This window comes from Grammomys surdaster, unplaced genomic scaffold, assembly GCF_004785775.1.
Source record: "Grammomys surdaster isolate TR1022 unplaced genomic scaffold, NIH_TR_1.0 126219, whole genome shotgun sequence".
NCBI classification, from domain to species: Eukaryota; Metazoa; Chordata; class Mammalia; order Rodentia; family Muridae; genus Grammomys; species Grammomys surdaster.
Window position 1 is genome coordinate 7,068,982 of NW_021621022.1, and position 58,047 is coordinate 7,127,028.

General features: G+C 43.2%; 2 protein-coding genes and 1 pseudogene across 2 annotated transcripts; 2 read left to right on the top strand and 1 right to left on the bottom strand.

The window, feature by feature from the left end:
* Positions 1–1,087: 1,087 nt before the first annotated feature.
* Positions 1,088–6,474, top strand: Nefl (neurofilament light). The gene is made up of 4 exons (XM_028758873.1): positions 1,088–2,228; positions 3,255–3,379; positions 3,793–4,112; positions 4,661–6,474. The coding sequence occupies exons 1-4, from the start codon at positions 1,182–1,184 to the stop codon at positions 4,798–4,800; spliced, it is 1,632 nt and encodes a 543-aa protein (XP_028614706.1). The 5' UTR covers positions 1,088–1,181; the 3' UTR covers positions 4,801–6,474.
* A 22,206-nt stretch (positions 6,475–28,680) lies between these two features.
* LOC114613422 lies at positions 28,681–29,975 on the top strand (annotated as a pseudogene).
* A 5,088-nt stretch (positions 29,976–35,063) lies between these two features.
* Nefm (neurofilament medium) lies at positions 35,064–40,453 on the bottom strand. The gene is made up of 3 exons (XM_028758876.1): positions 39,195–40,453; positions 38,273–38,397; positions 35,064–36,906 (listed from the first exon to the last, which is right to left on the bottom strand). The coding sequence occupies exons 1-3, from the start codon at positions 40,266–40,268 to the stop codon at positions 35,553–35,555; spliced, it is 2,553 nt and encodes an 850-aa protein (XP_028614709.1). The 5' UTR covers positions 40,269–40,453; the 3' UTR covers positions 35,064–35,552.
* Between the last annotated feature and the right edge of the window lie 17,594 nt (positions 40,454–58,047).

A 58,047-nucleotide genomic window follows, 5' to 3' on the forward strand; every position in this document is an offset into this window, starting at 1 on the left:
TCTCTCTCTCTCTCTCTCTCTCTCTCTCTCTCTCTCTCTCTCTCTCTCTCTCACACACACACACACACACACACACACACACACACACACACACACCATCCACCTTCATGGCTTGTCGAAACCATCACCAGGTTGGGGTACCACACAGATGTTGAAAATAGGAGAAGAGGCTATTGATGCGATGGAGGTATGAATGGCTCAGTGAGAATACAAGGCACCCTAAAGTTCTCCCGTGGCAGGGCGCGTCTGTCTTTTGCCTTGCAAGTCTTTGCCTGGTTAGTTTCAACCCCTCCTAAGCATTCCAGACTTCATTTCCCATCAAGAAAGGGGAAATCCTATGAAAGGTGCCAGACAAATTAGCAGCTCTAAAGCTTTTAAAACGCCAAAATGAACACCCGCTATCCTGCGGTTCCAAGAGTGTGTAGTGGTGCAAGTCCCCTACGTATTGAGAAGCAGAGTAATACGGAAAGAAATAAAAATAAAAGAAGTCAGAAGAAAGGGGGACGAATTTAAGAAAATGTCAGAAAATAGCTACAAAGACACGCAAAACTTTTCCTGCAGGAATGTCGCAAGGGCGAAACCTTGCTATTGTCAGTAATCTAAACGTCCTGGCCTCACCGCCATGCTACTTAAACACGAATGCTTGAGGGGTGCTTGAGAGGGTCCCTGGGGCAGAAACGGCGAGCTGGGGGTGGGTGGGGAGAGGGTGTCTTTGTGACATTATGTTTAAAGTTGATGTATCAGTAGGGATTGAGAACCTTTTATTTGCAACATTTAAGGGTCCGAGTGATGCGGGCTATAGGTATCAATAGGCAAGATGGGCCGGGGGAGTAGGAAAGGAAAGGAATGAACCACAAAGTTACGGGGGTCTCAGATAAAGTAGGGGGCCTCAGAGAAACGCGGCCAGGCGGGAGCCGCAGCTCGCTAGCCTCCTGTCGCTCGCCCCCGCCTTTGCTTTTGCGCAGAATCCACCCCTTGGCTGCAGCAGCGCGCTGCCCCCACTGGCCTGCGCACAGCGATCGATCACAGTCTGCGTCAGAGTCCCGGCGTATAAATAGAGGTGGCAGGACCGCGCCGAGCCGCACACAGCCATCCATCCTCCCCTTTCCCTCTTCTCCCCCGTTCTTCTCTCTAGGTCCCCCATCTCCGCCCCGGGCCTGAGGGGCGCACCGGCCGCCACCATGAGTTCGTTCGGCTATGACCCGTACTTTTCGACCTCCTACAAGCGGCGCTATGTGGAGACGCCCCGGGTGCACATCTCCAGCGTGCGAAGCGGCTACAGCACGGCGCGCTCCGCGTACTCCAGCTACTCCGCGCCGGTCTCCTCCTCGCTATCGGTGCGCCGCAGCTACTCGTCCAGCTCCGGCTCTTTGATGCCCAGTCTGGAGAACCTCGATCTGAGCCAGGTAGCCGCCATCAGCAACGACCTCAAGTCTATCCGCACGCAGGAGAAGGCACAGCTGCAGGACCTCAACGATCGCTTCGCCAGCTTCATCGAGCGCGTGCACGAGCTGGAGCAGCAGAACAAGGTCCTGGAAGCCGAGCTGTTGGTGCTGCGCCAGAAGCACTCAGAGCCTTCCCGCTTCCGCGCCCTGTACGAGCAGGAGATCCGCGATCTGCGGCTGGCGGCTGAAGATGCCACTAACGAGAAGCAGGCTCTGCAGGGCGAGCGCGAGGGGCTGGAGGAGACTCTGCGCAACCTCCAGGCTCGCTACGAGGAAGAGGTGCTGAGCCGAGAGGATGCCGAGGGCCGGCTGATGGAAGCCCGCAAAGGCGCTGATGAGGCCGCGCTCGCCCGCGCCGAGCTGGAGAAGCGCATCGACAGCCTGATGGACGAGATAGCTTTCCTGAAGAAGGTGCACGAGGAAGAGATCGCCGAGCTGCAGGCCCAGATCCAGTATGCTCAGATCTCCGTGGAGATGGACGTGTCCTCCAAGCCCGACCTCTCCGCCGCTCTCAAGGACATCCGCGCTCAGTACGAGAAGCTGGCCGCCAAGAACATGCAAAATGCCGAAGAGTGGTTCAAGAGCCGCTTCACGGTGCTAACCGAGAGCGCCGCCAAGAACACCGATGCTGTGCGCGCTGCCAAGGACGAGGTGTCGGAAAGCCGCCGCCTGCTCAAAGCTAAGACCCTGGAGATCGAAGCCTGCCGGGGTATGAACGAAGCTCTGGAGAAGCAGCTGCAGGAGCTGGAAGACAAGCAGAATGCAGACATCAGCGCCATGCAGGTATGACAAGGTTTAAGCTCAGTGGGGGAGGGGAGGTCCACAATCGGGGGCTGGGGGTGGGGTGCAGGGCGTACCCAGAGAGTGAACGCTAGGGGGTCCTCCAGCATAGAGCAGCTATCAAAGGGCTTCCGAGAGGTGGAAAGGATGGGGCATTTGTAAGGGGCGGGGCGCGACTGATGCCTGGGAATTGGTTGTTCTGGTTGAATCAGTGTTCTTAGGGGTGAGTTGGGAGGAAGGGGCGGAGGGAGTCGGAGTTGGGCGTTGCCACCAGTTTAATGCCTTCTCTCTACTGACAATCCTTAACTCCAAGTTACCCTCAGTACTTCCTGGATCTCCTGGTTAATAAATATGGCTGCTAGCTCTCACTAGCTCTGGACCACCCAGCCTTGAGATAGTTTTGCTTTTAACAGGGACACAAGAATAAATTCACAACATTTTAGGTCAATTAGTCACTGCAATTCATTTTTTTAAAGTTCTTCATCTTTGGGGGAGAAGAAATAGAGTTGTGGAAAACATTGTATATAAACAACTATACATATATATATTCTATAATTTTTATTTATATATTTATTTAGACAAACAAATATATACAAATTCACACGCACGCGCGCGTGCGTTCGTGCGCGCGCGCACACACACACACACACACACACACACACATTCCCTCCCCCAAATGTGGCCTGGCTAAAAGAAGTGTGACAAGGTGGTTAATAATAATAATAATGATAATAATAATAAAAACAATATCAATTTGGTAGTTTTAAAAGACAGCTTACCATAATCAAGAGACTGAGGACAATTTTCAAAACTACTTATGTCAGTCAACTCCCCTCCTCTTCCTCTTCTTCTCTTGCTTCACTAGACTGGGCATTTTAGGCCAACCCCAACCACATAATTATTTTAAGGGCGATTTCTTGAAGGTGTTCACTTTGGAGTTAAGTGAGGCCAGGCCTTAGCATAGATATTACAGTAAAATAAGTGCAGTAGAGATTTGGGTTTTGAGTTTTTAGAGCAATCTTCCAACAGGACACGATCAACAAGCTGGAGAATGAGCTGAGAAGCACGAAGAGCGAGATGGCCAGGTACCTGAAGGAGTACCAGGACCTCCTCAATGTCAAGATGGCCTTGGACATTGAGATTGCAGCTTACAGGTAACCTGAGAGCGGTGGGGGCAGTGGGCGTGGCGGCTCAGGACTGAGCAACTGGCCTAGAGTCAGTGCAGAGTTATAGTGAATGACAAGTGTCCTGGAATCCCAAGTGTTCTAGAATAGTCTTACTTTGATGTTCCTCCAAGAGGCTACAAATGTGTAAGGAATTAACCCTGAGGTAACATAAGCCCTGTTCTTAGCATTCGTATTTTAAACCTAATAGGGATGCATAGAGAGCCTTTTTGGGTGGGGTCTCTCGTGAGCTCATTAGATTTTGATTTTGCCTAATCTTGCTTGTCCTTGTATTTGCTTTTGAGGTTGGCTATAGGGGAAAGTGATGAATGTGTGCTTAGATAAGCAAGTCATGTACACATCCAGCGCTGGGCTAACTGTACCGTTCATTCCCTCCCCACCAGGAAACTCTTGGAAGGCGAGGAGACCAGGCTCAGTTTCACCAGCGTGGGTAGCATCACCAGCGGCTACTCTCAGAGCTCGCAGGTCTTTGGCCGTTCTGCTTACAGTGGCTTGCAGAGCAGCTCCTATTTGATGTCTGCTCGCTCATTCCCAGCCTACTATACCAGCCACGTCCAGGAAGAGCAGACAGAGGTCGAGGAGACCATTGAGGCTACGAAGGCTGAGGAGGCCAAGGATGAGCCCCCCTCTGAAGGAGAAGCCGAAGAGGAGGAGAAGGAGAAAGAGGAGGGAGAGGAAGAGGAAGGTGCTGAGGAGGAAGAAGGTATGCAAAGCATAAAACAAAATCTTTCAGAATCTCTATTACAAACTGGCTGTGGATCTCTATTGGGAGATCCATGAGCTTTGCAGGCCTTGCTTGCGTAGAGAATTCTATGTGAGTTTTACAGTCATAAACAATACACATATGATGAGAACATACACATTTAATAAGCACAGATGATAAATTGTAAAAGGTTCATATACACTCATTAAACATAGTGGTTTGGTACCCAAAACGACACTTGATGGTGGCCAAAAGACGAAGAATTGATTGTGCCCTAAAGAACATGAATCATAAAAGAACAGACTTATAGAAATATTGAGGCCAGGTCTTGGAGAGGAGATGAGCTTCCAGCACCTGGGAGTAACCTCCTTTTACATGTACATGCAAATTGTTCATGGCAAGCACTGTCTGTGACATGTCCTTCAGGAGAGTGGGGCCAAGAGGATTTTAGATACAGTCTACCATAGTGTTTAGTAACTCACAAAGCCTCAGTAGAAATGTTTTGCCTAAACTTAACCTGGAGTTTGTATTCTCTTCTTATGTTCAAGCTGGCAAGGATGAGTCTGAAGACACAAAAGAAGAAGAAGAAGGTGGTGAGGGTGAAGAGGAAGACACCAAAGAATCTGAAGAGGAAGAGAAGAAGGAGGAAAGCGCTGGGGAGGAGCAAGCTGCTAAGAAGAAGGATTGAGCCCTGTTCCCAACTATTCCAGGAAAAAAATCTCCCCAAATCAGGTCAACCTCCTCACCAACCAACCAGTTGAGTTCCAGATCCTATACAAATTAAGAAGTCAATATATGTATAATTCTGAGATGACTTAGGTTGGACATTCAATGTTGTGCTATGACTTTCCTCCTTACGCAGAGTATCTGTTTGCTTGCAGAGTGGCTTTCTGGCTTGCTGCCAGCCTGTGCATGGTCCATGCTTATGAGTTAAGGATCTATGGCAATGTGAATCACACAGATGTTTACAATAATAATAATAATAATAAAAACCACACACACAACACGAATAAATGAATTCACTAATGTTCATGTGCAACTTCATGGAAAAAATAGTCATTTGAAACTTCAGTGGTTAGAAACTAAAGACCTCGAGTTATGTGCAATAAATAGTAAATAAAGTTACACTGAATGACATATATTTTGCTGTGGTTTTTACTTAACTAAAGTACCTTAAATAAGGCACCAACATAAACCATATATAAGTGAACGACTGACCTCCAGTATTTTATAAAGTAAAAATTGTAGTGAGTGCAGTCCATAATTGGACATTCTGAGGGATAAACAAATAGGTCAAGACCAGAAAATACCCCAAACTTTACTGATAATAAATATGAATGAGGCCATTCATAAATAAGAATGTAATTCACCATGCAAAACACACACTGCTAGTCGGAGAGATGGCTTTCTAAAAGACAATTTTGAAGGTATGATGGATTCTTATGTAGTAGTGCAACCTGGACAGACTATGAATCCCACACAGTTGTCACCATGGTTACATTTTTAATATATTCTTTCTTGAGTATCATGGGCATAAATTGAAACCTGAGCCTGTGATATAATTAAGAGGAATGATGGGGGGTGGGTGGGGAGTAATATTATCAGAGGTTATCTGCCACTGCAAACATGTTGCCTGGAATCCTGAGCTCATGAATGGTGTGTTGTCTGCTTAATTCTACTGCCTCACATAATTGCCTTTGATGCTATACATTTTGAAACTAAAGGCCACACAAGCTGGTAATGGAATTATATTACTGTCACTTCTGGGGGGGGGAGAATAAACTTGTGTGCTGCATTGGCATTGCTATGCATGTCTTAATTGGTAACTATTTGGATTTCAATACCTGGTTGGACACTGCATCACATCTTCCCCCATCCATCCACATCCACGGTAAAGCCACGACAATTCTTGCACTTGTGTTTGGTGTGGAGTATGGATGACGTCTTTGCCTATCTACAGCTCTGGTGTTCTTCTGCGGCTCCGATGTTCTTAAGGAACTGTTTGGCTTGTTGATTTCTTCACCACCTGTTTGTTAGATGACCTTCTGTGTTAGGAATTTTACCTAAAATCAAAGTGGTCTCCACTTAAAGTTACACTGTCTCTTTGCATCACTTACTTCTACTTGAATATGTGTTACTACACAAGTAGGCAAAGCATTTCTTTATCATGATGTGAGTTTGAATGATGAAGGCTCTTGGTGTTCTTTTGTAGATAGGAAATTCCTAGTCTGCAAGCTTTCCATACTTGTTTGCGAGTAGATGCAAACATCTGGTTGTTTTAAGAAATACTTGATTGAAGAACACTGTTCCATACTCAATCCTGTGTGCCATAATAAAATATTGAAAAAAAATCTAAATTCAATGAGTGTGCAGCCTTTTTTTTTAAACCACTCCTCTAGCTTGAGTCACTGGCCAGCCTTCTTTCCCCTGGCTCCACGCAAGCCCTGGCTCCCATTCTTTGTCCCCTGTCTCAGTGGCTCTCCTCCCCAGTCACCCAGCCCATGATATGATTAAGAGGAATAACTTTTACTCCATATTTGATTTCAAGTGGGAAAGTAAGACTATCCAAGGTCATCTTGAAGAAGTACAAAACACACACTCCTTCATGACCCTTGTTTTTTTCTCCTTCCCAATCCCATTGATTTCTTGAATCCACGAGCACCTCCCCATGCACTCCGACACTGTCCCAAGGACTTCATCAGTATGTATTGGGGCCATCAGTATGTATTACAGCATCCTGTAATAGTGTCCGGCCCCTTCTTCTTGGGTCTTGAACTCTGTCTAGAGCAGTGAGGGAATGTAGAAAGGACTGTGACATTGAATTCATGACAAGCTCATGGTTATAGTAAATCTGGGGTCAGGTGGACCATGTGTTCTGATGGAGCCACAACTTCTATCTCCACAACCCAAAACCTCATCGAGTTTCTTGGGTACAGCACAGGGAAGGAGCTAATGAGTCTGGATAGGAGGTCTGTATAGGTGAGCAGTCTCGAATGGTCAACATGTGAAGTGGGGGTGGTAGGAGGGGAGGAAGCTACAATCACTGGATTTTGTACACACTGATCAGACATCTGGGAACGACAAAGCTTGGACCAGAGGAAGGAGGCTGTGCCAATTCTGAGTCTGAGCCATATGGGGAAAGGCCTTACTATTTTCTCATGGCTTTGGTCCTTGTCATGGCTGTGCCCATGTCAACAATACACACTCACATGGGGCTCCTTCTGTTCTGTACATAGTAGGTTAATCATGGGGAAAGCCAAGTTCAATCAAGGCACAACCCCCAGCCCCCACACCCTTCCTGACTAAACTCTCTTGTAGCTTTCTATTCATTTGCATATAAAACTCAGAATCTCTAATGTCAACTACACAGCTCGTTATTGTGTAAATTTCCTCTGAGACAGAAACATTGCATCCTTCAAGGAAATTCTGTAAGTAGGAAGATAACCTAAAATAGCTGCAAGAAGTCCCTGAAACTGATCAGATTCACTAGGCCCCTTTCTACCAGAGTAAGCAACAAAAGCTGAGAGCCATCCTCAGATGGAAGAGAGCTGGGCTGCAAAGAAAATTCTAGGCAGAGCCAAGTTGCAAGGAAGACTCTCAAACAGGCAAAGCTGTAAAGATAGACCACACAGGCTTCCTGGAAGAAGCAGAAACTAGTTGAGCTGCCTGGATCAATTGAGGCCCATGGAAATGATGTTCTCCAAACTGTGGAGCTGCTGCAGACTGTGCAGCATGTTGTAGGCTCCTAGCTTTGTGAGCTGTCACTTGTGCTGGGGTGGGCTTTGGTGATGCAGCTGTTTTTGAGTCATTTATGCTCCTGTAAGTAACGCCTCATCCATATTCCTGTAAGCAACCCCAATAGTACAAATTCGGTATCAATACTTTGGTCTGTTGTAGGACCCCTATCTGGGGTGAGTAGACATGAGTGTTGCATGTCTCCAGGAAATGTTTTGTCACACAACTGATGAGATCTCATCCCTACCTATTTCTCTGTACCCACCCTGTATGAATTTCTCTGCCCCTCACTTTAGGTTCCCCAACCACCTTGATCTTTTGATCCCATCTTCATCCCTGCCTGACAGCTTATGCTCATAATTCAGCTATAGGCTAATTAGTGTCCTTGTCTTAGAAAACCTTTTTGATCTCTTCAGTTGGTCAAATGCCACTGTTAAGTGTGTTCATAAAACCTTGCAGACATCTCACACTTGAATTTGTTATCTGTTTTGTGATCACTGGATGACTTTCTGCCCAACCCGACACCATGATCTTCAGATATATGAGTATGTGAGCTTCGCTGGTCACTTTTCTTTTTTTTAAAGGTTCATTTACTTTACCTGCATGAGTGTTTTGCCTGCATGTATTTGTGTGCCCCTTTCACATATAGATCCCACAGAGGCCAGAATAAAACATTGGATCCCCTAGACCTGGAGTTACAGATGGTTGCGAACATCCATGTAGTTGCTGGGACCTGAACTTGGCTCCTCTACAAGAGCAGAAAATGCTCTTAACCTCTGGGTCATCTCTTCAACTCTGCTTACTACATTTTAAACTTTTAATTAGTGTATATTCATTGTATGAAGTTTTATTAACATATTTTATACATGTTTCTCATTTACTTTATGTGTATATTCATTCTATAAGTTCTGTTACTCTAGAGAACCCTGACGAATATACATACCACACCCAGGAAGATATTTCTAGTCCCATTCATTTACTTGAGAATTTTATGATTTTATTTTTAAATGTCAGTAATATTTCATTGTGTAAATATATACATTTTATTTACCTGTTCCTCTGTTGAGTGACATCTAGATACTTTCCAACTTCTGGCTATTAAGATTAATAGCCAGCAATAAAAATAATTGAGCAAGTGTCTCTGTGGTAGGATTAAGCATCCTTTGGGAACATACCCAAGACTGTTATAGCTGGATTTTGAGTTAGATTGATTCCCATCTTTCAGAGGAACTACCACCCTGATTTCCATAGTGGCTGCACAAATTTGCACTCCCATCAGCAGTAGAAGAATGTTTCCACTCCCTTTATCTCATATCCTCCCCAGCACAAGCAATCATTTGTTTTATTGATCTTACCCATTTTGACAGGTGTAAGATGAGATCTCAAAGTAAGTAGTTTCGATTACCAGTTTGTTGTTGTTGTTCACTAAGGATGTTGCAATCTCTTTACATGTTTCTCAGTCTTGTGCAGGGCGGTAAACATGAATCTATATGTACTCTTCCATGTCCAGCCATCCAGTTTAACCAGTACCATTTGTTGAAGATGCTTTCTTTTTTCTAGTGTATGTTTCTGGGTCTTTTTTTTTTTAATAAAAAAAAATCAGGCATTCATAGGTATGTGGATTTATGACTGGGTCTTCAGTTTGATCCCCTTGATCAACATATCTAGTTTTGTGCCAGTACCATGCTGTTTTTATTATTATAGCTCTGTACAACAATTTGAGGTTGGGGATGCTGATACCTCCAACAGGCTTTAATTTTTTTTAAATTTTTGTTGTTGTTGTTATTCAGGGTCATTTTAGATAATCTGTTTGTTTGATTGCTTGTTTTTTTTCTATATGAAGCTGAAAATTGTCCTTTAGAAATCTGAAGAATTATATTGAAGTTTTTGATAGGGATTGCATTAAATGTGTAGATTGCTTTTAGTAGAATGGCCATTTTTTTATGGTGTGACTTTTTTTGTTTTTATTGGATATTTTATTTATTTACACTTCATATACCATCCTCTTTATCCATTTCGCCTCCCTAGAAATCCCCTATCCCATCCCCCTCCTTCTTTTTTGCTTTTATACCATTTTAATTACATGCAAGTATTAAGGTCAGTTCTAGGTTGAGGAACAAGTAATACAATAGATGCAAATAGCCAAGGAACAAGCAAGACAATAAACACAAATAATCAAAGAACAAGCAAGGCAATAAACAAAGTTCTATTTCTAATGGCCTATCAGGATAACCAAAATATCTGAACCTACTTCCCTGTCCTAGCCCAAAGTCATTTTCATGTCTGAAGCCTACTTCTTTGTTCTAGCCTAAGATTTAGATTCCTGCCTGAAATTACTTCTTTGTTCTAGCCTAATGTCAGATTCCTGCCTGAAGTCCACTTCCTTGTCCTTGGCCAATGTCCTATTCCTGCCAAGCAACCCATTTCCTTGTCCTTGGCCAATGTCAGATTCTTGCCAAGCAGCCCCCAAAGTTCTTTGCCTCTACCCTCTTTTTATTTCATAAACAAGTCTGAGCCTGTCTTAGGTCGTTCTGACAAGAATCCCTTCCTTAGCCATCATGGAATATGCATTATTATAAGCAATGCACTTCTGTCTTAGGTTGGCAAGGCTCTGTGCAGAATCTTATCAGTCCTCGGCTTGCCAGCCTATTAATTTAATAACTCTGTCTGGGGTCTATTTTCAGTTTCAAGCCATGTACTTTGGCTGCCAACTTGCTGATGTTGTTAAAGACAAGCTTTAACGCAATGGACAGGAATAAATGTATTCCCAGGACAAAAAGGGCTAGCGTGACCAAGCTATATATTCCATTCTTGAAGCTTGATAAAAGCAGAAATACTGACCTCAGGCTGGGATGGCCATTTTTAAAACCTATATTAATGCTACTGATCCAATAGCACAAGAGATCTTTTCATGTTCCAATATTGTGGTGATTTGAATAGGTTTGACTCCATAGATTCATGTGTTTGAATGCTTGGCTCACAGGGAATGGCACTATTAGAAGATGTAGCCTTTTTGGAGTAGGTGTGGCCTTATTGGAGAAAGAATGTCACTGTGGGGCTGGGCTTTGAGGTGTCCTATGCTAAGCTCTGCCTCCTGTGGAATTCCAGTCTCCTCTTGGCTGTTGTTCTGCTTCCAAGAGTTTGTGAGCTTTCTGTTTTTGTTTTGCTTTGTTTTGTTTTGTTTTCAGGTGTTGTTGATATCCATCGTTAATCTGTGGTCATCTGATAGGATGCAGAGTGTTATTTCAAAATTTTTTGGTACCTGTTGAGACTTGCTTTGTGATGATGTATATGGTGATTTTTACAGAAAATTTCATGAGGTACTGAGAAGGAAATATATTCATTTTGTGTTTGGGTGAAATGTTCTGTAAATAGGTCCATTTGGTTTACAACATCTGTTAACTCCAGATTTTCTCTATTTGGCTTTTGTCTGGATGACCTGTCTATTGGCAAGAGCTGGGTGTTGAAATCTCCCACTATCAGTGTGAGGTTCAGTATGTGACTTAAAGTGTAGTAGTGTTTCTTTTATGAACTTGAGTGTCCTTTTGTTTGATGTGTAGATGTTAACAATTGCAGTGTCCTCTTGGTTGAATCTATATATACCCTTCCGTATCTCTTCATTAATTTTGGTTTCAAGTCTTGCTTATTAGGTGTTAAATGGCTACACCAGCTTGCTTTTAGGTCTATTTGCTTGGAATATATTTTCCCATTCTTTTACCATGATGTAAGGTCTATTCTTGACATTAAGGTATGTTTCTTGAACACAGTAGAAGGATGGGTACTGTTCTTACCTTCTGTCAGTATGTGCCTTATTGGGGGAATTGAGACCAATGATGTAGAAGGTTATCAATGAGCAATGTTTGGGGATTTCTTTTATTTTGTTGTGTATGTATGTTGTGGTGTATGTTTCCTGTCTTCTGATTTGTTGGTGTGCAATTATTTATTCCTGTGTTTTCTTGGATTGGCTATCCTTTTTAGGTTGGAATCTTTCTTCTAGTACATTCTGCAGGGTTGGATTTGTAGATAGATATTACTTGCTTAAATTTTGTTTGGTTATGGAATGTCTTATCTTCTCCATCTACAGTGATTGAAAGTTTTTCTGGGAGCAGTAATCTTGGTTGGCACACCTAGTCTCTTCGAGTCTGTAGCACATCTGTCCAGTCCCTTCAGGCTTTTAGAGTCCCCATTGAGACATCAGGTGCAATTGTAATAGGAAGACCTTATATGGCACTTTGTCTTTTCCCCCTTGCAGTTTTTAATATTCTTTGTTTTACCTGTACATTTTGTGTTTTGCTTATTAAGTACCCAGGAGAATTTCTTTTCTGGTCTGGTCTACTGATGTTCTCTGTGGCTCTTATACTTTGATAGGCATCACTTTTAGGTCAGGAAAATGTCCTTTTATTATTTTGTTGAGAATATTTTCTGTGCCTTTGGCCTGAGTTTTTTTTCCTTCCTTTGTTATTATCCCTAGATTTTGTCTTTTCATAGTATCCTAGATTTCTTAGATGTTTTGTGCCTAGTTATTTTTTTAAACATTTATTCTTTATAGTTGCATATGTAAGTGGATTTGACTCTTTACTTCGTACTGAAAGCTATCTCAGGCATTTTTCCTCAAACTTCCCCCTCCCCTTTTGAAAATAGATTCTTTCCTCACACAGTATGTGCTGATTAGGGTTTCCTTTCTTGTTGCTCCTCCTACTTCCTCCCAATATCCTCTCCCATCCTTACTTCCTCCCTTTCTGGCTCTCATTTGAAAAGAAAAGGCTGCCAGGAAATAATAATAAAATATAACAAAATAAATTATAATAAGATCAAACAAAACCTATCACATCACAGTTGGACCAGACAAACAGAAGGAACAGAACCCGAGAGAAGACATGAGATTCATAGACCCACTCATTCACACACTCAGGAATCCTATCAGTATACTAAACTGGGAGCCATAATGTATACACAGAGAACCTGGTGTAGGCCCATGCAGACTCTATGCATGTGCCTCCATCTCTGTGAGCTCTTATGAGTTTTGCTTATGTTGATTTACAGGGATTTGTTTTCTTGGTGGCCTCCATCTCCTCTGCCTCCAATACTTGCTCTACCTCCTTTTCTAAGGATTTCTGGAGCTCCAAGGGGGAAGGATTTGATGGAGAAATCCCACGTAGGGCTGGGGTTCCAAGGTCCCTCGCACTCTATAATGTCTAGCTGTGGGTCTCTCTGTATTTGTTCTCATTTCCCGTAGGAGGAAACATCTCTGAGGATGGCTAAGCAAGTGCTGAGGATTTTAGATTTAAATTTTTCTTTGGTTGTGCTGTCCATTTCTTTTACCATGTCTTCATTGCCTGAGATTCTCTCTTCCATCTCTTCTAGTCTGTTGGTGAGGTTCACCTCAGAGGCTCCTGTCTGAGTTCCTAATTTTTTTTTTTATTTCCAGATTTCCCTCAGTTTGGGTTTTATTTATTGATCATTTTTCCACTTTTAGATAATGAACTGTTTTATTCATTTTCTTCCACTGTAAGTTTGTGTTTTCATAGATTTCTTTAAGGAATTTATTTCTTCTTTAAGGACCGCTATCATGTTCTTGAAGGCTGTCTTAAGTTCCTTTTCTTGTGCTTTGGCTAGTTTGTAATCCCAGGGGCCTGCTGTGGCAGGGTTGCTGGGCTCCAGTGGAGACATACTGTCCTGGCTGTTACTGTGTTTTCATAGTGATTTCTAGGTAACTGGGTTTGGAAAGATTGTAATTCTAGATGCTGAAATAATTCTTGTCTTTATATGGTAGACATTTCTCCCCTTGCTTTCTTGTTTTCTCTGTGGTTCTTAGGAGGGTGTGGTGGCTGTGTGTTGCCTCATAGTGAATTCTTCTGGAACCCAGCTAAGTGTGACCACTGGGGGGTTTCCAGTCAAATGTGTTTCTAGATATTGACAGCTGATGTTTAGGAATGGGAATGGTCTAGGTGGCCTAGGCAGGAGGACCTACAGGAGGGAGAAAGGCAGGGTGTTGCATGAGGATCTGCTTAGTCTCCTGGCAATGGGGCAGAGAGTAGGAACGGCCATAATGGGTAGTCTGCTTTGGAGCTGGGTATGAGGGGATTGGATTTGGAGGAGAGGAGTAACAGTGAAGAGCTGAAGCTTGCCTAGCCGCTTTGCTGGCCTACTTCTCTGTTAAGCTTAACTGGTGGGTACCTAGGGAATGTGTGCTGGGTTGGGCGCTGGGATTGTAAACTACTTCTTAATGAGAGCATGAATGTATGGAGACAGAAAGTGGCAGGCAGTATGCTCTCTCAATAACAACATAACCTATACCAAAGCATATGCAGCACGTCTGAGTCACTCATGTGACATATCAAATCGTTCCAAGCCTTCACTGGCTACAGTTATGTGTTGCTCTCACCAAAGCTGCAGGCTATGTTTCAAGGTGTTTCATTTCTGTGGCTGGTAGTTCCTTTTTGACCGGGACCTCTCTCTCTTAGCTGGTTGAGCATCCTTACAACATGACAGCTGGCCTCCCTCAACTCAAGGCTGCTCAAAATCAAGGCAGCACATACTGTGTCTCTTATGACAAAGCCTTCAAGGTCAAGTATCACCACCACCACTACTCTCACTACTCTCCTGGTCACAGCTGCCCTTATAGGACACTGGGCATGTGATTATTATGTTTTATAATCAGGAAGCTTCTGTTCTGGAGGTTCTGACACAATTCGACTGTTAGAAATTCTTCTACCCTCATTCTTATTGGATTACGTGCTCCAGTTTAAATTCCACAACATGTTAGGAAAATTATAAACAATTTGACAATGAATATGCCCACCGAATGGATATCTATATATACCATCTTCTAGTATTTATTTGAATATTCTGCTAGTGGAATTATGTGTTCAAAAAGGTAGTATGGGATTTAGGAGATGTCTCAGAGGTTAAGAGCACTTGTTGCTTTTTCAGCCCTGGACTTGGTTCCTAGCATCCATATGGTGGTAAACAGCAATCCTTAACTCCAGTTCCAAGCTATCAAATAAGCATCTGCAGTCACCATGCATGCATGCATACATGCATACATACATACATACATACATACATACATACATACATACAGGCCAAACATTCATACTCATAAAAAATAAATACATCATTAAAAAGGAATTACGTTCATTTTAATCACTCATAAAGATTTGTGGGAGGTTAGTTAGTTTGTTTTGTCGTTTGTTGCATGTGTATGTGTGTGGTGTGGTTTGTGGGCATGCATGCATATGTATTCATATGTGTGTGGGTGCACCTGTGGGCAGGCATGTGTTCACCTATGTGTGTTTGGAAGCATGGGGTTGGCATGTAAAGCCTCCCTCTATCTCTCTCTTTCATTGAGACAAGGTCTCTCAATAGAGCCCTGGGCTGGTGGATATGGGCTAGTCTGGCTATCCAGCTTGCTCTGGGGAATCCTGTCTTGGACTTCCCAGCAGGCTGGAAGCACAGGTAGGTCAGCACTCCTCAGAATTTACTGGGATCTGAGGATACACACTCTGGTCCTCACTGTCACACAGCCAGTGCTGCACACACCCAGGCTTCTCTTCCGCATGTATATACATGTTTCTCATCTATAAAGCCTGGCATTATACTTTAAGACCTCTGTGTTCTCGCAATAATTTATTTGAAGTAAAATTAATATTACTCTAATTATTGGAGATAAATAGGTAAGCATTTAATGTAGCACTTACAGTAAGTTGTGATGGAAACATGATACTGTTAATTATTTTCTTCTGTGTAGAGATTCATCCCAGTTGACATCTTAGATGTAAGAAAAATGTCTTAGATTTTAAACATGAGTTTACAGAGCAACTTCTACTAAACAAACACACAAAATTAATCTATGTTGATAACAGAGGAGATGAACGATGTCTTAGCATGCAGAGGTCTTTTTTTTAAAAATTGGTTTGGATTTCTGGGATTTATTAAAGCTACCTCCCAACACCCCCAGTAACAGACAGTCCTTTACTGTCCCCAGAGACATCCCAAATTCTACTGATAAACCGGAATCTTGTTTCTGGAGCTGGTAGCTGAGGTCTTACTCATCAGCCTGCTGCTCTGTTCCCTTTCAGACACATAGATGCCATCCAAACCCATCCAAAACCTTCCTGATACCCTTGTTCTTAACTGTTGTGGCTTCCTGAATCACAGCCGCTGAATCCAAAACAAGTGTAATATCATTTCTGTCAAGGATTAAATCATCCTTCTGGGCCTGAGAGACAGAACAATCAGCATCTATCTTCAGCCAGACCCTGTGGATATTTTTTTTTTACCCAAGAAATTTTGGATTTCAACCAAAGGCTCGTACTCCCGATTAACGACATCAAGGGGAAGTGAGCTCACACAGATCACATTGTGTTATGGAAGCCTGCGATTCTTCGCTCCGTGAACACGACTGTAGATGGTGCAGACAGTGGCCACGACCCTTCCATTTCCCCACCATTTCTTGTTCTTTCCAAGGAGACTGGGCTCCACATTGATATGATTGACGTCTCTCCAGGGTTCCTCTGTGGCCCTGTATACCCCCTCAGAGTTGTGTCAACGTTTTCTGGAATGTTGGCAGTCTGATTGCTGATAATGCTCTTCATTCTCTCAGTAGATAAGAGAAAGCCAAGCCACTTTCCTCTGTATTCTGATGACCAGAAATCTCTTTGGTCTTAGCTAAATGTCATCCTTCAATGTATAGACAATCCATCACTATAATTTCACATGACATAGGCCCATTCCTGAAAGGACCACTGGAAATCAAACATTTCTTAGAAGGATTCCACTGGCAGAGACAGCATCCTACAATGAAGACTTTGTTTCGAGGAAGAGAGTGTGACCTATTCATGTCCAATGTGACTCGGTACTTGTTTCTAATAATTTATCCCCTTGAGATATATCACCATTTTATTACACACACACACACACACACACACACACACACACACACAGACACATCACACACAGCTGGACAGAACCCCCTACACCAACTCCCAACCACACAAGGCTTTAAGTGTTGAAAGAATCTCACCTCTAAGTCTCAAGTTGTTCACAAAGTTTAAAGCAGAAAAATTGGTGTCAGATATGTGTAACCAGGGGTCAGTTTTGAGGGGAGAGTAATCACAGTCTTCTATTGACTGGCTCCCACATTCAATGTGTGTGTGTGTGTGTGTGTGTGTGTGTGTAAACTTTAACCAGGATGTTTTTCCTCCAGCAGGTCATTGGGGAGTGCAGGGTGTGTGTGTGTGTGTGTGTGTGTGACTGTGCTAAGCACCATTTTCTCTCTTTGCAGTTCCACATGGAGGCAGACATTCTGTCTGCCTCCTATACTCTTTCATTGCAATACCTTGTTCCTGTTTGGTAATAATTTAGCAACATAGGCAGGAAAATGCACTCTCACTCCATGCCTGCAAAGACCTGTGTCCCTGTCTCCTCTTCACACCTTGTCACAGTTACCCACAACAATGGCTTTGGTTGTGAGCACCAAGGGTATTTTCCAAACACCATACCTTTTGGGATTGAATTCAGCACAAATATCACATGAAAAAGAATATTTTGGACACATTTCCTCAGTCTGTGATAATCTACACAGTCACCCAAGATGAAAGTTTCAAAAAAATAAAATAGATGATCTAAATCGGCCCTAACTTTCCCTGTGTTTGGCTTTGTTGGGGTGCCATGGCAACCTCTCGGTCACAGATCGTTCACAGAATGCTGACAAAGATGGGTTTCTTAGAAGCATCCGGGATACTCCCCCTCTTCCTCCTAGAAGTCCTTACCTCTCCTAATGCCTTCTGGGTACTGCCCTAGCTCTGCCCGGAGGTCTTTACTGTGCAATACCTTCTGGGTACTACCCCAGCTCCTCCTGGACAACCGTACGGCGCAATGCCAGACAGTTGGACTTTGAGCTCTTTAGCTTAGAGTTCCCTTTGCTCACATGGGTAAATTATTCTAAGACTGATTGAACAGAAAACTGAGGTGAAGCTGAGGGGGAAGGAGAAGCACTTGGAATACCCTATTATTGGGTCTTTCTCTAGGTCTTTCTCTATTGCACCTGGAGGATGTGACTGAGTCCTGCCCAAGGTGAGGATGTGCCCATGTACCCCTGGCCAGGAGGAGGAGGGGGCATCCCTCAGGAAAGTGCTTCAGAAGGCAAAAGTATCCTTTATTCAAGGATGAGGCAGTTCTGGGAAGGTGAAGTATGAGTCTCTTGACCAATTGTTCTTCCTTATGAGGCTGGGTAAGCTCCTGAGCCACTGAAATCTGGTTTTAATGTGAGACAGGAGGACTCGGGCACTGTGAGCAACTCTCTGGTGTGGATATAGGAGATACTGAGCAGCTGGGAATCAGATCAGTGGTCAGGGTGGGAGTAGGAGTGGGAGCTGGTCTGTCCCTTCTTGGAGGGGCATTTTGGGTCTTTTCATAGCTTGGGCATTGACTAGGCATACAGTCTTGACTGCATTCGAACCGGGTATTCTTCAGTTCCTGGGCATAACAAGTGTGAGGCATACTGGACAGAAAATGAGGGGTCCTGGCGTTACAGTCCGGGTAGTGAAGCTGGTGAAAGAGGCAGAGAAAGTGAGGGATTATTACTTACAACAGGAGGGAAGCAAGGAAAGGCTCAGCCTTCCTTGCCAATCATAACCAGGGACCCCCTTGCAGATGTGTGTGTGTGTGTGTATGTGTGTGTGTGTGTGTGCTTCCAAAGGTTGATAAAGGGTTTTGTAGAGACTATTGTCCCTTATCTGGTTGGCCCATTTGGTTCTTCCCTTTATCATGGTCTGTTGCCCAGGCTCCAGTCAGACAGAGCTGTGAAGGCATATGGGTCTGTAGAACAGACTCTAAAACCCATGAAAATCAGCATTCTCAGAGAGGCCTGGTTCCCCATCTGACTTCATTTCTATTCTGTACCTATCCCTTGCCATGTGCTTCTTGGGAGACCAAGTTCACAGATCTCTTTGTGTAAGTTCTTTCTGTACACTTTCTCTTGTCTTCTAGTTGAGGTGGCAAAGGTCAGGAAACATGGAGTAGTCATTTCTCTGGATCCTTCCATTTGTCCCAGGGTGAGCAAGAGCTTGGTTGATGCTCTGTACAGTTTTTAAAGTAGGTGCTTAGGGGCTCTAGTGAAGGAGGCAACTGTGGTGGACAACAAGACTCAGACCACCAGAACCTATTTACTGGGAAGTTTTTGATATTATAATTTCTAGGCCAGGCTTGGGAGATCACAGTACTCCACCTCTGCTGGGAAGGACTCCTGGAAGGAGATGCCGTTGATGTTTTGCTCATTCACCCATTCATCAGAGACTGCTTGAGAACCCATGATGGGCTAGCCACATTGCTGAGGTTCTAGGCTATTGTGGTTACAATTCAAATGTTCTGTTTCTATATACTTTTATTGAAAAAAAATAAATTATGTGCCAAGGGGTATGGAGTATAATGAAAACTGAAGTATTATAAATAGGATGGAGCTTGGGTAAGAATCTGTGATGCCTGGCTTCTAGGTTAATGTAGATATTGAGCAGACTGCAAGTGACCAGGTATCTTGCCTGGTGGAAAGTCATGTGTCTAATGGGTAAAGTCCAGTCCAAAGGCCTGAGCTGGGAGTGTGTAGGCTTACATTTTTTAAAACCTACTCTAATAAGGGTTCTAGAATACTTCAACCTCCCTTTCTAGCCCACAGTCCAAAGGTAGGGGAGAAAAGATGGTAACTAGGACAAGATGTAGACCTGTTTAGAAGTAATTCTTTGGGGGTGAATCCATTCTCTGTTGTCAGGATACCAGCAGTTCAGTTCAGTAGTGTCAGCATACCAACAGTCCAGTTCGAAAGTGTCACCAAACATGAATCAGCAAGGCGGTAGGCACAATCCAGCAGAAAATGCTAGGCCTCTGTCGAATCAGCATGGGTCAGTAGAAGAGACCAGGGCCAGACAAAAAACCCCAAGAAAAGTTCTCTGCCATGCCTCTCTCAACAAAGTAAAAATCATCAAAGACTTGAGACCAGTGAAGTACAGAATGGCTGGCTATGCAAGCACCCAGTCACTGTCTGTTGGGTCCTACTTATACTCTCCCCAAACATCACATGAGTCTGCATCACATGACACAACCAAAAATTTCCACTTCATGAGTGTGCTCTGTGTGTTGGTACAAGGACAAAGAGGGTGGTGTGGCCATAGGAAACTAGACAAGGAGGAATTTATGGAAGATAAGACCTTGGAAAATGTGTGGAGTCAGGATGACTTCAAAGTTTTGACCTGAGAATCTGCTTTACTGAACAAATGTCTGAGACAGCAACCTTAAAAAGAGGAGAGGTTTATTGTGACTCATTGGTTCAGAGGTTTTTGTTCCTAGTGAGCTGACCCTGTTGATTTTGAGCTTAACTGGCATCACACAGCAAGTGTGTGATAAAGCAAGTCTGTTCACCTCTCAGTGACCAGGAAACACAAACAATAGAAAGGGATTGGAGTCCCAAGATCCTTTTCAAAACAATGTCCCCCAAAACCTAACTTCCTTCCAGTAGGCTGCACCTCTTACTGGTTATAAAGTCTCAGCAACATCAAGGGTTGGGGGACCTAGCTTTTAATGCATAGATCTTTGGATGACACACATCTAAATGGTAAATAACATGACGGAATGGAGTTTTAATTTGATGAAGAAGGGACACTAAATATGCAGCAGGTTGTGGAATTGAGGTAACAAGGGTCAGGTTTTATGTACCAGTCACTTGAGGACACACTCAAGCATATGTAGTGGGAGTCTGCTGATAAAGATATGAATTTCACTAGCATTTGACACTCTCCTTTAGCCCTTTACAAGGTAAAAGTTCCTTCAGTGAGATGTGGTGGTAACACCTGTAATCTCAGGACTAGAGAGGCTGAGACACCAGGATTTCTGTGAGTTTGAGTCCAGTATGGGGTATGTAGTGAGCACCAAGACAGCTTGGGCTACATAGCAAGGCCTCAACTAACCAATCAACCAACCCATCAACCCACCCACCAACCAACCAACCAACCCACCAACCAATCAACAACACATAAAACATAGTACTGTCTCCTTGAATATGAAGTACCACAGAATCAGGGAGTTTCATAATTATAAAAACTCTGGTAGTGGCTCAGCAGTTGAGTGCCCTGGGTTTGATCCTGTTTAAGGTTTGAGGAAAGTGAGAGTTAGCAGGGAAAAAAGTACACTCAGATTGTCTACGGTGAGACTCGAACTGGAGTCTCCCAGTCCAGTATACTTGCCTATAGGATACAGTTCTGACTGCTGAGAAACATTACTTTCATTCTTCCAGCCTTTTTTTTGTGGCCATGATTATGGCAAACTATGTACGTGTGTACAGTAGTTAAAACGATGCTTTTCAGAAATATTGGAACAACAGAGACTAGGTCTGAATTGTGTAGCATGGAATGGTCCTTCCATTTCCTACTGACCCTGGTGGCTAGTGCTAGACTTAGCTCCAGACACTACTTACTGTTTTGTAAGTAAGTGTATAATCTATCAGTGAAACTGACATTTGCAAACCTCATCTCTTGACACAAAGGGTTAAATAATGTGCCAAAGCAAAAACATTTCTTCTTAGAAAAGCGATTGGCCATAATTTCTGAGGAGCAAAGGCAGATCTTCTGATCAGGAACAGCCTGTTGGTAAAGCACCACAATAAGAAACTGACTTTGAAAGACTTAATCTCAGGGAGAGCAGGTGGCTCTGTTATCTGCAAACCCATGTTTCACCACTAAAGCCAAAAAATTCGTTTCCAATCTCTATGATCAAGCCTGATTTCTCCTCTGTCTTCAAATCCCTGCCCACATGGTACCAGTTCCCCATCTGTCAGTTCCTTTGATTTTTTTTCATTGTTGAGATCTCAATTTGAATCGTAATAAAATTGGTCACTCTGATGGTCTGAATAAGAATAGCCCCATGAACTCATGTATAGGAATGCTTAGTCATCATGGAGTGCACCATTGACAAGATTAGGAAGGTATGGCTTTGATGGAGTAGGTGTGACCTTCTTGGAGGAAGCATTCCCCTGAGGGTGGGCTTTGAGATTTCAAAACCCCAAACCAGGCCTAGTGCCTCTTTTTTTTCCTGTTTCCTTTGGATCAAGATGTTGAACTCGCAGCTACTTCTCCAGCACCATGTCTGCCTGTGTGCCAGCATGCTCCCTGCCATGATGGTAATGGACTGAACCTCTGAAACACTAAGCCAGCTCTAAGTAAATGCTTCCTTTTATAAGAGTGGCTCTTCAAAGCAAAGGAGCACTAAGACAGTCACTACCACCACAACTCCTATGAACAGTGCATTTGACCTCTTAACGCACTGCCTTCCTTCCTCATCGTGTTGCTCAGGGATAAGGGACACATACTCACACTAAAAAGAAGCACCATGTCTGTCGAGGTTTCCCTTGAGTTGCTATCTCCATTATAATACCTGGTGGTAATTTCCATGGCTGGACCAGTGCTCCCCTCCACTTCCCAAAATCTTCCAAAGTCATCTCTGCTGCTTTCTATACCTAATCACAGAGAGCAATTCCATAATCTAGTTTCCCAGGCCAGGTACTCTGATGTATCCTCTGATTTTATTCTTCAGGTGTCGATGTCAAATTCCATAACTTTCCCTTTCAAAATGTAGCCCAGGACTTCTTTCTTCTCCCATGCTATTATTTACTTTTGTAGACACCAAAACCTTTTACCCAACTGTTACAATTGTCTTGCAAGTGACCTTTTCTTCTTAGGTATTTTTGTCCTATATTCTGGACTCCACAAGGTAGGTAAAGAGGTTCTTTCAAAGTTCATCGATTACATTCCTTTATTCAAAACCTTCCAAAGCCTTATACTTACTGAGACCTACAAGGTCCTCCTGGACCAGTTCCCACTTACCTCTGACATCCACTCCATCTTCCCCTCATTTATTCCTGTCAACTAGGCCTCCTCCTCCTCCTTGCAAACATACTACGCAAGTATGGGAAGATGTTTTTAAGTTTTTAATATATGGTATAGTGGGTCAGGTTATCTTCTTGCCCATGCCTTTGAAGTACCTGGACTATATAGGCACAGCCAATTGGGTGTTGTGCCCAATTAAGTTTCTCCCCAAGGCAACATCTCCTTTCAGCCTTCCATCCTTACTTTGGTTTTCTTCTACAGGCTGATAAACTCCACTAAGGCAGGGATTAAATTTGTTTACTATTATATTCTCAGAACCTGAACTATGCACTTAAAAACAATAGTGTCTACCGATACTTGTTGACTGATCAGTTAATGAATTCAAAATTGTCCAAAAATTGGATTTGGCACCTTGATTGACATTACCAAAAATTTTCAATATTTTCAGAATGTTATAAAATGGACCTAAGATCCTATGAGTTGTACAGAACTAGAGAGCAATAGGGCAGAGCCAGGGACACGTCAGAGGCAATGGTCTTGAATCTGTTTTGTAATGGCCATTTATTTTGGATATTAGAATGGAATTAAAGCTAAAATCTCACCCAGGTGTGGTGGCACATATCTTTGAACCCAACACTTGGGAGGCAGATGGATCTCTATGAGTTCCAGGCCAGTCTGGTCTACATAGTGAGTTCCAGGATAGCCAGAGCTGCAAAGTGAGACCCTGTCTAAAACAAAGAAACAAACAAACAAACAAAATCTCGATGTGCATGTGTGTAGGTGCATGTTGTGTAGAGAGCCCTGAGGATGTTGAGTGTTGGCCCTTGCTTTCCTCATTTCCAGGCAAGGTCTCTTTGATTTTTTTTTCCTGCTGTAAGGATAGCTGGTCCAGGAGCTTTTGGGTAATCTCCTTGTTTCTACTTTCCTTCATACTAGAAACACATTTTTTTTAGTATGTCTTCTTATGTGAGTTCAGGGTCTTCAAATTCAGGTCTTCGTCATGTGGCAAACACTTAACACACTGAGCCATCTTCCCAGCTTTTAGAACAGACATTGTGGTAGTGTTTCAGGATTATTATATTAAACATTGCCTACAAAGTTAGCCTAGTGTTATGGTTATTTTTGGTTGTCAATTTGACCACATCTGGAATTAACTGATACTCAGAAATGGAAGGGCACACCTGTAAAGGATTTTTGCTTAATATGAAGTGGGAAGATCCTCTTCTAATTCAGCTCTTCGAGATAGAAAGACATACCTTCGATACAGAACTTTTGAGGTGGGGAGACCCATCTCTAATCTGGACTATGGCTTCGCTGGGAGCCTGTATAAAGGATATAGAAGAAAGAAGCATTGTTTCTTTGCTTGGTTGCTCTCTCCTCTTTAGTAAGTCCATTCCTACACTTTGGAATTCCAGCATATGCTGAAGACCAGCTGAGACATCCAGCCTTGAGGCATGAATGGGTTCTTGGAACTTCCATTCAGAGGCAGCCATTGCTGGATTAGCTGGACCACAGTCTGTAAGTTATTCTAATAAATTACACACTCACTCACGTGCACACACACACACACACACTACACATATGTGTGTATATATCAACTCACTTAATGCTACAGTTGGCACGTCTTCTGCATCACCTCAGTGCTATTGTGCAGTCACAGTGAGGTCTTTAAGAAGTGACAAGTTTAAGTGCCACATTAGTAAAGATTATATGCATTATATGTGTTATATATTATATATGTGACATATATCACATATATACTCATTCATTGTATAAATTTTGTTACTCTAGAGAACCCTAACTAATGACACCTGGTTTTAAACATTTAAGTGACATAAAACAAAGAATAGACATGATGATGACAATATCCCAGCTTTGGATTCAAAGAATCTATGAAGGGATGTGGCCAGAAGACGAGTGCCCTCTGCCTGCATAGTCCACCATTGATCTTTTATACCCCATGCTCTAGTCCCTGTAAGATCACTCATTCTCCCAACCTTTCCTCAACCTCTCAAATTGTTTTCTATTTGGGGATTTTCTCCAACTCTATGTTGCCTACAGCTTGACCTTTGCCTTTGATATTTATTTTGCCTAGTGCCAGTTTTGAACCCCAAACAATTTGAGCACAGATTGCTTCTGCTGACTCAGATTTAAGTGGGATGAATCAAATATCAACTCACTCAGTGCTACAGTTGGCACGTCTTCTGCATCAGCCCAGTGCTCTTGTGCAGTCACAGTGAGGTCTTTAAGAAGTGACAAGTGTTAAGTGTCATCTTAGTAAAGATTGTTATTATCAATCAGATATGCTTATTTTCATAATCTATAGTTTGAGGCTGTAGTATAAATTAACTTGAAGCCAATGAATCAACTAGAATAAACTGATTACTGTGCTCAGGGTGGGGGGATATTTGGATGGTGAAGAATATTAAATGTCGAGTGACGTGTACTCTCCATGAATTTGAAATAATACAGCGTAACAATTATAATACATTGTTACTGGAAACAGTTATAATACAGTGTTACTAATTAGATGGGATTCTAAATGATGTATTCAGAATGGCCAAGTCATTACCAACTGGTGTGTGAAATAGTGATGAAAAAAGTTGGTAATACTCTGAAACACAGTAGAGATCAAGAAAGACAGAGTATGCATGGATATTGCACAATACCAGTATTCTACATCAAATATCCATTACACTTAGGATTTAAAGTGTAAAGCACTCCTTTTAACAAACCAACCCCAGAGAAATGCCCTTGCTAGTGACTGTCCTCTGACCTAAATGAAACACTTCTCATATTCCACTTCTGCAGATCAAAAAGAAAGGTCTCAACATCTGACTCACATGTTGTGAGACTCAAACAGGATAGCATGTCTAGTCTGTAGAGAAACCTCTTAATCTGGAGAGAAGGATAAGTGCTTTAGGCTTTTGATGTCTGAGCACAGCTACAGAGATGGAGGGTACTGTGCTGCAGAGATTTCTGCTTTGGACATCTCTCTACATTAGATACAATCAGGTTTTATTTGTTTATTGAATGACAATGCTTGACCAGATGCTCACATCTAATCTTCAAAGATAAAAGCCTAGAATAAGGGAAGTATTATTGGTGTCAACAGGAAGCTAACTGTTTTTTTTTTTTTTTTGTTGTTGTTGTTGTTGTTGCAAATGTTAGTTCTCAAATGGCTGCTTCTGGAGAACACTGCTGTGTAAGTGGGTAGCACCTGGATTCTGAGTTGTCTATTCTGGATTCTATTCTATCTCTTCTAATTACTTAATGCATTTGCCTCTATTTCCTGTAATTGTTTCTGTTCTGCAATCTGGGCAGATGGCTTCCGCTCAACTCAGGTAGGGAACAGCCCCACCCACCCCTGGAACCTCAACTTTGTTGGTGGAACTTTATTTTTCTGCATCTTTGAGTCTAGAATATGCACGTTTTCTAGAGAAACAGATACAGTAGTTGAGATTCATTCTGCTATAAACAAGATCTCACTGAACCACAACATTTGTGTTCTTAAAAGCTTTGTTGTACGTCCTTGATTGTTGCAATTGCCTGCCCACACTTGGTGGAAGAGCCAAGCAAGTAATGTGCATGACTAGTGGTCCCCAAAGACATCCATGTGAATATATGTTTCTCCTCCCTCCCTCCCTCGCTCCCTCCTTCCTTCCTTTTCTTGTTACCAAGAGATATTTCAAGGTTTTAAAAGCAACATCCCAACACAGTCTTTATAGTGGCAAGTTGGAGGTTATTGGTTCTACTGTTGTGCACAAAAAAAGGTGAGAACTCTGACTCATGGAAAGGGGACATAGGCCTCCTGTTCCAAGTGTGTTGTGAAGGCATGACAAGTCCTCAACCATAGGGAATGTCAGCTTCATGGTGAAATATATGTAACATTCTTTTCTCTGAGTCATAGGATGTTAATGTGGGCAAGACAATGCTCTTGAATGCCCTTGACTCTTCTCAACCTTTAACAAATCTTTTCTTTTGAAGATTCTCTCTCTCCTCCCTCCCTCCCTCGCTCCCTCCTTCCTTCCTTTTCTTGTTACCAAGAGATATTTGGGGTACTTTGGGGGTGATTCTACTTTCCAATTTTTGATATCTCTTAATAGAGATATTTGTTTCCTGAGCAAAGTGTCTAAACAGATTCCTAGCAAAATATTGGCAAATGAATTTACCCATTGCCAAGAAGAAGCTGACAAGTTTTGCAGCTTTCGATGGTGTGTTTCATGGGTGACTGGTGAAGGGTAGATGAGCCTCAGCTCTCCAAATGTCAGGACAATGTGATTTCTTCTAATTATAAGCTCATCCTGGTGTGCCAAGAGAATGAACTCAGTGGGTGGACACAGCTAACTGTTCACAGGGACACGGTGATTATTAAGCTTCATAACAATGCAGCGGAAATCTCATCCCAGGCTCTGGTAGTAACAGATGACAGTGGGCGGGAAGTTAAGGCGACTTATCCAAATTTGTCCAGATTTTTAATATGTTACATTCAAGCCAGGCTTCATCAGAACTGCCTGGACTTGTTGGGTTACTAGTGGATAAAAATAAGTTTTATTTGGATACTTGGTCATTTTAATCGATCTTGAATATTTTTCTTGTGTCAATCACTGAAAAACAAAGTGTTGGTCACAGCTGATATTAGGAACACATGGCTTTACTCTAAGGGGTCATCACTACAGGTGACTAACCAGTAAAAGCACCCTTTTTTTATCATTTCTAACTTATTATCCTAACATATTATTTCTAGAACTAATTTCTAATTTAAAACTCTAAAGAAATGGAAACATAGACACAGAGTCTCCCCAGCACCAATGAGAATCCTGATATATTTGGCACTACTTTTTCACAAAGTAAAGTCACATACACAAACTTAGGATAATGGGACCCAGTGCCCAGAGGACCTGACTGTTGAGTGAAATAAATCTACCACTCCTGTAACAATGTGATTTTCATTACTGTTTTGGACTTTTTAAATATGAGGACAGGCCTTCATCTCTCTGAAGGTCCACTCTGGGGACTATTGGACTCTATCTAGTCAGATAGAAGCTACTGGAATTTAGAGATTAGAAAGCTTCCCAAAAGCTACCAAACTACTCCTCTGGGAATAGTTTCCTCCAAAAAACTCTTCAGTTACAGTTACAGTTACAGTTAGGAGTGAGAAGGGTGGGTTAAAGAGTAAAGCTAATCCAGCCTTTAAGATTCTGAATCTAAGTAGGACACAGCATGTGAACATCGCTGTAAAGATTGCTATCTGATGGGCTAAAGAGTTGATTCAGTGGGTAAGAGCACATATTGCTTATGCAGAGATCACAGGTTCCCTTTCCAGTGGTCACATGGTTATTTAAATGCATTTTAAGTCCAGTTCCAAAGGATGCCATTCTCTCTGCTGGCCTCTGTGAGTACAGCATACACATGGTGCACAGCTATATATAGGCAAAACCACCCAATAAATAAGGAATTAATCTTAAACAATAAGAGGCAGATGCCTACTCTTTTACTTGTCAAATCTGTGTGTGTATGTCTTACAGACATGGCAATTTAGTCAATATGACTGTTTTAGTCACTACTGTAAAATAATAATAGCAATAATAATAATAATAATAATAGCAATGGAATAATAAAAATAATAATAGCAATGGAAACTCACCATTTATTAGGAATGTGATTTGTAGTTATTTGTTTTGTGAATCCTACATCTGTACTTTTATTTAAGTCACTCTGAAATCCAGCATAGACGGAAGTAGCAACTTTGGTCAGAATGAGGCTTTGCAGAAAGGATAAGACAGGGTTGTGATGTTCACATATGCAACATTGTTTCAAATAGTTTATGTAGGTTAAGGGCACACTCTTTCAACAGGGATGACATTTGGCCTCTCTATGAGCTGCATGGCATTTGGTCCATGAGCTGCATGCTGCCTTGCAGAGCGACCAGTTTAGTGTTTTCCATAGCAGGCAAGGGGATGTTCTCATCACTGGCACACCTGGTGGGTAGGAACCCCTTTCAAGCGCACACTCACAGCTGGTGTATACTGGGCTCTTGGGTCCCTTGCAGCATCCTGGACCTGCCCTGATGTTCCTTCTACCTGGCAGCCTCTGCCCTGAAAGGGTACAGCAGTGAATTTGGCTCCATGGAGTATTATGTGCTATGTGGTTTTGGTGGGGTCTTAAACTGTGGGCTGATGGACACTGCTATTGTTCCCCTGTATTTCATAAAGTGCCTCATGCAGGTGGACCCTCAAAAGTATAAGGGCATATTTAATAGATTCTGTTACACCAAGAGAAGATAGTGTTCATGGTTTGGCTACAGTACCAGTGTTGGGGATTGGTTCTAATGCTTTGAATTAATCCGACCTCCAAAATGGGGAATCTGAGTATCCAAACACTAAAAGTCCTTGTCCCCAGTTGGTTTTTGATCTATCAGTAAGTAGCCAATGACTAATGACTGGGCAGGTAGATTGAAGTGGGACCTTTGGATTTGTGGGGGCTAGGAACTGGAAGGGAGGAGAGGGAGATTGCCATGATTTGGAAGGAGATGGATCAGGTTTAGAGCTGCCAAAGGAAAATCATCTGAAATGTGAGAAGGAATACAGCCCCCAGAAGGGCTGCCCAGAAGCATATTGGTCAGCAAAAACTAGGGAGCCACCCAGAAGAAGCCAGGGCAACAAAGTTAAAATATAGAATTAGGGAGCATTAAGCCAGAATTACAGGAGGGAAATGTGTGCTAGATTTGGGGAGATTAGAACTGCCTTTGAACTAGTCAAGCCTTTTAAAATTAACTGGCAAGCATGCACACATGTATGCGTGTATGTGTGTGTGTGTGTGTGTGTGTGTGTGGTGGCTTTCATGCCCCTCCTCCCTGCCCTCCAGCACAAAGCGGTATAGCTGATTCACTGCTACAGACCAGCCAGCTTTGATTGATTATTCCATGCAAGGGCTCTGTGAGTTCAACTTTTATGAAGTCCTCAAAGCCATATATACCAACATGCTTGGTGAGGAAAGCACCTATCAGTGGCACACAGCAATATATTACTGCTTCTGATAGTGCTGTTTTTTGTGCTGACACTGCTCTGGCTCCTATGGAAGCTGCTAAAGTATTCAAACCCAGCCTAGCTATGCCAACACATTGAGGAAAGCCATTCCCTAAATACAGAGAGAAAAGGGCTTAAAAGTATTCTACAAAGGCATTGCTCCTCTGTGGATGAGACAGAGTCCATACACCATGATGAAATTCTGTGGTCCATCTATAACTCTCTGAAGAAGCAGCTTGGGTTAACTGAGTAGACATATGAAAGTAACATGAACTGAAACTGCTTGATCAGTGTTGAAGAAAGCACAAATGAACTTTTATAGATTTGATGTGTAGAAAATCATCTATTCCTGATATAATTACTATACTACCTTCAGGCCTCAAGGCAATGAGATGGGAATGATAGAGTAGACACCAGAAGTCTTTCTCTGGCCTTTGCATGTGACTACATGTGTGCACCCACAAGGTCACATGCATGTACCACACAACCCAACACAGACACACACAGACACACACAGACACACACACACACACACACACACACACTTTGACGTTGGAAATTATATGTGCATTCGAACACATATCATATAATTATTAATATGATTTAATTTGCATTGAAGTCACATATGCAAATTAATGTAGTGATTAGTTTCTTGTCTTCAAAGTAAATGAATCATTCATCTGTTGCTTTGGTCCATTTTAATATTGAATATGAACAAATAGTTGTGCCTGCTATAGTGCTGGGAATTGTATGTTTTCATCATCACCATCATCGTCGTCATCATCATCATTTGTGTGTGTGTGTGTGTGTACAATATGTGTGAGCATGGGCAAGCACAGGGCCAGGGTGCTTGTGCTGAGGTTTGATAATAGTATTTTGGAGTTGATATTGTTCCATCCAGGGATGAAACTCAGGCTGTCAGGTTGGCAAAGCAAGCACTCACTGGCTTTGAGATCTCAAAAGTCTCGGAACTGTCATAGATGCTAGTGGAGAACCTCAGACTCCATAGTCTGCAGGCAGAAAGGGAAGCTTACAGGATAACAGTGACCCCAAGATTCACAACTGTGCTGTCCCTGACAGCATTTAACTCCAATCCAATGATGCTGTCAAACCTTGGCACTTCTAAAGAGAGAGAGGGATCTTGGAAATGGCGGAATATTGTGTAGTCTTAATAAAATAACTCACCTAAAAATAACTTCTGCTTTCTTTTGGGCAAGTTGTATAAGCCACCAGAGAAAAGAACTTGTTCCAAACTGGAACTAGCAGCCTATTTGTTGTGGAAACGGCTATCCTAATGTTTTAGTACTGTCTGTGTATTGACTGGCAGTAGACTAAAACACACCAGAAATAACTCCCTTTTAAAAAATCGAGCATGCAAGTTTACTAGGAGAAAAGCACTTGTCAAATCTATGTACACTGCAGCTGAGTGGTAGAATCACATAGATGTCAGTGGAGGACCTCAGCTTTTGCAGTCTGCAGGTACAGAAGGGGAAACTCACAGGATAATAATGACCTCCAAGGCACATAATTATGCTGTCTCTGAGGGCATTTGAACTCGAATCCAACGCTGTTGTCAAACTTCTGCACTTCTAAAGAGGGAGGGATGTTGGAAATGGAAGAATCACTGTGCATTTTTTGTACTTGATGATGTAAGTGATGCCCTAGAGATAGGGATGTTAAATGAAAGACTGATAGCATGGCTTCTCTGAAAGGAAACAGGAATTAGATGGGCATCCTTATGATAAGAGTTGTCCACATAGGTGAATCAGAGAGGTGGTATGTTGTAGGGGCTCTCGCTGTGCATTCTGGAGCTGGACTCACGGTTAACTCTGAGCTCAGTGATCTAACTCTGACTTGGGAAAGGTTTACAAGAAACTTCTTTTAGTTTTTTTTTTTCAATTAAGAAAATTGAGAACTAACTAGCTTTGATATTTCTCAGAGTATATAAAATGAACAGCGTCTCAAAGGCAATCTATTGGCCAGGCAACAACTCTCCTTTTCAATAGCTTAATGTCCCTGTACCAGAGACAGACTGCAGACTGTAGAGATGTTTCCTGAACTCTAGCTTCCTGAACTCTTGGAGGTGTGGATACACTGTCTCACTGTCACTGAATGTATTTGGATGCATGACTTTCAGATTGTTTTGTTTTAAATTAAAGTGCAATGTTTATCGTTCACAATAGACTCTGTAATTCCAGGGGTGAATGAAGCACAGTGTCTCCAGGGGTCCTTAATAATCATTCTGCTTACTTGATGAGTCAGCAAGGCCATTTATTGATTTAGAAATGTTGGTATGGATTATCAAAGGAATGTTACTTTACTATTTGTGAAGAGGTCAAGGGAGTGATTCTGTCTTTTACCATATGTGGAAGTATTACCAAGAAAGAGGGTGAGGTAGATGGAGACAGAGCTGGGGTTAAGTACACAGTTCCAGCCTCAGATACACACACACACACACACACACACACACACACACACACACACAGACACAGACAGAGAGAGAGAGAGAGAGAGAGAGAGAGAGAGAGAGAGACAGAGAGAGACAGAGAGAGACAGAGAGAGAGAGAGACAGACAGAGACAGAGAGAGACAGAAAGAGACAGAGAGAGAGATGGGAGGGGAAGAGAGTGTTCAGCTGACTGATGCCACTTTTAAATAGTACATGCTGGAAAAAATACAAAAAATTTAAAAAAGTTTTTGTACTCATTTTTCCTCCATTTGTACTTTTATTTGATGAGATTGTTTTAGGAACAGAAAAGAGTATTTTTATAATAATATTTACTTATTCAGTAGCTACCTAAAGTTTATATGGATTGGATCATATAGAGCTAGACTCTATTCTTACTTCTTATAGGTAAAGCTGTTTACTGATTTAGAAGTGTTTAGGTGGATTATCAAAAAAAAAAAAAAACAGGTTTTACTCTCTCTGAGAAGGTCAAAATAGTGATTCTGTCTTTAAGTGTTCCTAGGAAAGCAAATGAGATGGTTGGAAGAAGTCAGGGCTGGTGGGACACTTCCTTCTTCTTTCTGATTGGTCTCAGGCCTTGGGGGAGCTACCCCACCCCCACTGTTGCAAGTGACTGGAGTCACTTCTGATTAGACTGACAGTCAAGCTGCCTCTTCTGTTATTGGTCGAGGTGGGAGGCAAACATGATGCTGTTTTCTGGAACTTTCATCAAAGCAGCATAGTTCTGGGCTGAGTCAGCCTTGCGCTGTCTGTGACCTCTACCCCAGGCCCTTTCCCAACACCGGCTTCATCAGTTGATTTTTCTCCAGGTCTTACCCGGGATCCCTCCAGTATACTCATTTTAGTTTTAAATTCCACATAGAGTTGGGATTTGGAATGGTTATATTTAAATAACCCTATTTTATGTTGAGTGTTATGGATATTGCATCTGGAAAAAATGAGTGTTCTAACATAAACCAAGAGTTATTTTAAAGAAAAGATATAAATAAATAAATGGGTAGGTGGTATACAGACTTTGTAAAAACTGAGGTTTGGGTAATGGTAGGGGAAAGACCACTATAAACCTGCCATGAACTGTAAGCTTCCCTGGGTACACACAGTGTTTTAGATTGGAGTATCTTGAAGAACATTAATTAGAACATCAAAGGAGACTATCCTTAGGCTGGTCTCATTAACAGGAAAAAATAAAGACTTGGAAAAAATAATATGCTATTAATTTATACATGGGTGTAAAAGTCTAAGGCAAATGACTTTGGGAAGGAAATAATATTATTTTCCTTTAGTCCAGACCAGGGATTTTCACCTAAAACTGTTTATTACCTAAATCAAAGACTCATTTTTTTAAAAAAATAAATCCAATAAGAGTATTTTATTTATTTTTGGTATTATTTCCCCAACTAATAAAATCCAACAGTATAAATCCTTTTCAACCAAATTAAGAATAAGTGTTGGAAATGACTGCTAACCAGAGTGGATATTTCTTGACTATTTAAACCCCACATTGTCTAGACACACATACATTCCTTCCCTAGTTGTGACTCCATGGTACTTGCTATGGTTTCATTGTCACCCTCCTTACCATGAGTTTTACTATGGTCCTCAGGGTGGAGCCGTCTAGAGATTGAAGACTTTTCTCACCAAATCTCCTTTCATTTACCCATGATGCTTTCACTTTTATTTCAGAACTATAGTCTTAAAGTTTTGGAGTGAAGCTTGGGCTAAGTATGTGGGACAGTGGGCTGTGAGAGGCAGATGAGTGCCTGGTCGAGTACAGACCTCGAAACCCAGATAATATCCTAATGGGACGTAGGTGTTCAGCCTTGCTCCTGGGTCCTGGTTCCTTCCACTTATCCACAGCTTCTCCCAAAGAAAGGTTTATGGCCTTAGGTTATGTAGCACAGGAAGCACAGATAGAGAGCATGACTACAGGCCTCAGAGCCTCAAGAGATCTCCATATTAATGAGGTCCCTAAAGGCCAGAGGGCATAGCCAATTAAGCGTTCCTTCCCAGACTCTCCTCCTTACAAATGGTACTTAACCAAAGGCCCACCCTGAGGACACAGGGTACAGCTACATCCACTTTCTGCCATGACAATAAACCTTTTAAAACCATGGACTTCCTCATGTCTTTGGGGCCTGTCATGGAGAACCGTGGAGGGGGCCCGAGCTGCTGTCTAATCTCCCATGGAGGACCTCTCTGTGTTCCAGCCACAGAGGCCTGCCAAGTCCAGCAAGCTAGCCGAGCCAGCCATGACCCAGCCAAGTGAGTTGCAGTGACCAAGAGTCTCTGCCAGAGCTTCTCCCTCTCACCCCTTTCGGCTGCGGGTCTGTCCAGCCCGTATGCCCTCCATCTCAGTTCTTCTGTGCCTCCCAGTGGCATCTGGGAGCCCAAAGATAGAGACCAGTCCATCTCCATCTAGCCACTTCAGCCTAGAGACCCCCAACCCAGGAGCTCAGCCCCTGTGGGACTTCAGGCTGAGACCTCTCCACACCCGGGCTCTGCTTCTCATAGCCCAGCATCTGCCTGGCGCTGCGTGGAGTGAACTCAGTCAAATTCCTGTGCTTTTGCTCCTTGGAGCCGCCGTTCTAGTCACCTAGGGCGGCAGACACGAGGGATCCACGACTCTGCCCAACGGGCCCCACACACACGTGCAGGCACTACAGCCCCACATAAGTACATGTGTCAGCACATGAAAATGTCTTATGCAATGTTTTCCAATGAGATTCTCTCAGAGAACTGAGATGGGTAGGTCACTAACAATTCCCAGAGACAATGTGCTCCAGAGAAAGGCAGCTAGCTCTCTGCAGCAGGTACGTCACTGTGAAATAACACACCACCACACATTTGGCTTATGTTTCCAGTATGACCTTTATTGAGCAAGGACTGCTGTGACGTTTTACATCGATCAACATAAGGTTGCGAACTGTGCAGGTCAGCAAGGTTCTCCCATGAACAGAAGTCCATTTTAAATGCACCAGTGAGGTAAACATAAGTATTCATATATAGCTTTCTTAAGGCTAAGAGAGTTCTGTTTCACTTATTATTTTTGGCTCAGTTGGTACTTTGCATAATACATCTCAAGACATCCCCCCAGTGCCCCTCTTCCAACAGCTTAGGAAACTGGCGAATTCCCTAGGTACATACACGATCATGCATTTGAATTCCCCTAAGGACTGAGGAGGGGGGCACCCTGAGCTTGCATGCAGTTCCCTCATATTGCACAAAGGAAAATACAATGTCTGGAGCCCCCATGGGAGAACCCATTCTGTTTTGAAGCTGTCAATCACATGCATTTTGAAATTGTCATATGGCTTAACCTTTTGCAATGGACTCCGATCTTAGTCACCCTGGGTGACTTCCTTGACTATAGCGTGTGAAGTGACCTTTTCTACCTTTTTAGTTGACACCAGCTTCTCCTCAAAGGTCTCCTCATGCTCTTCGACCTTTTGAGTGACGGTTACAGATTTGGTGATGTATTTGGTAGCACCATCGCCCCCCTCACTGGTGATTTTTTCTACCTTTGTGGTCACCACCACTTTGTCATCGCTTCTATCCTCTCCTTTCTTTTCCTCCGAGGGGCTCACGTCTAAGCCATTAGTGACCACCCCTTTCTCTTCCTCCCGCCCACTGCCCTTCTCCTGAGTTTCCTGCTCCTCCTCCTCTTTTCCTTCCACTTCCCCATTGATAGCTATGTCTTCCTTCTTGGATTCCTGTGGGCTTCGGTCACCCCCTTCCTCCTCACTGCCCCCCTCCTCCTCTGCCTTCTCCTTCACCTTCTCCTGCTGCTGAGGCTTCTCCTCTTTGGTGTCTTTCTCCAGGCTCACCTTTACCGACTTGGTGATGGTGATCACTTCCTCCACAGCCTTCTCTTTCACCGGGGACTCAGCCTTCTTTTTATCTGGAACATCTTTTGGTGTCTCCTCCTTTTTCTCCACCTTCTCTTCCTTGGGTGATTCCTTGGGTGATTCCTTGGTGACTTCCTTCTTCTCAACTTTCTCTTCCTCCTTCTGCTCAACCTTCTCGACCTTGGCTTCTGGCTTTGGCTTTGCTTCTTCCACAGGTGATTTTGGCACAGGGGACTTGGCTTTCTCGGGCTTCTCGACCTTGATTTCCTCCTTGACAGCCACTTCCTCGACCTTTCTCTCAGTTTTCTTTTCCTCCTTAGCTTCTGCTTCTTCTCCCTCACCTTCTGCCTCAGTTTCTCCTTCTTCTTCCTCCTGCTCACCTTCATCTTTTTCACTAGAGCCTTCCTTCTCAGATCCCCCCTCTTCTGCCTGGTCTGACTTGACACCTTCATCTTCCTCCTCTTCTTCCTCCTGGCCTTCCTCTTCTTCTTCCTTTTCCCCTTCCTCTTCCTCTTCCTTAGCCTCAGGAGACTTCACGGGAGACTTTCCAGCTTCTGGTTCCTCTTCCTTTTCCTCTGCCTCTTCTTTCTCCTCTTTGGCAGAGGCTGCCAACTCCTCTGCGATGGCTGTGAGGGTGTCTTCCATTTCTGACTTCTCATCTTCTACTTTAGTTTCTTCAATGATCTCCTCCACAAATTTGTGTTGGACCTTGAGCTTGGGGGCTTCAACTTTGGTCTTCTGAATCTTACTGGATATTGTGACTGAGGGCTGTCGGTGTGTGTACAGAGGCCCGGTGATGCTTCCTGAAAATGTGCTAAATCTGGTCTCTTCACCCTCCAGGAGTTTCCTAAGGAGAGAACCAAAGAGGATGAGGCAGCAATAAAGACTTATCTGGTCTTCTAATCTTCATCACCACAAACTTAATGTAGTGGGCACTTTTGAATGAACAGAACCACATAAGGAAACATTCTTTCTACCAGTGCAGTGCCTACTGCCATTTCATCAACATGTTCATCATATCCAGTGGCAGATCCTCCCAGAGTGCCAGCCAGTCCTTTGCTGCAGTGTCTAGCCACTCCCAGTAGATAACCACACCCAGCCAGTAAATCCAGCTCTGCAGCAGGCACGTCACTGGTGTAGTACGAATGTGCTAAAATGGTCCCTAGTGGCCAACAGACTTTGTCCTCCAAACAGTGGCCTCCCTCATCATTTGAATTGTCAGGATTTGTATGAATTTTTAAAGCAAATAAAACATTCAATTGAAAAATTAAAACTACTGAGCATAAGTCAGGATGTTGATGAATTTCAGTTATGAATTATATGAATATAGGTGAACCAAATTATAATTTGTTCTCTGATTTCAGTGACAGAATATCTATTTGTACAGTCATTTGGTTCCCTTAAAAAGAAAGTGCAGTTTATTCTTGCTTTAACAGCCTCACAGGAAATGATTGCCTCCTCAAGAGCTGTATGCTTTGAATTTGGCCAGCAGAAAGACAGCATTACTCAGGAGACCTATAACCAGTTTATGGACGAAGAGATCAAACCTATATTTGCCTATATGTTTAGTTCTATATGTTTCTATACATACATGCTTGCATAGATCTAGATATGAGGGAATCATACTTTACATATGTAGATAAATATGTATTAAATTTATACTTATAGCCGATTGAGTGCATGTATATCATCCATAGACTTAAAATAAGTGCACCTATATTCTGACATGTCTATATCTATCCTCAACCAGAGGATGGCAACAGTAAGCTGTAACAGAGAAACAGGAGAAGAATGACCTGGTGTTTGTCCTTGGCATCATAAAAGAGAAGCATCAGATGAAATATTAAAAATTAAAACTTCATCTGATTGTCAGACATACAGATGCTTAAAAATTTAAACCTATTGCTATGCCCCCCGGGAACTCAAAAGTACCATTCTTTTGTGCATCTTTGAGCTTTTTTCATACAATATACTTTGGTCCCCTCCCCCAGCTCCTCCCTCCTCCCCGATTCTCCTTATAGTTACTCTTTAAAGCTGCATAAAATTGATAAAACTGTATCTGTAACACTCAGAATTCGATTTGTAACTGAGCTGGGGAATCAGGCTTCTGAGCCTGTTTCACCCTGCCTGCTTTGGCCTAAGCGGGGAAGGCTGTTCGCAGCAGCCTCTGCAGTGCCTGTACTGTCTGGACCAAGTCTGCATAGATCCTGTACCTGTATGCGGCGATCTCGATGTCCAGGGCCATCTTGACGTTAAGGAGATCCTGGTATTCTCGCAAATGACGAGCCATTTCCCACTTGGTTCCCCGAAGCTCATTTTCCAACTGCTGGATGGTGTCCTGAAAGGTACAGGGAGTCTCTAGAAACTTCCTTCACAAGACACTTGCTATTCCCGCCCCCCCCCCCCGCCCCAGTTCGTCCCCCCCTCCCCACCTCCACTCCTCCAGTTCCATGAGCCTCGCAGACATCACTCCTAGCTATCCCTTTTCTTTTATAGCAGTAAAATTCAAAGCAAAGCAACAAAAATCAACCAGAGTTCCCAGGCACAACACATGCGGAGATTGGCAAGCCTAGAACGCCCCTCCAAGGGAGCACTGAGAAATCTGAGGAAGGTCCCTGGAGGACTTGCCCCCCCCCCCATCTCCACCCAAATTCTGGACTGAAGCCAGCTTTAAGAGCTCAGACCATCTCGTCTGGAGGCAGAGTGGAGAGTGGGGAGTAGGGGGGTGAGGGGTGGGGGTGGAGGTGCGGGGTGGGTGGGTGAGGGGTCGGGGTGGGGCGAGGAAGAAGGCAGGAATACAAGAGACTATTTGTGCTTCTGCTTATTAAATGATGTATTTCTCAAGCACCAGAATGTGCCTTTTTACTTTTACAGTAGAATCTACCGTGGGAAAGCAAGTTTTTGAGGGGAATGGGGATTTCTAAGTAGTTGCGGCAGGTGGGTGGGGCAACGAGGAGGGGCGGAGCAAGGACCATAGGCTAAGGCAAACTTGTGTCTGCGGCGCTCGTGTGCGCGCTGGAATGCCGCCACCAGGGAGCGCGACCAAGAGGGCCTCTGGGCGCGCGCTCGAATGTCGTGTCGGGGGCGCGCGGCGCTGGCGCTGGCGCAGGCCGGCCGCGCAGCCGCGGTTCCTACCTGGTAGCTGCTGAGGTCGTGGTTGTGGCGCTCCTCGATGTCGCTGAGCTGCCGCTCCAGGGATTCCTTAGTGCCTCGCACCGACTCGAGCTCTATGCTCTTGGACTGCAGCTGGCGCCGGTACTCGGCGATCTCTTCCTTGGCAGAGCGGATGGCCTCCTTGTTCTGCTCGGCCGCCTCGGTGAGCTTGGCGTAGCGGCATTTGAACCACTCTTCGGCCTGGTGCATGTTCTGGTCTGAGTGACATTCGAGCTGGGAGCGGATCTCCTTCAGCGCCGTGGAGATGTCTGTCTTCAGGTAGTCTTTGCGCTCTACCGTGATGTGCGACGCCTGGATCTGAGCCAGCAGGTCGGCCACCTCCTCTTCGTGGTTGCTCCTCAGGAAGGCCACCTCGTCCTGCAGCGACTGCACCTTCTTGTCCAGCTCCACCTTAACCATCGTCGACTCCTCGATGTCTTTGCGCAGCGCGCGGATGGCAGCCTCGGTGTCGTCCCGCAGCCGCGCCTCCTCCTCAAAGCGCTCCTTGAGCCGGTGGATGTCTTCCTCCAAGTGATCGGAGTCCAGCTGCACTTGAGCCTTCTCGTGGTTCACCATCTCGAGGGTGGCGCGCAGCTCTCGGATCTCCTGGTCGTAAGCATCACCCAGCTGGGCGTGCGAGGCCTGCTTCTGCCGCAGCGCCTGGATCTCTGCCTCGATCTCCTTGTTCTGTTGTTCCAAGTAGTGCACTTTCTCGATGTAGCCGGCGAAGCGGTCGTTCAGCCCCTGCAGCTGCTCTTTCTCGTTGGAGCGGGACAGCTTGTAGTCGGCGCCGGAGCCGCCGTTGAGCAGTGATGAGGACTGGCTGAAGTCGAGGCTGCTCTCGGCCGAGCTCAGCATAGCCGAGCTGTAGGCGAGGCGCGGGGCGAGCGCGCTGCGCTTGTAGGAGGAGGACACGGTGCTGGGCGAGCCGCGGGACCAGGACTGCGAGCGGAAGCCGCTGGACGGGGAACCGCTCACGCGGCTGAAGCTAGAGCGGGTCTCGGTGACCCGCCGGTAGGCGGACGGGTTGCCCAGCGAGTCCAGCGTGTAGCTCATCTTGGAGGCCTTAGGGTGTGTGGCTGTCACAGCGTTCTGCCGGCCTCGCCGCAGCCCCTTTATAGCGGAGCAGCTGGTCCCGGGCCAGGGCCCCGCCCCGTGGAGGCGGCGGCCGAGGAGGCGGGGACTGCGGGCACCGGGCCGGGGGTGGGGGGAAGGGGGAGACAAGCCCTGCGGTGATTCAGCGGCCGCTCCACGCTCCACGTGGGTCCGCGCCACACTGGACCCCACACTTGGGTGTCGCCGGGCTGGCCCTTTCCTAGCGTCCCCTTGGGTTCCAGACCACTTGCCACCCGGTAGATTCCCCTTCTCTGCTTTTCACCCGCAGTTTGCAGTTCACAGCTTTGGAGCAAGTGCCCTTCTTTCTTTGTCTCGCCACTCTCGGTCCTTTGGGTAGCTCTTCTCCAGCCTTCTGGCTTTCCTTTGGCCCCCTACCTCTTTGTCTCTTTCTTCCTTACTTTTGGCCTTAGGGTCTGCTGTTCTTTATCACAAAACCCCTCCCACCTTTCCCCGCGGCCCTTCTCCCTCTACTTTTATTATTTATTATTATTATTATTATTTTGAGTTCTCACCCGGCATTTCCCTTGAAGCCCTTTCCCTTGGGACTTTTTTCTTTGCAGCCTCGTGCTTCACCCCTTAATCCCCAACTCTCTTTTTTTCTTCTTTATCTTCCTTGTCCTCCCTCTCCTCCCCCTACTCCTTGTCTTAAAGCAGCAAGAGATGAGCTGAGAGTTATGCAGAAGAAAGAAAGGAAGAAAGAAAGAAAGAAAGAAAGAAAGAAAGAAAGAGAGTTTTTAAGGAATGACCCGCCTGAAACCTCCGGAAAGGGGACAAAGAGGACAGGCCGTGGTAGTCATTTGTGTTAAAAGTGGGAAGTGGCGCTCCAGTCTGCTTAACGGTTGGGGGACATCTGCAGCTTCCAGCAGGTAAGGCGCTGCGACGCCCAAGAATCCGGCAGCACCAAGGACAGCGCCCAGGCGAGCCCATGGGATGCTGCTGGGTTCGCAGAGCCCAGAGGAGGGTCACTTCTGTTTCATCTCCCCCAATGAATAATACTATTAAACCTGTTTGTAGAGACTGTTTGTAGAAAACAAGCTGGAAATCCCACGCCAAGACTTCTCTGCAGTGCAGAGTTGGCACAATGAACAGACTGCAGATTTTGAAAACAACTAAAATTCATTAAACTCAGTTAAGGAAAATAAGAGACTTGAAACCCAGTTTGACTTTACCAACAAATGATGAATGCTAGGAAAGGAGGAGACATAAGGCCTGAAATTTGAAGGTCAACTGTTCATTGGGAAGGGGAAATCCGAGATGAAACATCCAGGGGGATGGAGCATATGATAAGTTTGAAAGATGCATAGTCATCTTTCTGTCTGGGTACTACTTAAGTGTACTGTTACAACTGACAGGGCAAGGGAATTAGTTTTAAATTAATTGAAAGGTAACTGGAAAGACTCATCTCAGGCTTGAATAAACCAGGTGGTCCCCCACCCCCATTTAAAAGTGCAACATATTTCCTAATGTAGATTTTGATGACTGATTTGGAATAGATCCACTGTCCTTTAAGCATGTTTATTTAAACAAATATTCTACAGAGAGTTTCCTTTGGCTGTGTATTTTAAACTGAAAATGCCCTTCTACTTTGGATTACAGTTTGGGAAAATTCAGAGTGAAAAAGTTCAGAGTCCTGCCAGAGAAAGCGAGGGATGGACTTCAGTCATAATGCCCGAGCTGGGGGTCGCAGGAAGGAGTGGGCGTTGTGAAATGCTTGCTGTGGGCCAGAATAAACCAGTGCTTGGAAGCAGAGGCAGGACTGGTGTGCCTTTTTTTTTTTTTGGTGTATATTCTTTAATCTCTGCTTCATTATGTGACGGAGTTGTATTAATCAGGAAGTAACCACAGACGCCCTCCTTTCTGAGGCTTTGATTTTGTGGTTTTATAAGCTCCCAGCCCATACATTTTAAGACAGAAGCAAGTTTTTAAAACGAAAAGGGCTCGTTTAAGGAGTTACTTTGGGTTCTGGAATGTGAAACTGCAGCATTGCGGGCTGCGGGGGTGGAGGGTGAGGGGGCTGGGTATGAGGCCAGTCTGATCTGCTGAGTGTTGCTTACTGCACAAGCAGAGACAGCCCAGACTCAAGTCACTAAGCGTGGCATTCCACAAAGTGGAGGACTAACTTGTACATATTGTAAAAAAACACAATTTATTGATTTCCCATGGAAAAGTAAATGAAAATGAAAACTTCATGGGCCTGTCAGATGTGGGCTAGCAGGATGGGGTCTCAGAAGGATGCCATGTAGATATTGCTGCATCCTAGCTATGCAGCATTTATCCCTGAGCTCTGTGCGGCTGCCTGCTTTTACTAAGGTATATAAAGCTGCCTGCAGCATCTTGCTGCACGCTCATGGGAAAAGCTCTCTGCAGTGATACCACATGGGTAGCAAACAGGCTTCAGCTGCGAGTTTTCTGCGGGGCCTTGGCAATGAGATGACTCTGCAGAGACATTTACAAGGAAACGTGTGCTTAATTTCACAATCAGCCTGTTTTGCCTCGTGTCTAAACTAGATAGAAATTTGTTAAACATCCAACCAGTTGCAGAAAGGAAAGTGCTGCTTGCAAACAAAGTCATGGCCAATTACTTAGGCTAAACCTGGTGCTGATAGCTTAACATCTTAGGTGCAATGTCACACTGAACTATTGATTAATCTGGGCCTTAAGGGATGATGCAGGGACTTTCCCCTCTGTTAAGGGGAAACTGTGCTAATGGTTTTAAAAATTACGGCTTTAGTCCCACCGTACTTTTCTGCAACCTTGCACTTTATACTTTGCTCTTTCTGTATTTGTCCTGAAGGTGACTTGAAGGGTAAAACCACCATACAGTCTTTTAAAAAATTATTATTATTTTTAAAAGGGCTATAGTAACTGTTCTTTTTTTCCTTTCTCTCCTGAGATTTTGACAAAAATTTACTTCTTTAATATTTTTCATAGAAAGAAATGGTTTGCCTATTTCCTCTCTTGGTGACATTATAGCTATTTAACTGTAGCATGCCAGCAACAGAGAAAATGAAGGAGAAAGGGTATCTGACTTTACTGCACTGTGGGGCTGGCATTGGGTTATGGCAATACTTTTGTGGTTTATTCCAAAGAAGGAAGTTATACATATGATTCAGGTATAAGAGTCTTAATGAAATTATCTCTGAATTGTTGCATAAGATAATGTCTGTTTTGAATTACCTTTTGGAGAATGGAAGGACATTTTTTCTATTTCTAATTCCTTCACTAGGATAAATGTGAATGTTAACTTGAGCTAAGACGAAACCACTATAAGGAATTTGAGAGTCTGCTGCTGGTGAATCAATTCCAGAGAAGCCCGAAGAAGGAGACTTAGGTTTTAAAAAAATGCTAGAGTCTCTCCAGGAGTAATTCTATAGCTAGCACTCAGCACAGATGAATTGGAGAGGCACTGTTATGTTAATATGTAGCATGTTTTCGGTGGTCAAGCTGGCTTTACCGAGAGTCAGGACAGCTCTTGATTGAAAATGGAAATACAATATTTGCACAAGAGGTTCATTTATTGGGTCAAAAATGAAGATATATAAAGATGGATCATATTTTCTCTCTTTTTTTACTTCCTTACTTTTTTCTTTTAAGATTTTATAGACACACACACACAAACACACACAAATGGAGAGTGGCACTAAGAATCTCTGGAAGGAAGAAAGGAAGGGAAAGAGGGAAGGAAGGAGGGAGAGAAACACATTGCCCAGCTGGTAGGTTGCATCTGCCTATGATGAGGCCCTAGAAGCCTGCTGTGATGTGGGTCCCATGATGTTGCCTGAGATCTACTTCTAGAACCTATAATGAATGATTATTTATGAATTTCCTTTGGTAGTTATTAAAGGGGTGGTTGATGTAAGAGGCCCAGAACAGAGTCTCCTGGAAAGGAGACTGTGAGTTGAAAAGAAAACCAGACCACTTACTTAGTTCTGCTTCGGTCTCAGATGTCAAAGTTTACAAGCAGGCCAGGCTTGTTTATTTGTTTCATTTGTTGGAAAGAATGTAAAAAATATCCCCAGGAGAGAAAGATCTTTTTTGTCAGAACAATTGGGTAGTATGTGTATGTTGTTACTGTTTTTAATTAAAACAAATCCATCTGGTGTAGCGGCTCTTTTCTGGCATTAAGCCCTCTAACAGTATGCTTACTTCTCTTACCAAATACTTTATTCATTGAATATTATATCACATTATATTTCTGCCAGTTTCTGCCTTTATAAAGTTAGTTTGAAGTCTTCAGAAATCTTAAAATATCCCATCTTTATGGATGTGAACTTAATCAGTTTGAAAATTTTCTCCGTAGAAATTTCATGTTTCCTGGGGCTAAGCTGTAGCTCTCCGCTGATACCAGCTTGCTGGTTTTCCTTTTTGCTGTGTAATGCTAGCACTCTGCTGCTGTGAAGCAATTCCAGAAAAGCCTAAAGAAGGAGACTGAGGTTTTAAAAAAGCACTAGAACTTCACCAGGAGAAAGTCTATAGCTAGAGCTTAGTGCAGATGGATTGAAGAGGTATTGCTATATTAATTTGCAGCATGTTTTTAATGGTCAAACTGGCTTTTCCGAGAGTCAGGACAGCTCTTGATGAAGTGCACCTGAACTCTTAAAGCAGCAGTGCCTCTGAGTTTAGCCAGTGCAGCCTTGTAACGGTGTATCTTAGTTCAAGCTTACTGTGGTCTGATTTAGAGAGATATGTTCCTCTTATGGAGATGTTTATTAGAATGAGCTTTATAACCAGAACATCTGTAATCGATGGTTTGGTGATTAAATTTCTGAGCTAAACTCAGGGATATAAATTTAAACCTCTCATTAATTGTCATCATTTCAAGCCTGAGTTCTTTTCCTTATTCTTGACCATCCTGAAAAGTTGGGTTCTCTTACAAACCTCTGAAGATGACTCATGAGTGGAACCCCAGGTCCCTCTTGGACTACTAAGAACATCATATATTTTAAAAATATTTCATTCATTTATTGGGTAGAAAATTGAAGTTTACAAAAATAGAAATATACAAAATGCAGAAAGGCAGTGTTATATCTTTTTTTCTAGTTTTTAAATGAATTTAAATATAGATTACAGTATTTGGTTATGTAATATTATGCCTATTTGCAAGATAAATGAAGAACACAGTGCTGTGTGCCATGGAATCTGGGTTTGAGCCTTGTATTTAACTTGCACTTTCCAATCTACACAAAAAGATTATTAGAGGTTCTATAGATAAAGAATGACTAACTAGAGCAAGTGTGGCTATCCCCGAATGTAAGCCTAGCATTTGAGTGGTAGAGGCAGGAGGATTAAGAGTTCAAGGATACCGCTACTATGTTGAGTTCAGGCTAGCCTGGGCTAATTGAGTCCTTGCCTCCAAAACCAAAAACAAACACAGTCAATCAAAAACTCTCAACAAGAGTAACTATTGCTGTTGCCTATCAGGAGAGTCTGACTGGGTTTGATATCAGTTTCCTGTCTGCCTCTCATTTATAGAGGTAAACACCATTGTGAAGTTAAAGGCTGTGTGTGGTTTGATCTGTGATGTGTGATGATACCAAGCAGGTGTTTTGATGTGTGATCCGGTACCTTGCAGCCTGACCTAGTAAAGCTGGAGCACTATATTCCTTTCTACTTAATGGCACCCAACCCCAGCAATATCACTGGTGGGCTTTTACATATAAATAAAACTTTATGTCAAAGAAGTAAGATGAAATAAATCAGACCTGGTAGCGTATGCCTGTAATCCCAGCTACTCAGGATGCCGAGAGACAGGAGGACTGTGATTTCCAGGACAGCCTGCTTCAAAAGGAAAAGGCAGAAGAAGGGCAGAGTTACAGCAGTGGTAGCTGCTTCCTCTTCACCCAGTTATCTAGCACAAGTGAAGTCCCAGGTTCAGTCTCCACTACAGTGAGAAACCCAGCTCAAACAAATCAGCAGCAGCTTCACATGGCGCTAGCACAGGGACAGAGCACAAGTGATTCTTCTCATTTTACAGTTGATCAAATTGACTGAAAGGTTTGCTCAAGGCCACAAGTCTGCTAAGTGGTGGCGCTGGGACCAGAGCTCAGATCTTCTGGTGGCATTGTTAATATTACAAAACTCCCTCAGTAGACTGACAAATTTAGTCTCAAACTGGAACTCTCAACACAAATGTGAACTCTGCAGAGAGGCAGATCGTGGTAATGTGGTTACAGTAATTACTGATCATTTACCTGCAGCCAGTGTGATGAACGTTTTGCCAAAGCTTCCCTGAGTTGTCTTATTTAATCAACACAACTTCCTCAGATGACCTTGTCATTGTCTCTAGTTTGTAGAAAAGCAATCAAGTAGAGAGACACAAAGAAGTTACGTAACACATAGCCACAAGGTCATCAGAAGGTCATTGTTTCCAACTTTAAAAGCAATCTCTCATTTTAAATATCTCTCATTAGTGCCTAATTGTCACATTAAAAACACTCGGGCAATGTTATGCATACAAATTCTTCCCCCTTCTGCAATTAATATCAAAAGACTTTATTTTCTCAGTTGAGTATTTTTGTTTCATTTGTGACTTTATTAAAGACATTAAAATACATTTTGAGTCACTTGTCTTTTTTATTGTATTTTTCGCTAAATTAGTTTTCTGTGTAATTTGAAGGACATGTTATTCACTCACCTCACGCTGGTCCATGCTCTGTGTATGAGGCCCCGAGTCACAGCATTAGATCTGGTGTCTATCACTCACATTCACATACGCTTTGGGTTTTTAAAAGATTTTAATTCCACACATAATTTACCATTCACTAACTTATTTATTACTACCTTATCTCCATTTAATTATAAAGAAAATCTTTTAATCTTATCTTTACAATCCTTACTTTCTCCTTTTCTTCCTTCTTTCCTTCTTTCTCCCTCCCCCTCTCTCTTGCTTCCTCCCTCCTTCTCTTCTTCCCTCCCTCCCTCCCTCCCTCCCTCTCTCCCTCCCTCCCTTCCTCCCTTCCTTCCTTCCTTCCTTCCTTCCTCATTTTCTTCCTTCCTGGACATTTCTTCCTCCCTTCTCTCTCTTTTCTATTCCATCCCCTTGCTTCCTCTCTTTTATGGATCTTAAGCTTCTTAAACTACATTTATTTTGAGAGACCCAGTAACATTCACTTATAATTTGGCCATAGAAATAACTTGGCCCACTATCCTTATTGGTAAAGGTTTACAATGTGATGTCTGGCAAGGAAGAAGCTTTTAAAAATCTACTGAAATAGTGAAAAGACAGCCATGAATAATTTTAAGTGAATCTCTATCATCTATTTTATATACTAAAGCCAGGGTTTTGTGATTGCATTTATATATGTTGCTTGGAGACAAGTCAGTCTTAATCCACTTTTTTGTTATTTATGGGATAAAGTACTCTGACTCACTCATTTCCATCCATATAAATCTGCTTCTATTTATCCATTATCAGGGTCAAGGAAGAGAATCGTTTTCATTTTTCTTGAGCAAGAGTTGACCTTGAAAAGAAACATCATCCTTTATTAGTCATGGCAACAATCAGATCCTAGATTTGTATTACATAAAATTATTAGAGACTCAGTGCCTAATGATAAAAATGCTTCCTTAGCCATCCATAGTGTCTCATAGATAATAATTGGCTGGGTTTTTTTCTGATTCCTAATAGTATACACACAGCCCTGTCCACCTGCCATATTCAATATATTATGAGAACTCAACTCCTAAGAGTGAGGTACTTATCTTCCCAAGGTATGCTTATGGTTTGATGAGGCCACTAGGTGTGTACAGAGTTACTATATTACAGCAGAGGGACTGATTGATTTAGGGTTTGTCAGTCTCAGGTGCCTCCCATGATGCTTTTGGAAAACTGCCAGAATCTCCCTGTTGTTTCTCTAGGTATGAAGTCATCTTTTGGTCTCTGGAGCTTATGATTGGCAGTCTACTTAGGCATTACTACTGCTGATCATTTCACTGACATCTTAACATACGTCTGCCTAACCATGCCATTGTAGATGGTAGACATCAAGTAAGCTTTGTGTGTGTGTGTGTGTGTGTGTGCATGTGTGTGTGCGCGCGCATATATTTATGTTTGTGTATGCCACATTTTTCTACCAAGATTGATCGCCAAGTGAGTATCTGTGTGGATGAGTACATGAAAATCTACCTCCCTGTCCCCCAAATTACATCAGGTAACATGTGGGCATCAGGAAGCTGTTTGAGGGACAGAATCCTGGTTTGGATGAAGAGAAGAAGGAGAGTTCAGCTAGTGACGACACAACAACTTCAGGGGGTACTGTCTCCAGGATATCTAAAGAGAAACAAAGAGTGTGATAAGGATGAGATTGCCTTGGGGTGGGGGGACCTGCAATGACTTGTGAGACATGAAATAGGCAGAAAGGGCAACACAGCCAAGCCTGATGTGCTTGAGGAGTCCTGAGGGCTTAGGATGGGGCAGAAACATCCAGTTTTAGGTGGTGAGGAGAGACACACAGTCCTGAGGAGAGCAAAGGCAGAAAGTCTAGGCTGACATTTACCACAGGCTTCAGGGGGCTGCAGAGATGCATAGGGCTCTTTTGTTATGAAGCTATTGTACTTACAACTGGCCAGGGCCAGACAAAGTATTTAATTAATTAGAAGACTGACCTGATTGTGCTGTATTAGAAAAATCACTTTGGCAGAAGAGTTAGGAGGAGAGAAGGGACTAAAAGTAATCAATTTGGAGGCTATTCCATAACCCAGATGAGATTAAAGATGCGTATTTGGGAAGTGGATGAGGAGAAGCTGGGGATCGAGAAGAATGAACAAATGTAGCAAACAGCAAAATAGCAATATAATGCTTGCATTCCTTCCCAAGGATACTGTAACAAATTGTCTCAGACTCGGACAGACTCGGAGTCTTAAAAGAACACACAAAGGTCTTGTTTTCTGGTTTTGGGGGGTGGAAAGCTGGAACTCATTCATGGCCCTTGAGTTAAAACCAGTGTACTGATAGGTCTGTGCCCCATATGGAGATTCTAAATTGAATCCGTTTTCCCCCTCATGTATGTTCTGAAATCCATCTATGAAGAGGCCCAGATCACGGACTCCAGATTTTTCCAAAAGGCAGCCACATGGTAGCTTCTCTCCTCACTGACCTCTGCCCTGCCACCTAGACCTCCTCTCATAAGACCATTGTGACTACATTGGACTTCAGCATAACCTGGGACAAGCTTCCCATCCCAGGCTCTGAACTGCTCTTCTAGAGATACTCTGAAATAGCGCATGCCCAGTGCAAACGATAGAAATGTATCTAATCTTATTTTACTCTTTTTTTTTTCTTTTTGCAGCTCGGGAGGCTCAATGTCTGAGGACAGGTATCAGCACAGTCAATGTCTTCAGAGGTCTCCTTGGCAGGTAGATGTCATTTTCTCCCTGTCTCTCCATCATTATCACTTTCTGTGGGGCTGTCACCATTTTCTGATATAATGGAGACACTAGTCATTGGATTGGGGGTAATCTATTGGCATCATTTTAATTTATTACTCTCTTTTAAAGTCTTATTTCTAGTTATTGTTATATTCTGAAGTGCTGTGTGGCTAGGTCTTCAACATGAGAATTTTGAGATTACTCAACTCAGTTCCCAGCCCTGCCTCTCTCTTTCTCTCTTCCCCTCCCTCTCTCCTCCTCTCTCTTTCTTTCTTCCTTTCTTCTTTTTTCTTTCTTCTCCAAGACAAAGTCTCACGATGTAGTCCTGGTTGTCACAGAGATTCACCTGCCTCTGCCTCTCAAGTGCTGGGATTAAAGGTGTGTGCCACTCTGCCTGGCTGTTTTCTTAATCATATCTGTGGAGAGTAGGTAGATGTTCACAAGGGTGAGGTAGAAGATGGGCCATCTGTATCAAGAGACTATGATTTAGAGTACAAAACTCAGGAGGAAAAACAAATTTAAAGATATGGAGGTAGAGGCTGGAGAGATGGATGGCTCAGCAGTTAAGAGCATGGAATTGCTTTTGCAGAGGACCTGAGTTCCCAGACTCAAACTGGGCAGATTACAGCTTCAGGTCATTTGCCGCCCTCTTGTGGCCTCTTCAGGCAACTGCATGCATATGTACATACTGCTACACAGACATACATGCCTACACATAATTACAAAAATAAAAGTAAACCTTAGAAAATCAAATTTAAAGTTGGGCAACGTTCACTCTGTAGCACAATGTGGCTGTGCTACACAGAAGGGAACTTCATTGCGTTCAATTTAAATTGAGTTTATATTCCTAGATGGGTAATGGACTCCTTGCTGCTATTTTCTTGTAACTTTTGTAAGTTAACCACCCAAACCTTCTTTTTCTTCATTTGTAAGTCAACAGTGATAAGGTGTCTGATTTCATAACATGACTCTGTAAAGAACTCAGTGGATCAGACCATATTCAGTAGGCTCTAGAGAGTCACATGATCAGTCATCTCAGCTCCACCCTGGCTGGAGAGCACTGGGTATGTGCTCTGCAAACCTAAAGAGAAAAGCCTGGTTCTTTCATGGAAAGGTGTAAAGAGAGACAAGAATTTGTCCAGAGTAGAAGGGGCATATATGGGTGTGTTTCAGCTCACAAGGTTAGTGGTAAGAGTGTTATAGACGATACAGATATGTTTAGCCAGCACCGCTGAATGCTCGGTTTCATCAGCTCCTCTAGTGTTGACATGTTCCTATATGTCTGAGTCTGTGAATATATATTGATTAGACCCCTTCCCAGTATGTTACGTAGAAGAGAAGGCTGCCATGTCACAGGCAACCCTTGCCGTGGTCCTGTAGGGCAGATTCTTATGGAAAACTTTTTTCTGATTTCCATTTCTGCTCCTTTCCCACATTCCAGGCTCTTTCTCATTGTTCTTGGAACTGGAAGCACACATTGACTTATGTTGAGCGGTGCATGCAACCTGGTGAAACTCCATTTATCTCTTACCTCAGGCATTACACAATACCAGTACTGTATCTGGCAGTCCACAAGGCCAAAATGCTACCAAAATAGATGTGGGAGATGACACCTCTTTGTGGGATGAGGGAGGAAATCTTTACAAAATCTAAAGAAATCTGGCTGCTTGAATTCAAACCCGAACTTCACAGATTTCCTGTTCTTTCTCCCCCCACCCCCCACCCGTGAACCTGGACATAGCTATTCAACAGTTTCCTTATCTGGTCCATGATAAGTGTCCTCTGAGATGTCTTAGAATTGTGCTAAATAAATGGTGGCAACAAGTAGAATTGTCCATTTTCCTTTATTTAGGCTCAACAATGTCACAAGTATTCACTGAGCTCCTGTGGTGTGCTGGGGACATATTCTAAGCACCATACTTCATATTCCTAACAACCAGGCGACATCCTTCACAGTTCATTTTGAAGGCAGCGGTGGGAAATGATGCTGACACCCTCCTCACTGAGGACTTTCAGGTAGTGAAACAGCTCCTCCTCAGGTCTAAAGCTTTTCTATTCCCCAACACACACACACATGCACACGCATGCGCACACACACACACACACACACACACACACACACACACAGTGTTTCTCATAATCTGTGAACCCTTTTATTATAACTCAAAGCCCTAATTTTCTTGTTAGTACAGAATTTGGTTTATTATCCACTTAAGTGGTTAGACTTGTGGCTTTTTGAATCTTTCATTTATAGGCTGCCCTATCAATAGGTGAGAAGCAGAGGAAAATTATAAATATGTTTCTGCAAAAATAATGTGGGGGTGTAAACAGTTACACACTGAACATGCTTGTTATTAGAATATCTGACAGACAGCTTGCTATTTTCTCAGCTGACTGCTAAGCCTCCAGAAAAGACTTGGAGGCCTCCTTCTCAATGCCATTCTTCTGAAACAATAATTGTCACAGTGCTCAGAAACTTCCTGTGCTCATGAGAACATTTGAAAAAATTATAATCAGAGAAAATACTGCAACATGCAAATCTGAATGCAAATCACCTCATTTTTAATTACATTATGGGTGTAAATTACCCCCAAGTGCCAAACATGTCTACCCTGGCTTCCAGAACTCTGTTTTGCAATTATATCTTCTGGTGTGTCTTGCAATCTGACAGTAGCAACAAACGTGTAATAGCAATAATTATGAAGCCAGGCTATGGTGCGCAGCTTAATTTAACATCTAGGATCTATATATGAAATGTAAAATTCAACCCTGTCAAACTTGCATCACAACCCAAAGGGGAAGTGGTTTTGTGTGTGTGTGTTCACAACGGCAGGGATAGGGAATGATTAAATTAAAATGATGAACGTAAAGACTAAGGCTTTGGGAATCAGTGATCAAGAAAGCATTAGCATGTTTAGTGACCTTGGGCTGCCCTTGGCTTTAGTTTGCTCATGGCAGAAATAGGTAATATATGATCTGTCTAAATGGGATGACATCTTCAGCATGAGCATGAGAGTTATATATGAAGTGAGAAAGCTAAGCCCAGGTGACGTGATACTCTGGTACATACATGATAGACTGGTACAGTGGCTGGCTAAGAGAATAGGGATGGGTCCCCCTCTCTGTGCTGATCCTGAGATCTCAGAGGACTGTTTTACTTTATGTAGTCATTTTGGGGTTCTAGATTCCTTCAGTTTGTGTCTTTGCTGTGCCCCAAGACAATGACCTTGCCTGCAGACTTAGAACTGGGTTTCAGCCAAACCCATTTTGCAACTTCAGAAAGAGGAAGAAACATATAATGTCTTTTCAAGGCCAGCCCCTAAACGGGGTTTGTGTTTATCTGCCAGGGGCAGGAACAGAGTCACATAGATCAATCCAGGGATGCTGGATAGTCTCTGGCCATTTAGGATGGGCTCAGCCAAAACTCTATTACTGGAGAAGGAGAAAGAATAGATTTTGGTGGACAAATAAGTCTCCACTTTTGGAAGGCGTGACTTTCAATATACCCCCATAGTGAAACGCTATCAGAGCATCCTCAGTGACCAAGCAGGGTACACAGCCTGCCTCACTCACGACCTTAATAGTGACTAAAGGGAGACATAGTAAAGGTGTTAATCCAGCTGAATAGAAGGATTCATAATGACAAAGCTGAGGTTGGAAATATATCACCTTGACTAGGGTTTGTAGCTCCGTGGCAAGGAGAGAGAGAGAGAGAGATTCATGTATCAGTGCTACTGAGCACATTAGAATCAGAATTCAAAAATATAAAAATATAAAAATCAGTTGATTAGTTGTGAAGGAATTGACAGAGCAAAGGGACAGGATGGACTGAATTCTAAGACTATGGGATGTTTTTTCTGGACTGCTTTGTCTATTGTCCACTTTCTAGCTAAAATCTGTCTTCTGGGCCTCAGCTCCATTTCTCCCTCCTGAAGATGACATTCGCCCTCCCCTCCTCCTCTAGGTTCCCCCAGCATGGCACTTGGGAGCATGCTGTTCCAGGAGTCTCCTGGACACTACTATTTCACATTACACATTGGATATATCTTGTCCCTGCAGCAGGACTCTGGGATCCTGAAAGGCAGAGACTTCTTGCTCCTGGCTCACTTTTCTCTCTTTGCTCTCTGTAGCAGAGTGTAGGATGGAACTGTTTCTGTAGGACAGTGCTGTGTGTTTTATAAATAAAGCAACTGCTTTGTAACTAAACAATTTGAAATAAACAGAACCAGGGAAAGTGTCAGAGACAGGAATCTGAGATTCAAGGGAAGAGAAAGGAGCAGGGTTGACCCATGTCGTTGACAGTTTTCCTGAGTATAGCTTTTGGCCTCTTGATTTTCTCTCAGGACACTTGTTTGAGAACTTCTCATTCTTGGGTCCCAGAGTGTAGGTCAAACAAAAGCAAAGAGCAAGGTTGAAGGAGTCAGGAATGTGGCTCTTTAAGAGTGTGTCTGTGCTAATGGTCATGGCGGTCATGGGGCTCTTGGCTATGCTAACGGTCATGGCAGCCACAGGGCTCTTGGCTTTCCTCCACTGTCTACTTCTTCATCTTCGTCAATTTTGTTTTACCTGGAAGAAAAGCTAGGGAGACTGCACGGCTCAGGACTCTTTACATGCAGTCATCAGCCCATGGATACTTGTGATTAGACAGTACACACTGAGGCGAAGAGGAAGGTGTAAGAGAGTATATCTTACTAGTGATCTTTTCCAATCAATATGGAGAAAAAAATTGATGTTTGGTTTTCTGCTTCTTGAAGGGAAATCCTTATGTTGAGGTGCTGTGTAAGCTGTGTGCTGGGCGTGACACACACGTATCGATTGTATTGATTGACCTTTCGATTTTTCTTGCTGCTGAAGTTCAGTTAAAATCCTCCGTTGAATCTGCTCTGTTCTGATGGGCATAGAGGGAGAGGCAGGAGAATGTCCTTTGAGACTGCTGATCATTGTTGGGGATACTCATGGGGAGCCTGAACCTCTGGTTTCAGAGGCTAAGAAGGAACCTGCCTTGCAAACTGGTATTTTCCTCTCCAGATGGCAAGGGCGGCTATAATGGGGTCAAATCTCACATGGCCCAGGAAACCAGAGGGCAGCATACGTATCTTGGGTTATTTTTTCTTGACAACCCAGTTATTTTAGAAAAATATGTGTGGGCTCTTGTTAGACAGCTGGTAAAAATAGCAAGTGTCACATGCCAATTTTTTTAATTAAGCATTTACATCATATTTTATACTTCCAAAGCACTCAAATTTGTCAGGGATGTTGCTTTGTGAGTTGTATTTATGACAGCATTTTAACTTTGCCTTGGGAGAGGGGGGTGGTGAGGAATTAGCTCTCAGGTGATCCTAGGCCCTGGCTCCTGTCAGCACTTGTTTGGTGCTGTTTCTATGAGTAGAAGAGAATGATAACATCTTGGGGTAAGGTTTTTGAGAAATTAAATGAATCCAGGAAAAACTGCAAAAAAAAAAAAAAAGGCTCATTTGCCCTAAAATCAAGCAAAAGCTCTTTCCCCTCAAGCCTGACCACCTGAGTTCAATCTCTGTAAACCATAACAAGCCAGATGTGGTGGCTCACAGCTGTAACACCACAACTGCCTTGGTGCGTGCAAGTTGAAGAGAAGAGAATTGCCTGGAAGCTCCCACATCAACTAGGCTGGAGGATGCTGACAGATGCTGCCTGAGAAGGCAGAAGGAGAATGAAACCCTGAAAATTGTGTTCTAAAATCTACATGCCTACCATGGCATGAGTGTACACACACACACACACACACACACACACACACACACACACACATACACACACACACACCCCCCAAGTCAATTTAATTAAAAATTAAAAAAAAACTCTTAAAGAGGAGAGTCTATATTTGTTTTAAAATAAAACATATTAAATGGAAGATAAGAGGCTTCTCAAATGCAGGTGTCCTGGGGGGAGATTCTAAATATAGAAATAAATGTACAAGACTGTATTCATCAACATCCTGCAGTGGAGGAGATAGGCCCTGAAAGGACCCACCCTCTATGATGATCTGTAGTTGTTTCTAGGGGAGAGGGAGGTGTGTCCTGGATTTTCTTAGTGGTGTAGCCTCTAGTACAGTGTTCATGCCATACACATACCAAGCTTGGCAACTTAGGAAATGTGTGATCTGGGATGCAGACGTCTTTCTCCCTGGAACCTAATAGAATATTCTGGAACACTTCTGAACTGTTGTTTCTTTCACTGTTTTCTGTCTAGCTTACCATAAAAGCATCCTGACCAGAAAGATTTTTCCTAGACCTCTACATTTAGAAATGACCATATTTTAGAACAAGCTGTCATTCTCACAGTTTAAAAAATTCCCCACCTTTTGTAATGCCTCAGATATTTCATCATTGAAATAATGGAAAAACATAGCCCCAGACTTTGGCTATTGGTAATTTGTATCATACCATCGGTCAAGGCATTTTCCAAATTACTCTTGTCAATTTCATCAGGATAGTCTTCTTTTTTTAATTTTATTTCTTTTAAAAGTTGTTTTTATTAGAGCTGGAGAGATGGCTCAGTGGTTAAGAGTACTAGCTGTTTTCCCTCGAGGACCAGAGTTTGGTTTCTAGCGCCTATGGTAACTCACAACCATATGAGTAACCCATATAGTATCTCCATTTCCCGGAGATTTGATGTCTTCTTCTGGCCTCTGCAGGCACTGGGCACACATGTGGCACACAGATATACATGCAAGCAAAACTCATAAAATAAAAATTAAAAATGTTATCTAACATGTTTAATACATGTTTAATAAACATCATGAAGAGTTTTATTGTATTTCCACACAGCTATATAGCATATTTTAATCATATTCACCATGTTATCCTGTGCATTTCTCTGGTTAACCCTTTCCCACTCTCACGTCTCTCCCTTTTCACTCCCTTCTTCCTCCTCCTCCTCCTCTCCCTTCCTCCTCATCCTCCTTTCCTTCCTCCTCATCCTCTCTTCTCTCGCCTCCCTCCTCCTTCTCCTCCTCCTCTTCTTGTGATCTGTAAAATGAGTTTACAGGCGCATGAACACTGTACCAGTGGCTACACCACTAAGAGGATCCAGTACACACCCCCTGTCCCCCAGCAACAACTAACTAAAGACAACCACAGAGGATGGGTCCTTTAAGGTTCTACCTCCTCCTGACAGATGCTGATGAATGCAGTCTTGTACAAGTATGCACAGGCTCTGTGTCAGCCTCACTTATTTCTTATTTAGTAAACTTTATTCATTCGATCAGCTATTTGGTTGCAATCGCTGAGATCCCACAGTGGTTATAATTTTGGGTTAGGATCTGACAGGTTTTTCTGTAGGCCTCAGGCTGTAGTGTTCAGAATTGTCTGATACGGACTTGAATGCTGTCAGACAAGTTTCTGAGGATGTCACATTGTAAAATGAATTAACTATGGAGTCTTCTTATAACTCAAAGCCGTGCTCACCCCTTCGCTCTCTCTCTCTCAATTCTGGCAGACGCTGTAGTCACCCCTGGAAAATTGGAAGCAAGATCAAGTCTGGAGAAACCGTACTGGAAGCGGACTCCAGCCTTGGTGACGATCTCCATGGCTGGAGCAACCATCAGGACAGTCAAAGGTGTTTAGGACACTGTCTGCACATTCACGTCAATCTTACTGTCTTAGTGAGCTTTCTTATTGCTGTGATAAAATTCTCTGAGAAGGGCAACATAAGGCCGATGGGGCCAATTTGGGCTCACAGTTTAAAGGGCACAAGGTCATCATGGAGGAACAATCATACTAGCAGGAGCTTGGAGTGTAATGCATATCACATTGCAGCTTCAGACAGGATGAATGCTGTGGCTCGGCTTGGGTTCTCCTTTTATTTGTCTAGCAGTTAAGATGGGTCTTTATGTCTTACACAACCTCCCTAACCTAATCTAGATAATCCCTCGAAGACCAGCCTAGAGGCTTGTAGCTTAGATGGTTCTAGATCCCATCAAGTGAACAAGAACTATCAACTGTCACACTTACAAATGGAAGCATGAGGTGGTTATTATGCCTCTTATTTTATGATTTAGAAGGCCAAGGTTCCAAGAACTATGTCTTCATTTTTAAATCAAGAGGCTGCTCTTTGCAGCACACACATCTGCTTGCTTGAGATGCCATCCCCACTTTTGTCAGGATTCTGAAGTTTTATGAAAGAAACAGAAGATAGGTTTTGTTTTTCTGGCATCTTCCCTTATCCTCTAAGTCCTCTCATCTGGACCAAATGAAGTGACTGGAGGAGCTCCGATGCCTGTGTGTGTATCTGTGTGTGTGTGTGTGTGTGTGTGTGTGTGTGTGTGTGAGAGAGAGAGAGAGAGAGAGAGAGAGAGAGAGAGAGAGAGAGAGAG

Excerpts from the sequence above, each read along its gene's own strand:
- Nefl (XM_028758873.1), top strand. The coding sequence starts at position 1,182 with ATGAGTTCGTTCGGCTATGACCCGTACTTTTCGACCTCCTACAAGCGG. Across the intron at positions 2,229-3,254 it reads CAGACATCAGCGCCATGCAG|GACACGATCAACAAGCTGGA; the intron begins GTATGACAAGGT and ends ATCTTCCAACAG. Across the intron at positions 3,380-3,792 it reads ATTGAGATTGCAGCTTACAG|GAAACTCTTGGAAGGCGAGG; the intron begins GTAACCTGAGAG and ends CCTCCCCACCAG.
- Nefm (XM_028758876.1), bottom strand. The coding sequence starts at position 40,268 with ATGAGCTACACGCTGGACTCGCTGGGCAACCCGTCCGCCTACCGGCGG. Across the intron at positions 38,398-39,194 it reads ACGACCTCAGCAGCTACCAG|GACACCATCCAGCAGTTGGA; the intron begins GTAGGAACCGCG and ends TGTACCTTTCAG. Across the intron at positions 36,907-38,272 it reads ATCGAGATCGCCGCATACAG|GAAACTCCTGGAGGGTGAAG; the intron begins GTACAGGATCTA and ends TTCTCTCCTTAG.